This window comes from Odontesthes bonariensis, chromosome 14 (assembly GCF_027942865.1).
Source record: "Odontesthes bonariensis isolate fOdoBon6 chromosome 14, fOdoBon6.hap1, whole genome shotgun sequence".
NCBI lineage: Eukaryota > Metazoa > Chordata > Actinopteri > Atheriniformes > Atherinopsidae > Odontesthes > Odontesthes bonariensis.
In genome coordinates, this window is record NC_134519.1 from 7686110 (window position 1) to 7758198 (window position 72089).

General features: G+C 40.5%; 4 protein-coding genes across 6 annotated transcripts in view; 3 read left to right on the top strand and 1 right to left on the bottom strand.

Annotated features, from left to right (window-relative positions):
- Positions 1-564, top strand: part of crema (cAMP responsive element modulator a) — a 17762-nt gene extending 17198 nt beyond the window's left edge. For all 3 annotated transcript variants that reach the window (XM_075482730.1, XM_075482732.1, XM_075482731.1), the window contains one exon: positions 1-564. This exon is cut by the window's left edge and continues 1149 nt beyond it. The gene's annotated coding sequence lies outside the window, so the exon portion shown is untranslated.
- An 18766-nt stretch (positions 565-19330) lies between these two features.
- On the top strand, positions 19331-48356 carry LOC142398648 (cyclin-Y-like). The gene is made up of 11 exons (XM_075482734.1): positions 19331-19885; positions 37984-38058; positions 40580-40597; positions 41834-41868; positions 42015-42109; positions 42204-42239; positions 42509-42566; positions 42985-43104; positions 44771-44937; positions 45708-45870; positions 47301-48356. Exons 1-11 carry the CDS (start codon positions 19732-19734, stop codon positions 47415-47417), a joined length of 1038 nt encoding a protein of 345 aa, XP_075338849.1. The 5' UTR covers positions 19331-19731; the 3' UTR covers positions 47418-48356.
- A 3809-nt stretch (positions 48357-52165) lies between these two features.
- LOC142398214 (gap junction delta-4 protein-like) lies at positions 52166-55431 on the top strand. Its single transcript, XM_075482175.1, has 2 exons — positions 52166-52220; positions 52692-55431. Exons 1-2 carry the CDS (start codon positions 52166-52168, stop codon positions 53780-53782), a joined length of 1146 nt encoding a protein of 381 aa, XP_075338290.1. The 3' UTR covers positions 53783-55431.
- Positions 55432-68760: 13329 nt separating this feature from the next.
- Positions 68761-71547, bottom strand: LOC142398215 (frizzled-8-like). Its single transcript, XM_075482176.1, has one exon. It carries the CDS (start codon positions 71312-71314, stop codon positions 69572-69574), a length of 1743 nt encoding a protein of 580 aa, XP_075338291.1. The 5' UTR covers positions 71315-71547; the 3' UTR covers positions 68761-69571.
- Positions 71548-72089: the final 542 nt, after the last annotated feature.

Below are 72089 nucleotides of genomic sequence, written 5' to 3' on the forward strand. Positions count from 1 at the left end.
TGGCCCCGCCTCGAACCGCTTTGCTTCACCGTCGAGCACGCGTCCACTTTTTGAAATGATGTTTATCTATTTTGTACAAATCAAACTGTATTTCAGTGCGGCTTGGTATAGAAATGCTCTGTTTAAAGGGTGATGCCAGTTTCTTTACTGTGTTTTTGTAAAAACATTTTATTTTAAAGACATGTAGTACACCACCTTGTGTTGATATTTCTGGTTTTCGAGTTTGCTCCAGTGATTGTTTTTTTCTTTTTTTTATTGACATATTTCAATCTCTGTTAAGCATGTAGAAAATTGGCTGCCAGAGCTCGTTTAGCAACATTAAGGTATTTATCGACTGTGTGAGTCACCCTGTGGCAGTCTGAATATTTATCAGCCAAATACCCGTCATGGTTTGTATTTTCAGAGCAGTCGCTGTTCACCAAACTCAAGGTTTTTTGTTTAGTCTCAGCCGTTGCTGCTTCAAAGAGCTCCATCTTTCTCTCTGTGTTCTTCTCTCAGTGTACTTTCTTGTTTGGATTGTCCAATGATGTTTGTTTATCTAATAAAATTTTCAAACGTGACAAAGATTTGTGGTTTATTTCTCACTTAACACTGATGCTGCAGCTTCTTTCTCTGTCACGGAGCCATGAATCTGCTCGTGTTACGGCAGTTTAAAGCAGCCAAAGATGGAGACGCATGATGCAAAAGAGCACTTGTGATGTCAACAAATGAAAAGAGCAGGGCTGGGCAACGATTAAAATGTTTAATCTAATTAATCACATGATTTCTCTGATTAATCACGATTAATCGCATTTGTACGCAAAATCCCAAAATGAATTCAAAAGTAGTGTCTAGCCTTTAGCATTTAGTTTTATTTTAAATGTGCTGCCATATGAATGAAAGTGCCATAACATTTGTTGTGCAAACACACTTTTAACATCAGCATCTTTCTGTAGTTTTTATGTAGAAGCCTCGCTCCACTGTCTGTTTCCTTGAATGACTTGCTGCTATCAGTTGTGTGTTTTGCCTTTAAGTGATATTTTAGACCGGAACTACTACGCTGAGAGGACAATTCAACTTGGCAGTGTTTACAGATGACTTTGGTTCTGTCGACTCCGCCGTCTGGAAGAACTTTAAAATGAAAACGGCCGAGTAAAAGTTCCGTACCCTTCTCCATGTTTGGTGGATCCGCCGATTACTTTCTTTTCCGGTTCCACAGCAGACAGCAGCAGACTTTTACAAAATAAAAGCCTGTGGGCAACAGACTTCTACAAAATAAAAGCCTGTGAGCAACAGACTTTTACAATAATAAAATACATAATAAAACATGCGCTAATGCGCGATAAAATGGTGATCGGCGTTAAATAATTAATGAGTTAACGCGATAATAACGAGTTAACTCGCCCAGCCCTAGAAAAGAGCTATCATGTCGTTGCATTGTTAATCGTGTGTAAGCAGGATTTTCCTGCATATTTGTTTTGAATCAGCAAAGCACCGCCTACAGTCTCAGAAAGGTGGAGTCAGACAGCCGGGATGTTCCACATAGAACATTGGTAGAAACCAGTCTTGACTTTTTTTGGGGGGCTAACTGAGAAGTTAGCACAAGCTAGGTGAAGAATCTACCGGGTGTGTTTTGCTCTTGTTGCTAAGATGGCCGACCTGACGTGTTTTACTGGTCCCATAACAGAGATGAACTTGTTTATTTTGTAAGTTCTCTCTGTCCCGCATGTTAGCAGTTCCTTCACTCAGGCTGCCAGGTAAACAAGCCCCCAGGTTAGGACATATTGCTCAAGAGGCCCGCTCTGACTTTCACTTAGCGTCTGTAAAAGGGCTGAAAGTCAGCCGGCCTCTCTGAAAACATGCAATACATCATGCAATCATGCATGATGTATTGCATCATGCAACATAAGGACATGTGTTTTTTTCTCCCCTGAAATACAAATGAGTTTTTAGGGATTGATAACTGCTGCAGTGGGTCTTCAATAAATAAAGGGACTTAAACCCTCTAAGCCTCAAGCTAAGTTTAATAGTTCCCCCCTGAAAAAATTCATTCAATAAAAGCGAACTGAGATATATACTGAGGATATATTGAATTTAGACCCATTGAACTGTAAATTAGAAACTGAATGACATCACAGCCTCGTAGCTAAGTGTCAATAATATGGATGTTACTGAACCTGTAGGTCAGAGATTAAGCACAACAAAAGCTGAACTGATTTCATTTCTCAACATCTATTTCATTGCAAGGCCGTGATTGTTGCAACACACAGCCAGGCCCAGTACAGTGGCCTCCAGAGAGCCAGAAGGAAATGAACAATGAACTTTATAACTCGTGGACTTAACAAAAGACACGTTCCTTTCCTGTCAAAACTCTGCGTCAGCCTTTCTTGAGAAAAACAAATACATTCACTGGCCACTTTATGAGGTACAGTACATCTGTTCAAGCGCTTGTTAACACAAACAGCTAATCAGCCCAGAGGTAAAATAAACAAGTCATTTTTTGCACGTCCAAGTCTCTCGCCAACACTAAAGCAAATTCAAATTCTGACCTTAAGAGCTGCACAATCCTCCTTATGGGACAGTACAAAAGTGGATCAACTGTAGGTTAAGTAAATACAATCTACTGCAATGTGCTTTTATTTCAATTCCATAACTGTATTTTCTTCAAATAAAATAACTGCATCATCATCATTAATATCATCAGCTTGTCAATCAACTTGCTCTCTGAACCACACTGCTGTATGAAAGGTGCTTTATAAATAAAGTTTGATTGATTATGACGTAGCTATGCTTTTACTAGCCTAAACAAGCTAACTTTTTACAGATTGGGCGACACTACGGAGACTGTAACTTAACTGTAATCTTCTGACACATGCTAGTTAGACATGGTGAAATGTTGTCACATCATTAGGCCAACAGCAAATGGACTTTGCTATCTGCCTGTTCACAGCATTAGCACGCAGTTTGTTGTGGCTAGTTTATTGGCTAATCGGCTCATTTTGACGTCTTTCACGTTGGCAAGTGACTAACCGGTCTGGGTGCGTTTTTTCAGATGCCGGATGAAGTTTGATGCAGTTGAACCACAGTCCTGCTGCTCGCTTGTTGGCTGACTGCGTGAGGGCGTTGTATGCAAATGTGATAAATCCGAGTTAACTCCCGGCGGCTTATTGTCATTTCTGCCGTTGGAGATGCGCGCTTAACGCATTGCGCATGCGCATGGCGTTGGAGTTTCTGTCTCAGAGCCCCAGATCATACACAAACACAAATGGAAAATAGGAATGACAGCTAAATAACGAGAATAAAAATAAAAACGGTTGTTCACGAGTCTTGGGCCTCGAGTCGCGGTAAAGTCTGAAGTCTTTTGGGGTCGAGTCCAAGTCCCCAGCTGTGAATCAGCCAATCACATGGCCGCAACTCAGCGCATTTAGGCATGTAGAGGCGGACAAGACGACCTGGTGAAGTTCAAACCGAGCATCAGAATGGGGAATAAAGGGGATTTAACGGACTTTGGACGTGGCATGGTTGTTGGTGCCAGACGGGCTGGTCTGAGTGTGTCAGAAACTGCTGATCTGTTGGGATTTTCACCCAAAACCATCTCTGGGGTTTACAGAGAATGGTCTGAAAAAGAGGAAAATATCCAGTGGAAATGCCTTGTTGGTGTGAGAGGTCAGATGAGAATGGGCAGACTGGTTCCAGGTGACAGGAAGGCAACAGTAACTCCAATAAGCGCTCGTTCCATCCAAGGAACGCAGAAAACCATCTCTGAACGCACAACAGGTGGAAGCTTGAAGAAGATGGGCTGCAGCAGCAGGAGACCACACCGGGTGCTGCTCCTGTCAGCTAAAGGGATAGTTCGCCTCTTTTGACATGAAGCTGTGTGACATCCCATACTAGCAACATCATTTATGAACATGTTCTTACCCCCTGCTGCGTCCTGTGAGCAGAGTTCCAGCCTCGTTTTGGTGTTGATGAAGGTAGTCCGGCTAGTTGGCTGGGATTTAAAAAATAAAGCATTTTGCTTCTCAAAACAATATGCGTTCAAAAGAGTAATACATTTGCATCACAAAATCCAGGAAAAAGTCAGACCTCACAATCGCTTGGTGCTATTTTCTCTCCCTTGGCATCACTAGGTGCTGTGTAGGCCGCAGTGTTACGAAGGGAGAGAAAATAGCACCAAGCGATTGTGAGGTCTGACTTTTTCCTGGACAATGATAACCCTTAGCAACACGAAACTGAGACTACAATTCACACAGTCTCACCAAAACTGGACAATAGAAGATTAGAAAAAACGTTTCCTGGTCTGACGAGTCTCGATTTCAGTCCCAGTCGAATTAATGATTATTTCCGCTAGTTCCGCTACCGGGTTCATTTTATAGCAAGGTAACTGTAATTTAACTTTTTAACGCAAAATTAGCTTTTTTATGCAAGATTAATGTGCGTATGTTCTATAAATATGTCAAATATAGAGAATTGGAGGATCTTTAGAGATCAGAGAATCTGGAGAAATCTCTATGTGCAAGGGGCACTGTTGGTAATCCAAAATAAGGCAGCAGGACATTAAAAACAGACATGATCCTATCGTGGAACGATCGTTGCATTGGCTCAGGAGCACCACCATAAACCACGTCCTGTGGACACAGTTCACAACATGGCATCCACAAATGCAGGTTAAAGGTCTATCATACAACGAAGAAGCCATTTATCATCATCGGACAACGTCTTGTTCAGGAGCTACCTTGCATATTTCAGCAAGACAATGCATAAGCACGCGCTGTATTTGTTTCAACAGCATTACTTTGTAAAAGAAGAGTCAGGGTGCTGCACTGGCCTTCCTGCAGTCCAGACCTTTAACCAAATTAAAACATTTTGATCATCATGTAACACAAAATACGACAAAGAAGATCCAGGACTGTTGAGCAGACAGAACTCTATATGCCAGACAACATTTCTCTCCCAAAAGCCCAGGTCCCAGATTTTTTATAGAGTCTTGTTAAAAGAAGAGGGGAAGCTACACGGTGGTAAACATGGACCTGACCATTTTTTTAATAGAATATTGCTTTATGGGATGTGTAAATCACTGCATTCTGGGTTTATTTACATTTAACACAGCAACAAAACATGTTTGGGATCGGGGTGAGTTCTTGACACATGAAGGAAGAACTAATCATTCAGTTTATCAAACATATTGATTGTATAACCAGTAAACCTAACTACAGTTTGGAAAATGTTCATCTGAAAAGGGAACTCTAGTGGCCAAAGAGATATATTAGAGAAAATGGAATATTCCTTCATCCAGAGGTCTAATGTGTCTGTTACTTTAAACACTTTCAAAGGGAACTAAAATATCAATAGTCAAGAAAAGACAACTGAAAATAAGTGGTTTCTATAGCAACATCTTTAATAACACAGCTGTGGAGTATAGTTTCTCGCTCTTTTATAGAAACACACACACATGCACACCCACTCTGGTAAAGCGATTGAAAGGGAGATTTTTTTTCTGAAGGTAACCTTGAAACGTCTGTTTACGAACAGCTTCCACTGAAGCATCAATGTTACATTCAAGGCTTTTTTTTTTTAGAAATGTTACATTAATTCCTCCTGCTGGAATGTGAAATAATTAAACTTTTTCTTTTTTTTTTTTTGCACTTCACAACTTCAACTCCCCTAAAATCATTTAACTTCAGATCAATTTTATTTGAACAAGCACGAAAGTTCAAAAGACCGTCAAGTTGATCATATAAAACTGTGTTTTCAGAGCTATAAAACCAGCTTTAAACCTCCTGCTGTTACTGCATCCACCTTGATTTATACCAAAAAAGCAAACCAGAGGTTGACAGTTTATGTGTGGGAGTCATTTAAACCTTTCATGACTATGCTTTTCAAACATCCTCATGGCCTTTGCTCCACTGTGGCTGGAGTGGAAATTTCCACCTTGTTCCCGGCCGCCTCCGTGAGAGCTGAAGGCCATTACCATTACCTTGACAACGTGAGCGGTGCCTCGTTGTGGCGGTGGAGGACGACCCCTGCTGTTTATCACACACTACTGCAACCAAACTCTCCAACTCTGTGATGAAGCCAAACAACTTAGTCACAGTTCAGTCAAACGTTTCGTTTTTAACTTGAAGAACACAAGATTCCCTCACACGCCACACTGTCTGTGTATCCGAGTAATGTTCTTCACACAGAGATTGATTTCAAAGCAGACATTTATATGTGTTTATCCTGTCAGTGAAGCACAATAAAACTTTCACACGCTTCAAGGAAATCCCCTCTCTGGTCATAAAATATGGAGGCTTCATTGCAAGCCATTTTAACAGTAAATAGTTAGACGGGAGATGGATGGATGATATCTGTGATTCAATGATTGCCTTTAAAAATGTACTCAAATCTCAGATATCTGCAATGAAATACCTTTTAATGTAATTCCAGATCTCTAAGATGAATGATTTTTCAAGTGTAATGGAATCTCTATGTATCTTGAAACGTATTTTAACCTTTAAAGATGCCATTTTGTGAATGTGTGAATGCAATAACTTTTGTAAAATGAGTAAGAATTGTATATAAATGGTCATTTACAGCAATGCTGCTGCAACTATCTACAAATATTAAAAAGTGTCAAATTAAGACAGGGGTTCAGTTCTTTTCCCTCCAAAATGATGTTTTTCTGCCTTTATAGAACTATTTCTCTTCTTTTCCTTTGTAATTCAAACACCCTCAGTCAAACAGTGGGCATGCACTATATGCGGCGCAAGGGATGCTCCAAACAAAGAGGCAGCCGGGATAAACGCGTGTATCCATAATCAAAAGCAAGTATATTTCTGGCCTAAGAATGAATGAATAGAATCCTTGGACAACAAGCAACACTTTGTAGCCATTTTTTCTAGGTTTACACGAAGCTCGTGACAGTGAATCCTACAATGTTAAAAGTTAAAAGTTAAAAAAAAAGCTCTTTTTTGTAACATTTCTCTTGGCTGCGCTGCCTCCCGTACATGTCTGTGGATTATCATAAAGAGAGGAGGATGGATTTTGTCTATAAATAAATAAGCAGGAACTCTTGTGAGTATTATATATTTTTTACATATAATTTGCATACAAATAGGGCTGGGCGCCAATTCAAATTTTTAATCTAATTAATCACATGATTTCCCTGATTAATCGCATTTGTACGCAAAATCCCAAAATGAATCCAAAAGTAGCGTATAGCTTTTAGCATTTAGTTTTATTTTAAATGTGCTGCCATATGAATGAAAGTGCCATAACATTTGTTGTGCAAACACACTTTTAACATCAGCATCTTTCTGTAGTTTTTATGTAGAAGCCTCGCTCCACTGTCTGTTTCCTTGAATGACTTGCTGCTATCAGTTGTGTGTTTTGCCTTTAAGTGATATTTTAGACTGGAACTACTACGCTGAGAAGACAATTCAACTTGGCAGAGTTTACAGATGACTTTGGTTCTGTCGACTCCGCCGTCTGGAAGAACTTTAAAATGAAAATGGCCGAGTAAAAGTTCCGTACCCTTCTCCATGTTTGGTGGATCCGCCGATTACTTTTACAAAATAAAAGCCTGTGAGCAACAGACTTTTACAAAATAAAATAAATAATAAAACCTGCGCTAATGCGCGATAAAATATTTATCGGCGTTAAATAATTAACAAGTTAACGCGATAATAACGAGTTAACTCGCCCAGCCCTAGTTATAAATATAAATGATGAGTCGCTCTTAATACGCAAAATGCCTTTCATAATTCATTATTAGTAGGCTAATTGATGAACATCCTGCCGCTGATAAAAATGAATCAGAAGGAAACCTGCAGAAGAAAGTCTTCTAACGGCTGTCTCTCTGTGGTTATTTGCATTTAGTGGAAACATTGATACATTAAGTACCAACTGTTGTTCAGATGTTACATTTTGCATTTAATGACTTGCTTCAAAATAGAAACAAGACTTAGTCTCGAAAACATGGAAAGTGTAATTTTTACAGTAAACTATTAAGTCTTTATAGGCCATACTTGATAAATAAGATTCATGGCCAGTCATGCGTCTGCATACCCCTCAGAAAGTACGTAGTTGCGCCCCTGGTCAAAGAAATGGTTTACTGGAGGTGGTGCACCTGAACGCAGCACACCAGAGAGGTTACGGTCCAAACTTTGATTCCAAAGACAGACTGCAGAGCAGATGTGCACTCGAAGTGGAAGAGCAAAATGAAAGGCAAAAGAAAGGATCGACTGAGTGGGCCAAATGATGAAAACAAATTAAAAACACAATAATCTAGAAACAGGGAACGCTGGGAAAGAGAGAGAAGAGCACTTTGACTATCAGCACAAAGTCATTACAGCAGTAGAAAAAAAAAAGCTTTAAAAATGAGAGAACAATTAAGATAAATATGATAAATCAGAGAAATAAAACCATGACAAGACACCATCCACACCTTGGTCCCTCTTTGCTGGATTTACTGCACCTGGAGTACAGAGTAAACTGATTCCAGGAAAGCACTGAGTTAGGTTAAATGTTGGGCTTTTCCCCTCCAGCGTTTCCTTTTGTGACTGATATTCATTTGGTTTTTCACAAACACTTGTTGGTTGTATAAACCCTTTCACGTTTGGATGTTGGTCTACCGTAGCCATGGGAACCATGACGCTGCTCTATGTACTGCTATGAAACAACTTAAATCATTAATAAGACATTTTTAAATCCAGGTTAAAAACATTTCTTGTGTTTATGCATGAAATCTGCACGATATCTTTTAATTTATCTGGACTGTTGCTTGTTTTTAAATTCGTTTAAATTATTTTGTTTGTTTCTCTTTATATTCTTTTATGTATTTTTAATGCTTCTTCCACTCCCTGCTGCAATGCTTTTATTTTATGTGAAGCACTTTGAATTGTTTTGTACATGAAATGTGCTATACAAATAAACTTGATTTGATTTGATATGATATGATTATCGATGCACATTACGATCAGATCTGGTGGTCGTATCTCAGAAGAATGAGGTCAACTGCAGACCTGCTCTGATCTGACCATTATCACATCCTCAGCTATCGTTTTTAATGACATTTATGGATGAGCTGGACCTAATTTGCCTCTTGGTGAAAATACTTTTTAAAGCACCACAATTGTAACAGATGTACACACTGAAAGAGCAAATTTAGCATGAGGCTCTTAGTATGTCACGAATTACTGGGGAAGCTGTAGAATCAGAGGTGTTACTTTTGTAATAAGGGCTAATCTCCAGTTATAGGGAGAATGCCAGTTTGAATAGGTGAGTTTTAAGTTGGGATTTGAATGATGTGATGGAGTCTGACTGTATTATGAGTGGGGGGAGGGAGTTCCAGAGCCTGGGTGCTGAGCAGCTGAAGGCTCGGTCACCCATGGTGCTGAGGCGTGACGTGGGGATGGTTAGCAGTCCAGCAGAGGTTGAGCGGAGGGTGGGGGAGGGAGTGTGTTGGTGAAGGAGGTCGCTGAGGTAGGTGGGGGCTGGGTTGTGGAGAGCTTTATAGGTGAGGAGAAGATTTTTGTAGTGAAAGCGGTGTTGTACTGGGAGCCAGTGAAGTTGAATGAGAACAGGGGTGATGTGGTCTGAAGATTTAGTACCGGTGATGATCCGGGCGGCTGAATTCTGGATGATTTGCAGTCTGTTAATGAGTTTGGTATCAAATCACTAACTGTATTACCAGAGGTTGGCCAGCAGATGGCTCTATTCCAACTGTGGGCTGTAAAACAAAGTGTTTTGTTGATGTTTTGTTGACTTAAAGTAAAGTAACCTCACAGTGATCAGAAAGTTCAATCAGAAAAAGCAACATTTTGCAGGATTTTAACCCTGAAACATTCTTTTTAGATAAATATAACCCCAGGCGTATTTACGTTTTTACCTGTCTGGATGAGGTAGTAACGCCACAAAACCCCTCTTTTTTTGTTTTTGTTTTTATTTTTTGGCTTGCTTTCCCAGCTCAAAGTCTTCTTTCACCCCATCCACTATCAGCTGACCTTTCTGTGTCTACAAACACAGCATTTCTTCATGTAGTCCTAAAAACAAACACTTATTAAATTGGCCTAACTTTAGCCGACTCTCACATGAACTTTAACTCAACCCTAATTTCACGATGAAAGAGGACTTGCATGCTTGTCTGATATTTCCTATTTTCAGTCTTTTCTGATGCCATTTGACTGCGAAAACACAAATTTGTAGTTTCCATAAAATCATCCACACTTTTAGTATGTCATATGTTTGAGTTCCCTGACTGACATCAGAAAATAAGTACGAGCTGTTGATCAGCAGCGATGAATAATTCACTCTCTTTGTTTTTTCATATCAAATATACACGAATGTCCACGCTTTCATTGCAAACACTGACACACTTTTTAATGCTAGTCCTGATAAAACTCCACCTCTGTAAACAGTCTGGAATGATTTGTATCTTTTCTCTATGATCTGATGTCTCAGCAGGACCTGGAAAAACTAGTCCATGCATTCATCTTCAGTCGGCTTGATTACTGTAACAGCATCTTTACAGGTCTACCTAAAAGGTCAGTTAGAAACCTGCAGCTCATTCAGAACTAAGACCAAAGAAGTGGACCACATCAGTCCAGCTCTGAGGTCTTTACACTGGCTGCCTGTCCATCAGAGGACAGACTTTAAAGTTCTGATGCTGCTCTATACAGCTCTGAATGGTCCAGGACCAGAATGCATCAGTGACCTCCTGACCCAGTATGAACCTTCCAGACCCCTCAGCTCATCTGGATCCGGTCTTCTATCAGTTCCCAGAGTCAGAACCAGACATGGAGAAGCTGCATTCAGCTTCTATGCTCCACATGTCTGGAACAAACTCCCAGAAAGCCTCAGATCAGCTGAAACACTCAGTGTGTTTAAGTCCAGGTTGAACACTGGAAAAAAAATGAAAGTCTTACCAAGTATATTTGTCTCATTTCTAGTTAAAATATCTCATTAAACTTAATATAAGACACAACTGCCTAACAAGTACATATTCAGCCAGATATAGGGACTTGTTGGAAGACAATACATCTGGAATATCTTGTTAAATGAAAAAGTCTTGAAAAAAAATTGTTTTGAGTCACATATCATATGAAACAAGCTTTTGTTTTTATATTTGAAGGGGTTTTTAAACTAATTCTAAAATCACTTTTATCTCAAAAGTCCTAAATATCACATCTTATTTCAAGAAATCTTGACAAGCCGACTTTCAGTAGTTCCATTGGCAGATTTTTTTTGCTTATTTCAAGCAAAAATGTCTTGTATTTGTTGTTTTTTTACTTATTTTTGGAGGGGCATTTTTTCCAGTGAAGACACACCTATTTTCAGCTGCATTTGAATAAAGCTCCAAATCTGAAGCTTGAGTTTCAAAACTTGATCACATTTTAACTCCTGATTTTCTCTATTGTTCTTATTTCTTTCTTTTTTTGTTTAAAACTTAAATCATGCTTTTTATTTCTGCTGTTTTAATGTCTCTGTAAAGCACTTTGAATCACCTTGTTGTTGAATTGTGCTACACAAATAAACTTGCCTTGCCTGTGATGCACAACGTGTGTGTTTTTGTCTTTTTTAACCCTGTTTAGCATCACGGCGAGCAGGACGATGGTCTGATTCCGGCGTTGAGGCCGAACACATTTGCTTTCCTCAGGGACGCTATGTGGATGTAAAGCTACCCTTGATGCTTAAGCACTAAATATTCATTTATTCTCGTTGAAATTATATATTCATGCCGACCCTGACAGTGGGAACAAAGAGAAGATAAAAGAGAAGAAAAAGGAGACGCAGATACAAAAGAAGAAGAAGAAGAAGAACAAAAACGAGACAGAGCCAGACAACCACCTGCTACATCTGCGGAGACTTGATGGAAAACTCGGCCACGGCCTCACCAGGTGGAGAACCATCAGGAGCACCTGCAGGTGGACAAAAGGAGAAAAACACAAACAGCAGCAACAACATGAAAACATTACTATGGTTTCTGATGATTAAACCCACAGCAGCCCCCAGGAAGCCCACCGAAGGGACCCAGAAGAGAGCAAAGGAAGACAGAGCCCCCAGAGGAGCAGAGGCCTCAGGGGACCTGGGGCAACAGCCTACCGGTCCCGCCAAGCATGAGTCGAGTGTGGGACCCAGGGCCCCCAGCCCCCCAGCACAGGCCCCACCCAACACCAGAGACACCACGGCGTGATTTCAAACAGTTCATCAAAGTAAGTTTGATCTTTATGTTGAAACCTTTAGGCACTTTAATTCCTGTTGATAAGAAGGTGAATACAGATCAACATTATGCTCCTCTGAGGCAGCTTCTTACAACATGAACACATCTGGTTAAAAATCTCTGCTCAGTTTGATTCTGTAGTATTAACCAGTAACCAGAAATCTGGTCGTTTTTATAGACTCTGAACTGATTCCAGACCTTTTGGTAATATATTTGATCTCTGACTTAATATCTTTGTCTGTTATCATCAGCGTTTATTTGTTTCTAAAATTCTATCTCATTTTTTTTAGGGTTAGCTTTAATGTCTTCTTTGTTTTTTTTTATAAACTTTTACTCAATATCTTAAAAACAGACATAAAAGACACCCACACGACACCAAGCGATTCCAAGCAGCTTGTACGCAGACTGTGTCGGTCAAACCTAACAGCGGCCGGGTTTCTATTATCAAGCAAAGCAAATCTGAAGAAATCTTTTTTAGAAGCAGCCAAATAGAAATGTGAATCACACAAGTTTCCACTGACTGGTTTAAATGGAATAAACTGGGCTGCCAAAGGATGGCAGTATATGCCAAGTTGGTCATGGCTGAAATACAGTAGAAGAGGGATCAATGCAAACTATTGGGAAAAAACAATTGCATCACATGTCTTGGTTTCATAGTATATGTCATGTCCCAGTTACAGGTTTGTTCTTAAGCAACCAGGTTGCTATTAATCTCACGAGTGCTTACAAGCTGGAAGGAATGTGACAATTGATGTTATCAAGAGCAGATGGGTACAACCTAAAGCAGTTGTGAGATAAGAAGGAATTCCTGCAGCTTCGACTCCCTCAGGTGAAACATGGCTGCTGAAACCTGTGATCGTATATAAGCTATAAGAACTATGCATAATATTTTCATAATCTTCATTCAGAGAATGTAGACGATCTTTCGTTTATTTGTTTCGCCGAAGATTTTAGTATCTCCTTGAAAAAAATGTAAGAATAAAACGTTTTGTACCGTTGTAAAGGTGGTTGCTATGGACGCTGCTATCTCCACGTCATCGACCTGCGCCGACATTCCCCGTACTTTCTGTTTAAAAAAAAAAAAAAGTCTACATTCCTTGAACAACGATTCTGAAATATTATGCATAGTTTTCGCTGGAAATGCCATCGAAATGCATACAAATGCAGATGGTTTCTTATAACGTTATAATGTTTTTCACAGAAAATAGGTCGACAGTCGGCCATTTTCTTTTTTGTCGCTGAGGGAAACTTGATAGTCACGTGACCTGGTTGCAAGGCAATGTAAATGAATAGGTCAAATAAAACGTGGTATTGTCAGAATTTTTTGCCAAATTGTGACAATACCACGTTTTCCCAAATGGACCGTAGCTATTACACGTTTTGCTGTGAGACTGGGTTGGTATAAGTTATAAGAAGCTGCCTCAGAGGACTGCCCTCTGAGCATAATTTGGATCTGAATGTTAACAAGAATAAAAGCGCTAATTATAAGGCAGACGTATCAGATGTTTTTTTTAATACCTTAATATGAAAGATTTGGTTTAGAAGCACAGGAAGACGAGTAGAATATTTCCACTGTAGTGTCCATAAACACACAGGAGGACAGAGCCGTGATCCTATCCAAACAGGCCACAGCACAGCCTTGAGGTTTGGGTATTACAGACAAACTCAGCCTCCTTTCCCAGTCAGGCTGTTTGTGCTGCAGCTCCCAGTGTCACCAGTCTGATGATCCACCTGCTGGGAAAGAGGCACCATCCTATTTCATGGTAACCCCCACCGATTATTGAATCTCTAGTGTGAAAGCTGAAGGAAATGAAATGGGATTTACTGATGAAATACTACAGATATTACTGATGACCAGCCTCCTCAGGAAACTCTTTAAAAAAAAAAAAAAAAAAAGGAGGTTTTTGGTATAATCGAGTCGTTAAATCTCTGATAACAGCAAACATGCTCTTCCTACAGTGCAGTTTCCTCCAGATGTTTCCCATTTTTCTCTCTGACTGCACATGTGGAATCTTATCCGAGAGGAGGAGAGAGTAAAACCTGAGTAACATAAAGCAAATATCCAGGAAAGTGTGATCACATTATTTTCACACTAAGCTTCTTTATTTCCACATTATTTCCACAGAGGACAAAGTTCACTAAACTTCTCCAGAAACTGGAGAAAGCAGCCAGAAACAAACCGGTCTGCACGTTGTTTGCCTTTTCCAGTTTAGCCTCAGATAAGTGAACTCGAATGACTTTGGTTTAAATCTTAGTTTTCGTAGATAAAGTTTTAAAACTTGTCAGACAAAGGTTGAAAAAGTATTTTCCTCCTCTGTGGAGCATACATATTCTGGGAAGGCTTTTACCTTCCTTTGATGGTTCTCCTTCTCACTGGGAGTGTGGAGAAAAAGGAGCCCAAGAGACGCCTGCATTTATACCTCAGTTGATGTTTTACTGTGTGTATTACCTGTAACCTCACAGCCACCGAAGTATTAATTTAGGTAATTAAAAAGATGTGACGGGGAGTGTCACACTTTCCAGATGGCTTTTAACTAGAGCTGGGCGAGTTAACTCGTTATTATCGCGTTAAATTGCTAATTATTTATCGCCAATAAATATTTTATCGCGCATTAGCGCAGGTTTTATTATTTATTTTATTTTGTAGTTTTTTTGTAGTTTTTTTTTTTTTCCTTTAAAATTTTTTTGGGGCTTTTGTGAATAGGAAAGTTCAGAGAAACAAGAAGCAGGGGGCAGAGAGAGGGGGAACGACACGCAGCACAGGGCCGTCCGATGCGGGATTTGCCAGCTGCAGCGAGGACTATAGCCTCTTGTACATGGGGCGCCTGCTCAACCCACTACGCCACGGACCACCTGTTTTATTATTTATTTTATTATTGTAAAAGTCTGTTGCTCACAGGCTTTTATTTTGTAAAAGTCTGTTGCTGTCTGCTGCGAAAGTAATTGGTGGATCCACCAAACATGGAGAAGGGTACGGAACTTTTACTCGGCCAATTTCATTTTAAAGTTCTTCCAGACGGCGGAGTCGACAGAACCAAAGTCATCTGTAAACACTGCCAAGTTGAACTGTCTTCTCAGCGTAGTAGTTCCAGTCTAAAATATCACTTAAAGGCAAAACACACAACTGATAGCAGCAAGTCATTCAAGGAAACAGACAGTGGAGCGAGGCTTCTACATAAAAACTACAGAAAGATGCTGATGTTAAAAGTGTGTTTGCTCAACAAATGTTATGGCACTTTCATTCATATGGCAGCACATTTAAAATCAAACTAAATGCTAAAAGCTATACACTACTTTTGAATTCATTTTTGGATTTTGCGTACAAATGTGATTAATTGTGATTAATCAGGGAAATCATGTGATTAATTAGATTAAACATTTGAATCGTTGCCCAGCCCTACTTTTAACAAATGAACCGCCAAATGTTCATGAATTGAGGAAAGTTGACACAAGTTGGCTGTGATTATGAAGACAGGGCAGTGGGTGGACAAACCTGGAAGGATGGGCTCATGGTTTAAAAAAAATGCAGGAAGGATGGAAGAATACACAGATAGTTTCTGATATGACATCATGATGGTGTATTGGACAAAGAGTCAAGAATTGAAAGGGCGGCGATCAGGAGATAAAATGTTCTGGAACTGTCTCACTGCATGTTTGTCCTGTATTTCCATGTTGGCTGAATAAATGTTCCCTGCTTGAACTTTGCTATTTTCAGAAGATTATTCTGGATTCCTCTTGTCACTTGACTATTTTCTACCACAAACATAATAAGAAACTACTTTTGAGGCCCGTTCAGAGCAGGGTTTGAACCTGCATGCCGGTTTGACTGAGGTGACCAAGAGAGAGGGGATGCCCTCATAAATGTTTGGAAGTTGAAGTTAAGCACTGGACAAAGGGAGGGCCACTGGCCTGTGCATTTTGAATCTTTCCAGAGGATTGAACTGCATCTATTTTCTGGTTCGGTGTATTTGTACAAAATGTGCTGACCTAAAGGTCTGCGTACAGTTTAAGTTACAGTTTAAGTTAGTTTAGGATTGTTCTATGACAATGTTTAACACAAAGTTTAAGCCTTAAGACCAGACCGCCCCAGCGCCATACGACACGTGTCAAAATAGACGAATGAATGAATTCTATTCATTTCCATTCTCACCCCCCACAGTGTCAGTGGCTGGCTGCTCAACAGCTCTCTGTGACGCCCTGCTTAACTTCCTAACACTGTGCTCCTTTCAAGCCTCACAACTCCTGAAAAAACACATTTCTCCATTATGCCCACTCCATGCAAGCCCATCGCACAGCAGCTCTTCTTCTATGGTTTTTCTTTCCTGCTTTTTTAGCTGGCTGTCATGTGTCAGAGGTGTTGGTAAATTGAATGAGGAAAAGATGAATTATTAAAACAGAGAAATAACCAGAGCAATTCAACAAAAAAGTAAGTTAGAAGTGTCCACACAGAAGTTAAATGCAGAGAGGCTCTGTGTTCAACATTTTATTGTAATAGATTTAGTATGGACTTCCCAAAAAGAGCATTAAACATCTGCAGCTCATCCAGAACGCTGCTGCTGGAGTTTTAACCCGGACTAAGAGATCTGAACACATCACAGCAGCTTTAAAATCTTTACTCTGGCTTCCAGTCAGTCACAGAATAGATTTTAAAAGCCTGCTGATGGTTTACAATCTGTGATCTGTTCAGAGAATATAAAGCCAGCAGAGCTCTTAGATCCAAGGACTCAGGTCAGCTGGTCCAGTCCAGAGTCCAGACTAAACATGGAGAAGCAGCATTTAGCTGTTATGCTGCAAACAAGTGGAACAAACTGCCAGTGGAGATTAAACTTTCACCAAATGGAGACATTTTTAAATCCAGGTTAAAGACATTTCTGTTCTCATGTGTCTATGCATGAAATCTGCACGATATCTTTGAATTTATCTGGACTGTTGCTTGTTTTTAATCCTTTAAATTATTTTATTTGTTTCTCTTTATATTCTTTTATGTATTTTTAATGCTTCTTCCACTCCCTGCTGCAATGCTTTTATTTTATGTGAAGCACTTTGAATTGTTCTGTACATGAAATGTGCTACAAATAAATTTGATTTGATTTAATTGTGTGTTTTATAGATCAAATTCATGTTAAATTCAAGTACAATTATGCCCCCTGCTGACATAAACCGGGGCGCTGCCTGAGTTATCCCTTCACGAGTGACGTATGAAATGTAGGAATATCACAGAGAGTCTGGGCTGTTTGTTGTCAGAAAACAAATAATCTAAGGTCGTCTACCAGCTACGTAGTTTGTTCTACTTTCGCTGTGTCACAGTTGGGACAAAGACCGCTCAGGAGATTGAGAAACTGCTTTAAATAGCAAAGGTGCTGGGTTCAATTCTCTGTGGGCCCCAAAGACATGTTAATAAATCATGAATGTGCAATGATGTGTTTATGTATTTAAGAGGTCAAATCTCAAAGTACAGAGATTCCTGGTGTTCCACAGAGACAAAGACATGGACCAGCTATGAACCAGAAAACCACAACTGGCTGAAATTCTACCGCTCAGGCCAAGTTTGTGAGATTTTCTGTGTTAACTGAGCCCCGAACCCGCTCTAACTTCAATAAAAAAAAGGGAAGATGAAAGTTATTATTAGAAATTATTCAGCATGATCAAAAGTATCTATGGAATAAACCAGCAGATGGTGGGACATAATGTCAGTTTTATAGACAGCAGGCCCGGAGTGGCTCATCGGGAGGACCGGGTCAATTCCCGGTGGGCCGGTCTGATGTTGGAGCCGCAAGGGCCGCTGTTCTCTTCTTTTTTTTTTTTCGGGGGGGGGTTCAGTCACGGCAGTGGGTTGATTACGTGCTGCTACCGCTGTCCCTGGACCGCTCAGCGCTACATTAATGAAACTGACCTGAATTGATCAGAAGGCTTTGTAAAAAAGCGGAGATTTGTGCTGAGAATTATCACCATTTTTAAAATGTGACTCAGTGTCAGAAGCAGGAGCCAGTAGTGATGAGGGGACTGCGTGTGTGAAGAAGCATTAGTTCCAATATAACCACTTTCTGTGGCCAAACGATAGTAGTGACCCGTTATATTTTTATCATTAAAAGTAAGATAGCAAATACACAAAGCCCACAATTGAAAGGGAATAGGGTAAAAGTAATATGAAATAAACCTGCATATTTTGCCATTGAAAATATCTCAATTGGTTAAGTCAAAATGTGTTTTTATAACCTTATCAAATGTAAGGTTATAATGACATGATTTTAATAATAGGCTGAAAATGAGTCCCACTCCGGCCCTGACAGACAGCCAGGGTACAGAAGAGTGATGAAGCATGACCTTAGATACCTGAAAAATAAAACACTGCAGGTTTGAACACACACTGTCTTATAGAAAGGGCGAAGTTTTGTTTCTGACAGAGGAAAAATACAGCCAGAAACGTCTACCACAGTAACCTGACGCTGGGTATCATAGAGAAGAGATACAAATGATACAGAAATGATTTAAGGCCGTTTAAGGTGGAGTTCTGTATCAGGACCAGCATGAGAAAAGGTTTGTTTTGTGCGGTGGACACTCCAAAACCGCAGGACTCCTTTTTCCAACCCAGCTGGGTAGTGATTTATTGAACCCACACGTAAACAGTAGTACATTGCTTCATGGCCATGCTTGTACACTACGGGTGCGTCACATTCAAAAGGTCCGTGTTGCAACAAGAACAAACGGGAACAGCTTTACGCTGGAGCCAAACAATATTTCACGTTGTTGATATTCTGTTGACAGGTCAGCAGCGGGTTTCTGGACTCCTTACAGTTGATTTTGGACCCTGCTTCTTATCAGCATCCGACTGTAATCGACCTCACCACAGTTCAACATTTTTAATCCTGTTAAAATGATCATGAGAACCAGGACGGACAGTTTACACAGCGATTTTCTAAGTATTTTCGGGAGAATATCCACAATTAACTGAAATTAATACAGTTCAACGACGCGTTCAGAAAATAAAAGCATGCATAGATTATAAAACCTCCCATATAGAACAACAAACCTTAAATAATCAGTTAAAAGGTCGCCTGTTTTGGGGGGGAAACGAAGCGTAATGCTGTGGATCCACCTCCACTGACTGGGTGCGCGGTCCCGCGTATCAGGGGATGCAATTTCTGGCGGGTATAAGTACTTTGGAAGGAAAAAACCGGAACCCTTTTCTCGGGATTTGCAACCCTCCCCTTTTGTCTCTCGCGCTGACAGCCAGACCCGACGCCGCTCCACACACCGCCGTGCGCCCGCCGCGATCTTCCGCCTCTCAAGATGCGTCCTGTTTCACGACACCCAGGATGTCGGCCCGTTATTTAGCCCACATAGGCGACTACCGGTGGAAGTGACACATTTTTCTCATCTGTGACAGCCTCTCCGTGGACCCGGACGACTGACAGGACGTGGGCTGCGATGGGTGCCCCCGGTGCGCTCTGCTGATCCATGTTGAGCGGCTCGGTGCGCAGAAAGGGATCATTCACAATCCCCTGCCCGCTCTTTGGGTTGTAAAAAAAAAAAAAGGGGGGGGGGAAAGGATGGGGAGCACGACCTCTTGCTGCGTGTCTGCCAGCCCCAAGCTCCGCAGAAATGCCCACTCGAGGCTGGAGTCGTACCACCAGGATTCGGATCTGAGCAGGGAGGAGACGGGATGCAACTTGCAGCACATCAGCGACAGGGAGAACGTCGACGGTAAAAAAAAAAATAAAACTCATCAGCGTTCAGTTCTGCCAACAACGAAAAATACACACTCCTGTACTGGTTTTTGGAATGATGTGCAGTGATATTCTCTTTTTTTTAGATGCTATTTGGATAGAATAAGAATCAACCAAACATTAAATAACACACAAACTGCAGCTGGCTGTTGGCAATGCAAGCAAAATATGATGGAAATAGATCTGTTGACCATAAGAATGGATGGACCGAAATGTTGTTATTGCCCATCACAACAGGAAATACAAATAGAAGCAATATAAATCTGATATAAATAATGAAAACAGCAGTGCAAAGCAATGCAGTCAGCATATTACGGCTTGTCAGTCCCATCGGCTCTAAAGGCAGAAATAAGTTCTGTACAACATCAAAACTAAAACAGGGTTAGTTCTTTTTAAATCTTTGAGGATTCCCCTAACCTCTCCTGCGAGCTTTAAGAAAATCTGCCCCCCCACCCCACCCCCACCCCCCAGTAAATCAGCCATGTTTGGAGCTGCACACCGTGGATGTAAAGATGTGAGGATAGATTTTCTATCCATCCAGATAGACATGGAGCTGCAGACAACATCCTGTTCCCCATGGCAGTCCTCCTTTGTGTTGGTCTTTGTTTTCGGCCGGTGCAGGAAAGAAGCTGGAACTGTGGAACGCTGGCCCCCCTCCACTGATACATGCTAATATGCATTACAATTGACCCATTCACACTGGAAAGTGTCTGCTAAATGGGTTGCCTATTTTCAGCCAGGGATTTAATATAAATGGATTTTCCTCACAAACTGTACGAGACCTTTTTTTTACGGTCTCTTTCACTGGCCGGCTGGAATTCCCACCGTCTTCTTTCCATAGTTTGTCATTATGTTTCAGGGCAGTACTTTCATGGTTTTTATCCAACATGCGCTCTTTTTCTCTTAAGCCTCGGATGCAAAAGGCTTCTGATTTAGTGTGTTCTACACTGAACTGGTGTGTAGCCCAAATCAGGCTGCGTTGTGCGTAGGTTTAGTCAAGTCTTTTATTGTCAGATACACAGAACAACAGAGTCGGACTGGGCACTGAAATTCTTAGGACAGGACACCGTACAGCAGCTACCATAATAAGACATAACATGCCGTAACATGTCATGACATAAGTAATCTACCAAAAACAGTAACAATAAATAGGCAATGTGGATACTACTATATACATTTTACGCTAATTACAAGAGCTATACTGAACATATAATACACATAATAGCCTATGCTAATCTCAGACCTATACTAACCTAGAACGCATTAGTTTGTCAGAAAATATCGTTTTACACACTTTGAATTGAATTCATATCGGAGAAAGTTAGAGATGCAAAGTATTTTGAACACGTTTAAACTTTTGTTGACCTCACCCATACAATCCTTTTTAATTCTACACACTGGGCACATATTTGTGGACTGGAGAATCCGGGATGGAACCTCTGGTTTTACGTCCTGAGCCACAGTCACCAGACATAATAACAGTCGTGCATTAGGGGTACAGCTCCGTCCTGTGTCAGTTGGTGTGTTTTTCTACAGAAGATTATCCGTCTGCATTATCCAGCTTGTGCTGTGAAAGACCTGCCTTTTATTGATCTGTGCTGTCCTTCCCTATTGTTAACTGGCATAGTGCATACCACTTACATTACGCATGCCATTTGTGGAGTGCTTTGTGTTCTACTGGGTTAACATTGTTGTTACTGCTTCATTATCTCCCTCCAGCAGGGCTGTTCAAAGATGTTTTCAGGGATAGCAAAGTGGAAATACTTTTTGGAAAGGTTTTTTTTCTTCTCGTGGAGGAGAAAAATGGGAAATCAAGGAGGCTTGGAAGAGTCAGCTGACACCTCTTGATAAGGATGAAGATGGCTCGTACTGAGAGGCCGTCTGTGGCCGTGGCGATCGAAACCCGAGCGTGTCTAATGTGTTTCGGTCTGTCTCTTTATGGCAGATTTCCAGGCTTCATTTCAATATGCAATAACAAGGGAAAAAAATAAGTCTTCTCTTCTGGAAACGCCTGCAGTGGCAGCTGTGAGCCTGTGTGAGAGCAGATAGAAGAGGCCTCCAGGGAGAGATGAGTGCCGAGAATTAACACCTCAATTTAGAGCATGATGGGCTACTCTCACAACATCATCTGTTCTTTACTGAACGGGCTGGCTTTTGGAAATGACAGAGTTCATGATATGTGAGTCGGTGTGCACCTTGCTGCTATACAGTTTCATTATGCACCATTTGTTTATTGCACAAAACCCAAATTTGTCCACAACATTCTCCCGATTTTAAGCCGTTTTTGTCTACAACTCGGCCATCTCGTACTGTTGCAGCGTAGAGTTTACCCCTATGCGACAAGGCCCAGGGGAAATTCCAGCTGGTAACTCACCGTTTACGTAATAATCCAGGATTTTTTAGCCACGGATGCATTTTTTCCTGTAGATGACAGCTGCGTTGTAACTAAGCAAAGTATACCTGACCTGATATCTATGAGATGAGCCTCTGGCCGAGTATTAGCAGAATTACAACCGTTTCTCCTATTCGACTGACCCAGTATGTGAAAACATCATAAAGTGGGGCTCAACATCTCATTGCCAAGACATAAACTCCTGTTTTTTCAAAGTCAGAGCATTTACAGTTCTTTCAAATAAAACGACAGTAATGCATCCGATTTGATATAAAAATGCCGGCTGTTGTCGGAGAAATTGGGCTTTTTTAAAATTTCTTTTCTCATTTTACCTCCAAAGAACTTTCAAATGTCCCGCTTTCATTCTTATCAATGCTTGCTTTAATGCTTCTTGACATTTTCCCGTAGCATCCGTAAAAAAAAAAATGTGAGCGCATTCTTTAAAAGCTTTAGCTGCCAGCTGTTCCGCCAACTGTTTTAGTCCTTTAATTGGGAAAGATTTGCAGGATTTACTCAAAAGTGTGCAAGTGTTCTAAGGTTGTCTGAGAGTGCGTCTTGTGTTTGAATCTGACAGCGTTCAAGGAGTTTGTAGATTGTTTAATTAGTACGTTTTTGTTTAATTTACTTCATAGCTTTATTGCACTAGTTATAATCCAAAGGTTTGATTTAAAGTAACTAATGACGGGCATCGAGCACGCCTCCTGGCAGAAGTTAATTAACTTAAAGCTAAACCTTCAAAAATTCAAGAAAATGATTCGGTACTTTACTCCAAGGAATGGAGGCGGGGGGGGTTAATGAATGTATTATGAATGTTATAGATCCGGTTTGATTAAAACATCAATTGACACTCAGCAGCAGACAGTTGTATCTGTGTCAGTGTCGGCTATTATGTCACTTTTGGGATTTTAGTCTCAGAGCCCCTGAATGACCTCGCACCATGTTCAGACTTTTAAGGACAGATGGTTGCTTTATTACATAACACCAACATTTCACTGACCTTTATTTTTTTTAAGCCCATTAAAACTACTCAACTCATGGCTACTCAAAGCATTTCCAGACTTAAACTCTCTTCTCTAACTAAATCCTGATTTTATAACCGTCATCGGACAAAAAAATCACCATTAAAGTAACTTTAGGACAACATCTGTGCTGTTAAGTAGACCATACTTACATGTATGATGATCTTTGGCTGTGAGTTATAGTCCTGGATGTTTCCTCACACAGTCTAAAGCGTTGGAAATACTTTGGTCAGTAACTTGATTTCTCTCCTGTGAATTTAGACTGGTGCCCATGTAAACAGGCCAAACAGTAGCTCTACTCAAGTCCAAATAGAGTGATGCAGAGTGTAAATAAAAAGAGATAATGCAAATCCAGGGATACAACCATCGTGTATGTGCAAATTTCATTGTTGATGCTGACAACTAGGTTTGTATCATTAGTCTTAGCAATAATACAAGCACTCATAGAAACAATACCAGTGCTAATACAAGTACTAGTATGTTCCAACCAGAGGTGGGTAGAGTAGCCAAAAATTGTACTCAAGTAAAAGTACTGTTACTTCAGAATAATACGACTCAAGTAAAAGTAAAAAGTAGTCATCCAAATAATTACTTGAGTAAGAGTAAAAAAGTGCTTGGTGAAAAAACTACTCAAGTACTGAGTAACTGTTGAGTAACGTCTGATTTATTTGTTAACACAAGCATTCAATCAGACAGACAAAAATACTAAATAATCATCTTTAGGCCAATTAGAGTTCATCCAATTGATAAAATAAATTAAAATTAATTAATTAATTACAAAATAGCTTAAATTAAAATAATCCAGGTAAATTCAAGTACTTCAATAAAAAATAAAAGAGACTTGGGAAATGTTTAAAACATATGTAACACATATGTAACCTAAAAAACAAACATTCAGCTATCCATGGGGGAAAAAAACGAGTTTAGGAAACTTAGCGCTACATGTTTCCTCAAGTTAGATGTTGAGTTTCTGCTGAAATGTGCGTTTGTTTTGGTTGACACAGAAGACACGTAATGTAGCTGCTGTTTCTCACTCTTTGTAAGGTAAACATGCTTTCAGTATGAGGCCTCGTCTGCGTCTTCATTTCCCACCGTTGGTTCTGACATTTTTCATCTGTTTCTTTCTTTGTTTGCTACGACTGCTAATGCTAAAGCTAACCCGTCCCGCCGCTGAGATTGAGTATGGTCACGTGACCAGACTGCACGGCTGCACCTGATTGGTGGAACACAGTCAGGTGGTAGAGCCTTTGGTGGAAGTCTCTCTCTCTGTCAGAATAAAACATTAAAATGAGGCGTACGCGGGGGGGTAAAAATAATGAGGCGTAGAATACCAAAGAGGTAAGAAGAAAAGTAACCAGCTCATTGTAGCCTAATGTAGCGGAGTAAGAGGACAGTTTCTGCTGCACAAATCTACTCAAGTAAAAGTAAAAAGTATAGAGATTTAAAACTACTCCTAGAAGTGTAATTTTTCAAAAACGTACTCAAGTAAATGTAACTCGTTACTGCCCACCTCTGGTTCCAACCCAAATCCAGAGGGGAGCAAAAGGGCAGCACCGTCTCTAGCATTCAAAACACAAGATTGAAAAATTCTATTTGGTTTTCAGTGGTTTTAATACAGAGTAAAAAAAAAAAAGTTCTGAACTGGAGTTTATTAACTGTAAGGTCAAGACTTTACATTATTTTACCAAATCTAAGAGGCTGCTTAGATAATACATTGTTTTATGCACAGTGTGCATTTGCAGACACCAGCCCTGGAGGTGGAAGATGGATGGCGAGAGTGAGACAAAGCGGTCATATGATCTGCCTTTTCCCCCCACAAAGCCTGCTGTGTTGGTCTAATAATGACTGTTTTTCTGTGAATCCTCAGCTGACTCTTATATTTAGGTACGCAGTGTGGAGGGTTTAAAGGAGGCTCCGCTGGGTTAGTAGCTGCTGCAAAGGCTGTATTAAAAACTGTGAATGATATACTGTAATGATATCTATATTTTAGAAATGACACTGAGGTTTGTTGCTCTCATCATTGGGTTGATTGGAGGAGCTGCGTAGATAAATGTTTAAATGTAAAACTTGTAGCTTGTAATCACCTCTTTGTTTCCTCTCAGCTTCAGTTGCTCAATTGTATACTTTGAAATAAGACCCGTTTTCTGCTGTTACCTTTTGCTTATCTCCTATGTTCCTCCATTTCATACAGTTCAATGAGTTCATGTTGAGGGGATGTTTTCTACGGACGTTGCTCGGGGCTCTGGTTTCCTAAAAAACACACTTTCAACCTAATTCTAGTAGCGCCGGTTAGCTCCGTGAGCTTCACACAGAGACCGAGGAGCACCTGTAACGGTGATGTTACCTGCTAGTTTATCTTTATTTTATTACTCCATGCTTCGTGGTGTTTGCTGTAACTGTGTGAATGTGATGCAGAGGAGAAGTGGAAGTTAAAGAATCCTAGTTTTGACCGTGAAGATTGCCTCTGGGGAATGACTCTGCCGTTGGTTGAGAAGCTAAGAATGATATTTCTTTAATGATTACAACAACAAATGTTTTGTTTTACTTTGTTTACTTGAACATTTAGTTTTACGGTGTTGATATGGCGTTAATAAACATCTGTGAAAAGAACCGGAGTCTCACATCCAATCAATGGGCGGCATATTGGCAGAGTTTACAGATGACTTTGGTTCTGTCGTCTGGAAGAACTTTAAAATGAAAATGGCCGAGTAAAAGTTCCGTACCCTTCTCCATGTTTGGTGGATCCGCCGATTACTTTCTTTTCCGGTTCCTCAGCAGACAGCAACAGACTTTTACAAAATAAAAGCCTGCGAGCAACAGACTTTTACAATAATAAAATAAATAATAAAACCTGCGCTAATGCGCGATAAAATAGTTATTGGCGTTAAATAATTAACAAGTCAACGCGATAATAACGAGTTAACTTGCCCAGCCCTAATATCTATAAGTGGAAACATAGGTACATTCACTACTGTCTAACTAAAAGCTTGCTTAAGTAAAGAAGTTTTCAGCTAATGCTTAAAAGAGTCCACAGATTCAGAGCACCTCAGTGAAAGCAGCAAGGCGTTCCAGAGTTTGGGTCTCCTCGAGTTATGGAAGTGTGTGTGAAGAAAGACCAACAACCTCTGACCTGCTGATCTCAGAGTACGGGCAGATGGTAATAAATCAGATCAGAGATAGATGCAGGGCTCTAAAAGTAAGGACCAGTATTTTAAAATTGATTGACTGGAAGCTGGGAAGGTGACACCTGAGATGTTTTTTTTCCAGTTCAACATAGATGGCTTCCTCCACTCCTCTCTCAAACTCTTCTCTTTCCAGAATGTGGACATTACGGTCCTCAAAAGGTGAGATGTAGGTGCACTGCTGTGCCATGCGCTTGCTGAGCTGTTTGTTTGGTCTCCCATATAGAGCTCGGCACACTACTCGCTGCACTTTTTTTGTCCTTTGGGTGAACCAGCCTCTGTCTGAGGGTGTTTTTATGGGTTGTCATGCTTGGAGAAGATCCTTCTAAGTTTCTCCGAGTTCTACTTAGCCTCTCTAATGGTGTAGTCTGGTCCTGTTTGTCTTTGCTGATTTGACAAAGGCCCAGTTGGGATATCCACAGGTTTTAGGAGAGGCCTGCTGTTCCCTTCATACTTAGCCGTTGTGCTTCTGACTCAGAGATTTTGTTAATCCTTTTTGGAGATTGGAGCTGTAATAAGGACTAAACATATTTTAAAACAAACATATTGATCAAATTCTTGAAAAGCTGCTTGAACACCGACTACTGCCACACTGAAGTATTTGTATTCGTCTTTTTGATGGATTTAGACAGAAAATGGGCCTTAATCTCAAGTCCATTCAGTAGCAGGTAAAGATAAAAACATGGTTTGAAACGACAACAACCAAGAAAACATTCAAATCATATAGAGGGAAGGGACAGAGGAGGACAAAGAGGCTGTTGTGATGTCTGATGGAACTGATCAGCCATAACATTAAAACCACTGGAAGGTGGAGTAACTGCTCTTCTTGTTGGAAAATAGAGTTCCTGCTGGGATAAACCTGCATGTTGGCATTAGCATGATCACAACTTTGACAGATGTCATCTATCTGAGCATTTTTTTGCAGAGGAGTCAGATGGCGCTCAATATTAGGCAGGTGGTCATAATTTAATGGATTATCGGTGAGCATGGGGATATTCGTGACTCATTCATGCCACACACACACACCAGCCAGCCCCACGTCTTGTTTTTTCAAAATCAGCTGGTCCTCACGTGCTCGGAGCAGGAACAACGAGCAGATTACTGTATGTGCACAGTCATCCTCTCTCAGCAGGATTACTTTCATGTTGGATGCGTTAAGGAAAAAAACACGAGCTCCTAAAGCCTGTACAGTCACGCCCAGATAACGTGGTTGGGATCGCATCATCACATTATCACCATTGCTCCAAAGTGACATCTTTTTGTAATTAAATATTAATGTAAATAAAAAAGGGTAAGCGTGACTTATTATAGCAGAATTTCCAAGAGAGCTGCTCTCTTTCACATGCTCTTTCTGTTACTTTTGTCAGATGGCTAAACGCATCAGTCCATTAAAACCATGTGTCAACTTTCGCTCTGCCCTGATAAAATCCTAATTTCATAGCCACAGTTTTATCTGACAAAATCACCAGTGAAGTAACTTAAAAGACAATAAATGTGCAGTGAGTTTGGCTATACTTGCACTGAGATTTAGAAGCCACATACTTCAGTACGTATACTGGGACAAGGACGGGGGGGGCAAATAAATGGCACAGTTGAGCTGTAACTGTAGCTATAAACTGTACACACACTCTCCGGAGCAAAAAAGTGTGGATGTGTTTTCAAGGTGTAAACGGTTCACTTAAAAGGCCAGTTTAGAAAATATTGTAGAGAGCCCTCAAATCCAGTTGAAAACCGTCACATCCCAACCAGCTCCCCTCTCCTCTGGTGTTCCCCAAGGCTCTGTACTCGGCCCTATCCTGTTCATCATCTATCTCCTTCCCCGTGGTCAGATTTTTCGCAGATTCCACGTCCACTTCCATTGTTACGCAGACGACACCCAGCTCTACCTTTCTACCAAACCCACCTCCACTTTCCTGCCCCACTCCCTCTGTGACGGCTGACAAGAAATCAAAACCTGGTTCTCTTCTAATTTTCTGAAACTGAACATTGATAAAACAGAGGTTCTCCTCACTGGTTCCAAATCCACTCTTACTAACACTCCAAGTTTAACCGTCCCCATCAATAACTCCTCCTCCCTACAGGTTAAGAGTCCTTGATAGTACTCTCTCATTTCATACCCACATTACCCGGTCAGCCTATTAACATCTATGCAACATCAACCGTCTCCGTCCATCCCTAACTCTCAACTCCACTGCCATTCCTGTTGTTGTCGCCGTCAGAAAGAAACAAACAACGCGATGGAGAATGCTCCGTTGTGCATCGAGTTTGTGCAACAAGCAGCTCATCACAGACCAAATGTAGAGGGACGTAGCTTCATCTTGCTCTGCGTTCTCCATCTTTCTCCAATGCCTGAGTTTGTTGTTGTTGTTGGTGGTGAAGAGGTCAACAGGAAGTGGCTCTATTAGCAACAGTTGGAATGGGTACAGCGCCACCTATCATACCGGGGTATGACACGCTTTGTGCCAATGATTCGATTCATTCACCGCCATATATCCAAGGAGAATTACCCTCGCTCAACTCATTCTTATTGTAATTTAGCCAATAATCCGATCCTTTCAGTGCTATGTAACCCACTGACTGACTCCCATCTGAAAACCCACGTTTATAACAGGCCTCTTAACTCTCTTTGCTCTGAGTGATTTTGTATTTTCTTTTTATTATTTTTGTTGTTGTTTCGTAAAGTGACCTTGAGTGCCATGAAAAGCTCCTCTAAATAAAATGTATTATCATTATTATTATTATTATGAAATCAGTGATCATAGAAAATAGAAACTAATTTCTTTGTTCTCCCTTTGATGGAGACAAGTTATTCCATTCATGGTTTATTAACAGGGGAGAGTCTTGTTTGCATTTGTAATTTACTTCTCTCTACACAACAAGACCCCCTCATCTCACTACTGATCACTTCTGAAAGGAAGTTGGCTTTGATTTGCTGTTTGATGCAGAAAGCACATTAAAAACAATCTGATTTACATGAATAAGGACTTTCAGAACACTGACTGATTAGAAAGATAAAGTGCTCTCAGGCAGCATCATCTGAACTAACCTTGTGACTCAGCCCATCCAACTGGGGTGAAATACTTATTTAATATCTGCCAATATGGCTCCCGAGGATATTTTACTTGGAGTATGATAGTTTTCAGATTTCCTTTAGCCTTAAATGATCATGAAATAGAAGTAGATTTGCTCCAAACATAACATTCACCTCCCTGCACTGAAGACAGAATAATCGACACACTGATTAGGATTATTTTTGCTTTAGGAAACACACAATTCAACATTTTCTGACATCTTATAATAGGTGGGTTTCTTGTGTGCGAATATTACTGGATGTGCGCACATTCCTTTATTAAATTACGAAGGAGTCCATAATGACAGATTTATTTATATTAATGTCCAACAGTGCAGCAGTTCCAGCCGCTGTCCCACAATAGGTTACATTTCTGAGTATTTACATAGCTGGAGACACATTCTCGAATGTTTTTCTTTTTTTTTATGTGCAGGCAAATCCTTATTATTAATGTAGTTTTAAGTCTTATGGCACAAGTTCAGAGTTTTGTATTGTGAGACTCAAAGTGAGCCGGGCTGACTCTTTCCTTCCTTTGGGACTCGCAGGTTATCAGCACTGTTTAGCAGAAGTTTACCGGCTTGTGGGCACTGGGTTGAGTGCTGCTTTCTGCCCCCAAGTTGATGACGCTGCACAGAGACCCGTTCATACAACTTACTGACTGATTATCAATAAATTAGTCAACATTTTAACCCTATTCAAGAACAGGCACGAGATATTTTTATCCTGCCTTTAGATGAATAAGGAAAAGATGAATCGTTGAATTCTATCCCCGAACTGAGAGTAATGATAGATTATTACACTGAATTCTGTTCAAAAACAGCTGAAAATTGAACTAATGTTCGCTTTTTTAAAGGATTTACTGCCTTTTTTTTTGCCAATCGTTGAATTCTTTCTGAATTCTTTTTTTGAATCGTTGAATTCTATCACCTAACTGAGAGTAATGATAGATTATTACACTGAATTCTGTTCAAAAACAGCTGAAAATTGAAGTAATCTTTACTTTTTTTAAAAGGATCAGCCCAGAAAACATGTAATGGGTGTATTTATAATGTGAAAGTGCCACAATAAAGGCCTAGAAATGAGGGTGATGTCAAGCAAAAACTCTGATCATGCGTTTATTCATACTCAAACCTGCTGTTTTTGTTTTTAACCCCTAACCAACAAGGAAAATAAAATTAGCCAGACAGTGTTGGGCCTTGAACTTGGTTCTCTTTTGTAACTCTGGCCCTTCTACCACCCTATAATTCCACATTTGACAGCGTCACCTGCTGAAAATTGGAAGCACGCTTCTATTTGCAAAGGAAAAACATGGAAGTTGAACCTTTTTGGAGCCTTGAAAATGTAGCAATCATTTCTGTACATTGTCTAAGGATGCGTGACAGCTTCATATCGTTCAAATTATAGGCATGTTGTAGCCAAGAAAGTGTAGTAATTAAAAAGACAAGGGTTTTTTTAACGCTACCATTTCACATTACGGTGTAAGACTGTGTGTGTTCAAACTTCTGCCGTCGGTGCTCTCTGAGGCAACTCGCCCATTCTCTCCTGGGAACATGGGGCCACTTTCAGTGTGTGTGTGCACACACCTGCTTGTTTAACACAGTCTAATCGAGCCTTAAGCTAATAGTCAGCGTGTGTGCTGAAACAATAGCCTGTAAAGGGGTTTAGAATAACGTCCTCCAGCTGTCTGGTGTATGACCTGATAGTGAAGAGGGATTAGAAGCTGTAAGGCTGAACTTTCAACCTGATTTGATGAGTTTCAGCTTATTCATCCCTTACTAACCTGTATGTTTTGGGGGAGGTTTTTTGTGTAGAATTTAGCACATCGAGTGTCTAAAAGTCCGATATGAGTCCAGAAATGTTATTGGTCATAGTTCAGGTAGTAAGAATGACAACAGAAAGTTACTGATCTTAAGTGAATAAATATCGTGAGCTTAATATATGCTGTTTTATCTTGAATGCTGCACAAATTTGCCAATGTTGTGTAATACAGAGTTTAAACCCGGCTCTGTTCCATATGAAAAAGTCTTACTTTCAGAGGCCCTGCTGAAAAACCCAGTTTGTCCTGATTGGTCAGCTTCACTGGCCTGATCAGGGACCAAATTCAAAACTGAAAGAGCATTTTATTGGACGCAAAACCTACTTATGTCCCGAAGGGCTAAATGAGCCATAAACTCGAACATTGAACGTACCTAAAAAAGTGAAATGGCTTAACAAAAGAAAAGCCAGGACCTGTAAACAAAACACACATTTGAAGACACTTTATCTGCTATTAAAATGAAGTTGTATCAGCACTAGCTTGACTGTAAGCTTTTGGTAATTGTTGGTAGAAGGTAAACTGAGCAACATCAAACATGGCCGCTCTTCTGCCCACAAACATCAGAAGATTCCATAGAGTACAAGTTACTGGGTGTAAATTCACTTGAAAAAAATAAGATTTGGCAATTATTTACATCTGTTTAATGTTACTTTCAGACACTGTTTTAGACCCCATCTTCTGTTTTTGGGTTAGTTTGCAAGGTAGAAAGCTGTTGCCAGCACGGAAATAGAAGCAATTCCTGTCAGATTTTCTATAACCAAGCCATTAAATTCCTTGATCTGAAGTGAGAAAACCCCCCTCTGTCTCTGGCTTACACACACATATGCATCTTATAAAAAGAAGTTGTGAACGGATCCATGAATGGATTTTTAGATCACCAGTAGTGGCATCTTTGCTGCTTTATAAATCATTGGGCTCTCTGAGTTTAGCAGGGTCCATCAGACGTCAGCACTGCTGGGATGTTTAGGATTTTACAACCAGATCCATAATGTTCTCTGAGCTGCAGTCAACATTACGCTGTTTGGTCAAGCGGATATTAGAAGTGCATCAAAATAAGCAGCTGGTGGTGCCAACTCATCACAGAATAAGGGCCGCAGTGAGATTACATTATGAGAAGTGCAGGATTCAAACTTAAAACTGGGAAAGTACGAGCTTCATTCACCTGTTTCTTAACTATAATTAGGATTATTTAAGTTTACGGTTAACGTAAATAACTTTGATGAATTCTAAAGAGCCAATAAGAGGCGTTGAGGTCTAGTTTCCGCTCAGACTGTTTGGAATACAACATGCTGAAAGGTTAGTAAAAAGGTCATTTCGCCCTAAGCTTTGATGATGACTACATTTAGCATCGCACACGTTCAGAAAGGGCCAGTTCCTCCTCTAATGTGAAACCACCAAAGATTGAAATGCATGACTGAACAGGGAACATGTTCAGTGTTCACGCTACCGCGGACGCCAACAAAAACACTGGGATTACATTCCTAACAATGCATGCAGTGGATGCTACTCACACTCAACCAGAGGCATGGTTGTGGGATTGTAAATAACTGCACTAAGTGAAGCTTAAAAACCGCCAATATGAAGTAAGAAAAAATGATGTAATTTTCATTAAAGATGGCAGGAGAATGCTTGGCTACCATAATTTGGGTCAGTCTGAGAATATAAAAGCTATCTAACCCTGAATGTTTAACTGGCATGAAGGCAGCTGCAGTAATGTAGACGTACAACACAAGATACCGTTGAAGAAACCAATAAAAATGACAAAAATTTAGCATTTTAAAAGCTTGCTAATGTGTTAACCCGCGTAACAACTGGCTCCCATCAAATCAAAATCAAATCTAATTTATTTGTATAGAACATTTCATGTAAAAAACAATTCAAAGTGCTTTACATAAAATTAGGATGTAAAGTTCAGCACTTTATCTGCTGTGTTTTTAACACTGAGAATAAACAAGCTAACATGTTCTGTTTATTTACTCTATGTGACGGTAGCCTCGGTTTGTCTAAATTCACAGGAAATAGATCTAGTATAAAAGTAATAAACCTGGGTTAACCTGGTAATAAACATAATGGGTTTCTGAAAGATAGTTTGAATTAAAAGCACTGCATAATGAAGGTTTAAGATGGAATCTTTTAATCTCGTCTTGGAGAAATGAGAATTTTCCTCGGGTCTGCAGGCTTTTGTTCTGCCTTTTCCCCAAGAAAAAAAAAAAAAAAAAGAGGATTTCTATTTTTTCTTTGCAGTCGATCTCAACTTCCCAATCAGAAAATCTATTAAAAGCCCTAATGGTGTTTGTCAGAGCCGAATGAAAGAATGCGTGCTTAAAACAAAGCAGCTTGAGGTAACCGATAGCAGCATTGTGCTGCCGCATTTTGAGGAAACGCTGCCTTCTCTGAGCCCCTGACACAGCAACACGCTCAGCAGAAGGTGATGCACTATTTAAATGGTGCATTAACTCTTTAGAGTCAGCTGCTCCCGTCTCCGGCTGCTACGAACGAGCGTGTAGTTGTTTATTTCAAAGGTTAAAAAGAAGCCAAAACTACAGTATTGGAGACGCTGCCGTGCTGTAAGGGACGAGGCTTCTTAGAGCAGGGTGGGCTGGTGGTTAATACTTTATGAAAGAGCAGGAAAGCAGACAGGTAGGCTTGCCAGATGATAGGTTAGTCAAGCTCCTTCTGTTTCAGTGCCACGATCCCGCCCGCAGTTCTTCGTCAAAGTTTTACTTGAGCTGATGAATATCGTGTATCGGCACTCGACACCAGCTGCAGAGCACTGGGAATTTCAGCAGGTCGACCTACAAGGACGGGCCCTGTGAGATTTATTTAGAAACACGGGAAGGTTAATCAAAAACAGTTTGTAAGAGGAAAGAGGTCTGTTAAGGCTGGCTGTTTTCACACAGGGCCTCCAACAAACATTAAACCGTTACACTGTATACGCCCATTCTGCCTTTAGGTCATCATGACTAGGGCTGGGCAACGATTAAAATGTTTAATCTAATTAATCACATGATTTCCCTGATTAATCGCGATTAATCGCATTTGTACGCAAAATCCAAAAATGAATCCAAAAGTAGCGTATAGCTTTTAGCATTTAGCTTTATTTTAAATGTGCTGCCATATGAATGAAAGTGCCATAACATTTGTTGTGCAAACACACTTTTAACATCAGCATCTTTCTGTCGTTTTTATGTAGAAGCCTCGCTCCACTGTCTGTTTCCTTGAATGACTTGCTGCTATCAGTTGTGTGTTTTGCCTTGAAGTGATATTTTAGACTGGAACTACTACGCTGAGAAGACAATTCAACTTGGCAGTGTTTACAGATGACTTTGGTTCTGTCGACTCCGCCGTCTGGAAGGACTTTAAAATGAAAATGGCCGAGTAAAAGTTCCGTACCCTTCTCCATGTTTGGTGGATCCGCCGATTACTTTCTTTTCCGGTTCCACAGCAGACAGCAACAGACTTTTACTAAATAAAAGCCTGTGAGCAACAGACTTTTACAATAATAAAATAAATAATAAAACTTGGGTGGTCCGTGGCGTAGTGGGTTGAGCAGGCGCCCCATGTACAGAGGCTATAGTCCTCGCTGCAGCTGGCCCCGGTTCGAGTCTCGCATCGGATGGCCCTGTGCTGCGTGTCGTTCCCCCTCTCTCTGTCCCCTGCTTCCTGTCTCTCTGAACTTTCCTATCCATTAAAGGCACAAAAGCCCCCCCCCAAAAAAAGCTACGTTAATGTGCGATAAAATATTTATCAACGTTAAATAATTAACGAGTTAACGCGATAATAACGATTTAACTCGCCCAGCTCTATTCATGACAGTTCCATCAAACTATGCTCTCTCTCTATCAGACATCGCAGCAAAGCTGAGTGAGCTGTGCGTGACTCTCAGCATCACCAGTGACCCTTTTTTGACATATGCGTCACATATTTCACACATTCATGGAACCTTATCCCACAGTAATGGGAAAGTGTGTATTGCACAGCCTGTGGTTAAACCCTTTCTAAATAAACACTCTGAGAAACTGAACTGAAAAAGCTTGATTTTGTCACACCCTTTTATTCCCAATGATCTCAGTTACACTGAAAGCAGCTCAGCTGCACTGATTTGTGATCTTGTTGGAATCTGCTGGACACGTGGACACGCCTGATTATTGCTGCATAAAGAGCTAATGTGACACGGGTCAACGCCTCCTTCGGTCAGGTAGGCTGCTGAGGCTTCTGGGCTGAGCTGATCACATGGAAAGCTTTTGCATATGAAAACAGCTGAGAGCGAAATCCTGTGGATTCTGGAATTTAGAGTTTAACACAAAATACTCAGGAGCACATGGGTGATAAAATTAGCTGTTGATTTGTCAATGCTTTACTGTCTTTGGATGAATATTTTACAGGGGAAAACCGTTTTTATGAGTGTAAAGTGCACAGTTTATGGTGCAAAAGGCTGAAACTAATACAGATATAAGTGCTTTTATTGTGAGTTTCTGTTAGAAACAACAATGAAAAGCCAGAGAGTCCCTTACTTTGTGCTCACGGTGAAGGTGTCCCGTACGCTCGTTAACGGCTTATTTTGTCATTTCAAATAAAAATAATTTGCACAAATCAAAAAGGTTATTTCTTTCCACTCCATTTCCTGAAAATGTGGTGTTTTAAGCGTTTGCTTAAGCTTGCTCAGGGAGACACAAGCAGCTTTAATCACATCCCTGAGGGGATGATGAAGGGTATTTTTATTCATGCAAATAGTTTTCATCTTACTATGCTTTGTCTTTATAAAGAAGAAAATCTAAAGTCTTATCATGACCAAAAGGAAATAGAATATTTGGAAAGTTCAGTGCAGAAGTGAGTCTGCAGACTGGTCTTCAGTGAATTTCTCTGGGATGGATTGTTGGTGCACTTTTTGCCAACAGCAGTGTTATTCTCTTTAAAATCCCTTTACAACCAGCCATCTTACAGCAGTAACTGTGTCTAAGACAGATGATCTGCCAACTGTTTGGAATCTAATCAAAGTCTGGACCTTCATCTAGATCCTTTACGGCGGGAGACAGAACGTTTGGCAGCGCAGACTGCATGCCGAGCATTTTTCTGATTTCATGTGAAACGGCCGCGCTGACAGAATCTCGCTTTGGGGGAGCTTTTACTGGATTTCACTTTGTGAGAGAGAAATGCAAAAAGATACTCTTTGGTCATTTATAATGTTCTGCTTCGGTAAGCTGATTGTTTGAACACATGGTTTAGAAAACCGAGTTTTGTTTTCAGCAGTGCTCGCTGAAAGAAAGAGAAACGGGGCCTTCTCTTTAACACAGACCACTGTCTTCTGTGTTATCAACACAGCTGCTGTTATCTGCAGGGAAACAACGGAGGGATTACTGAGGAATTTGTGGCATGTTTCTTTCTCCCCCTTTTTTTTTTCTTCTGTGTTTTGAGAGGGCTTCCCTTGCATGTCATAAGATGCACACAAGTAAACATGTCTGAGGCTGCTGCCCTCGGGTCACAATTCAGTTCAGATTAGCTCTGGATGGGAATGAAAACAAGAAACAAAAAGCAAAGCATGCAGCCTCACGAAGGGAGAATTAGAGCCTTAAAAGGGCTTTTGTTTTAAGAGCTTCAAATATGTCATCGTTTATAAATCCTCCTCGTTATAAGCTTTATGTTATTGTGTTTTTAGCAGTAGGCAAAACTGTAGCATGTATGCTAACAGCTGAGGGAGCTGAGCTTGCAGCTAAATAATGCTAACATGCTAAATATGTGTGCTAAAAATGAGATAAAATGCCAACATCTCACGCTAGCTTCTGCCAATCAGCAAAAACTAGCACATGGTGCTGGGAATGAGTTTTCCACATGTGTTAGCATTGCTAGCAGACGTCAGGTTGCACTTTATCAAATCAAAATCAAATCAAATTTATTTGTATAGCACATTTCATGTACAAACAATTCAAAGTGCTTCACATAAAATAAAAGTGTTGCAGCAGGGAGTGGAAGAAGCATTAAAAATACATAAAAGAATATCAAGAGAAACAAATAAAATCATTTAAATGAATTTAAAAACAAGCAACAGTCCAGATAAGTTCTAAGATATCGTGCAGATAGACACATGAGAAAAGAAATGTTTTTAACCTGGATTTAAAAATGTCTCCATTTGGTGAAAGTTTAATCTCCACTGGCAGTTTGTTCCACTTGTTTGCAGCATAACAGCTAAATGCTGCTTCTCCATGTTTAGTCTGGACTCTGGACTGGACCAGCTGACCTGAGTCCTTGGATCTAAGAGCTCTGCTGGCTTTATATTCTCTGAACAGATCACAGATATTAGCACATGCAGGCTTGGAGCTAAGTAGTACCAACATCCTGAACAGATAAATCTATTTGCTAAATGGATAAAATGCCACCTTAGTTTGGCATATTAGCATAGCTTATTATTAGCTTATTTCTGCTAACTAGCACCAACTGCTACGTACAGATGAGGATGCTGAGAATATGATTAGTTTAGCAGAGATCTTTTGAGTTTGTCATGACAAAAGGAAATGATTTATGTTGTGGTTAGTTCATTTTGTGGATTAATTATCTTTCACAAAGAGATACACATCCTTTCTTTCTTTTTTTTTTTACAGAGTTGAACATGGAGTACAATCCATCAGATCATCCACGGGCCAGCACTATATTCCTCAGCAAGTCTCAGAATGACGGTGAGTCGTTTTTATTTCAATCAGTGGGAGCTGATATCTGACAGATGAACAAACTGTCAACTTAATTTAACACTTCGCAGTTCATCATGTTATTTGGATCATAATGTCAAATCACTTGTGAAGAGACATCAAGGCAGCCATCCAATAGACATCAAAGTAACTTCATTAGCCTGAGTTTAACTCGCACCTCCATCATCGCCACTAAACACTGACCAAGAGCCACAGATACGATAAAGATTTAAAAATGTATTTCACAGAAACTGTTGTCTTTCCTATCGGTGACTCAAGTGTTAGAGAGAGTGTTATTCATTTATTTTATATGTTGCTTCTATCTATTCTCATCTTATTTTTGACTACTACTTTGAATATTGATTTTATACTGCCTTTTAAACTGTTTTTATCCTCCAGCTCCAGTGTTTTCCTCTCTTTAAAGAGCCTACGTTTGCCACTGTATGTTCATTTCTGAGTGAGCAAGCGAGTGGGTGGGTGGGTGTGTGGCTACGTGGGGGGGTAAGAGTTTTTTTTTTTTGGGGGGGGGGGGGGGGGTAGTTTTAACCTTTTAACCTGTACAGCACTTTGTGTTACATTTTATGTATGAAAGGTGCTATATAAATAAATAAATAAAGTAAGTAGAGAGGGACCCACAATTTCCCAATAAGATTAACATTAGATGAGGAAGCGGGGCAGGTTCGAGGCCTTTGCTGGTCAACACAGCAGTGGAGTACTTTGATGCATATGTTGAAGTATTGGCCTGGTCCAAATAGGTCCAAATAGGTCCAAAAAGGTCCAAAAAGGTCCAAAAAGGTCATGCCTGATAACAGCATCTCATACAAGTATCCCTTCTGCCATCTTGCTGGGGCTTGAATGCAGTCTTTAGCTGTTAATTTGCACCTTTGTGACCCATTTTCAACAAAACATTTGATTGTGTAGCAATAATCTGTAACAGTGTTCCATCTGTTCAGTGTTGTTAAACTAATTGAAACTTTTTATTAAACTTTTGACCTGGGCCTCTTCAAATCTAGGCTAAAAACCTACTTATTTAGGATTGCTTTTAATACCCAGTAGTATGATGACACTTTTATCTTATTTTATCTTAATTGGTTTTGTTGTACTTTATTGCTTTCACTGTTCTTTTACTGTTTTTATTTGTTTTTACTTATTCTTCTCTTTATTTAGTACCTGCTGTAAAGCACTTTGGTACATCGTAAGGATTGTCTGTGAAGGGCTGTATAAATAAAGTACATTGACATTTATTTAATGGCGTTTTACCTGAAGTAATCGCGCTTCCCAATAATCATGCACACATGTGGGATGTTTGTTGGTTTGGGCCACACCCTCCCTCATTACATAAACACATGAAACCTGAGAATGACTGAAATTTGTGTGGTTTGGACATGGAAGATGCGTGCAGAAATATCACAGATCTCTCACGGAGCACACAATGTAGACGCAGCCCACTGTGTGAGCCGTTTGTGGCCAGCTGATATGTGCTAATTTATGCCATTGGCCTGAGGCATCCGACTGAAAGCTTTAGCATCACGTTGGAGGGAATTAAAATCCAATGTGACACAAGAGATATAAACATGCTTCCTGGAGCCATAAACCACCAAGCATGAGATCATTTATGTTTAGAGTATAAGTGCAGAAAGAAGACAAGACGGCAATGAAATAGATGGAAACTACACTTGATAAATCCTTTTTTTCCTGTTAAATTCAGCTTTTTTTTTTACCATCATTCAAATGCAGATGATGGAGTTTATACTGAATCATAAAGTTTATACTGTACTTTATATAAAGCTTGAGTCAGATAACAACAACAACAACAAAAAAGTTGATGCTTTTTGCCATTCTCATTGATTTTTACAAAATTTTATCTTTACTTTTTGCCAAAGAAAGCTGCATATAGATGGTCCTTGTCTCAAAAAAGTGTCTTTGTACGGTCTGTATGCCGTTGTGCCTTCGAGCACACATTAAAGCAGTGTTTACAAGCTGACTTCATTGGGTTTCGGCTTTAATGTATGTGCAGTATTTGGTATGGTGTTAAACCTACAAGCCAACCTGCTTAGCTTTTTGACCCTTTCAGCAACAACATTTCTCACATACTCTTGCAGCTTCCTCATCAAAGACAGGCCGTTAAAGAGCAAAGATTATTTCAATAATTAGAACGCTGTTATTTACGAGAAAGAAACAAAACCGTGATCAGAGAAAAAAATCTGAAAAGCGAGCAGAAGCATTCGAAGGTTTCATCCGTGACCCCCTCTGATTTATCAGTTGATTCTTTGGGCTGCTCCGACCAGGTGGGCAGCCATTACTATGATTTAAAAGACTTCCGTTTAAAAGTGGAAGAAAACTAAAAATGCTCACTGTGTGATAAACTCAACTGGAGTTTTTGCTTCACCCAAAAGAATCAACAAGACTTTATCACAACTGCTTCTGAAATGAAAAGTATTCTGCTGTTGTGCCTTTAAAAGAATCAGTGACTGATGCAAAATAAATAAGATTGTTGGTTCCTCTTTTTCAGACATGCCTTACAGGAATGGTGAGTAATGTGACTTTAACTCCCCCTAGTGGCCACTTTCTTCTCTCTTTTTCTGTCATCTCCATCTTGTAACACTTTCTTTCGCTGTGACTCTCAGAACCAGAGGTGGGTAGAGTAGCCAAAAAATTGTACTCAAGTAAAAGTAAAACGTAGTCATCCAAATAATTACCTGAGTAAGAGTAAAAAAAGTGCTTGGTGAAAAAACTACTCAAGTACTGAGTAAATGTTGAGTAACGTCTGATTTATTTGTTAACACAAGCATTCAATCAGACAGACAAAAATACTAAATAATCATCTTTAGGCAAATTAGAGTTCATCCAATTGATAAAATAAATTAAAATTAATTAATTAATTAATTACAAAATAGCTTAAATTAAAATAATCCAGGTAAATTCAAGTACTTCAATAAAAAATAAGAGACTTAGGAAATGTTTAAAACATATGTAACCCATATGTAACCTAAAAAACAAACATTCATCTATCCATGGGGGAAAAAACGAGTTTAGGAAACTTACCGCTACATGTTTCCTCAAGTTCGATGTTGAGTTTCTGCTGAAATGTGCGTTTGTTTTGGTTGACACAGAAGACACATAATGTAGCTGCTGTTTCTCACTCTTTGTAAGGTAAACATGCTTTCAGTATGAGGCCTCGTCTGTGTCTTCATTTCCCACCGTTGATTCTGACATTTTTCATCTGTTTCTTTGTTTGTTTGCTACGACTGCTAATGCTAAAGCTAACCCGTCCCGCCGCTGAGATTGAGTATGGTCACGTGACCAGACTGCACGGCTGCGTCTGATTGGTGGAACACAGTCAGGTGGTAGAGCCTTTGGTGGAAGTCTCTCTCTCTGTCAGAATAAAACATTAAAATGAGGCGTACGCGGGGGGATAAAAATAATGAGGCGTAGAATACCAAAGAGGTAAGAAGAAAAGTAACCAGCTCATTGTAGCCTAATGTAGCGGAGTAAGAGGACAGTTTCTGCTGCACACATCTACTCAAGTAAAAGTAAAAAGTATAGTGATTTAAAAAACATACTCAAGTAAATGTAACTCGTTACTACCCACCTCTGCTCAGAACTTACATCAAATCTCTTTGCTGTGAAGTGTATTTTGCTTCTTGTGATAAAAGGCATGTCGGACAGGTTGATAACTGATATGTTTTTCCTTTGTCACCGTGCTGCCGGTTATGATTTATTGAAAAACTCATCTATATATATATATATATTTTTTTTTTTACAGTGCGAGAAAAAAGAAAGAGCCTCTTCATCAATAATGTGAGTGAGCAGTTTCCCCTGAAACATTTTAGACCGCAGGTCACCGATTCTCATTCCTCTATGCATGATGACACCTTAAAATCCTTTATGTGGGTCAGGGGAAGGCATGTACACTCTAATAACAGTCATCGTGTGCGTGTTTGTAGCATGACACAGGGAGGAGGAAATACAGCTCCTGCTCAACCATCTTCCTGGACGACAACACAGTCAGCCAGCCCAACCTCAAATACACCATCAAATGGTTGGAACATGAAAGCGGCACAAAAATAGATAGAAACACAGATTTTTTTTCTTCTCTGATGATAATCTAAACATAGATTTTGTTCTCTTCGCAGTGTTTCTCTGGCAATTTACTACCACATTAAAAACAGGTGAGGATTTTTAAATGGATGCTGTAATTCTGCACACTGTTTTTGTGTTTGAATGGTTTTTAGCTGCAGCCTGAAATGATTTACAGGTGGGAAGTTATACTAAAGCATTTTAAGAAAAAACAGGATGGGAAACGTCAGTAATCTTTATCCATTATTTAGCCGTTAACGTGCCTCATCCAATGAAAATACTGTGTCACATTACTGAGGTGAAGCCTTCAGGTTTCAGCTACCAATTTACTTTATCGTCTGTTTATCTGCGTTTCTTTCAGGGACACAAATGGAGGAATGCTCTTAGATATCTTTGATGAGAAGCTTCACCCGCTTTCAGTGAGACACCTTCATTTCGTTCACTTCCGCCGTCACATTTTGCAGCAAATCTGTGGCATGTGCTTTGGTTTGTTTGTAGAGTCACTCTAAAAGTTATGGGGGTAAATTTATCAGAAGCTGGGCATTTTTAGTGCTGAGCCAAGATTTATTAAAGGTATTTTTTTTTACTGTAGTGAGACAGTAAAATTTAGCATTTTCCACATGTAATAACAAATGCATACCAAGTCAAAATAATTAAAAAAAATGGGGGTCTTGATCAACTTTTGGTGGTTTGAATTTATATAATTTCTTAGGATTCAAGTATTTGGAGAGATTTATGACAGAACATAGTACTTGCACTTTCCAACCTTGGTTGAAGCATCCAGTCTCTGTCTGTGTTTTAGTCACTTTCACTGCCTCCTTCCCTCTCTTTACCCAGAAATCCGAGGTTCCCCTGGACTACAACCAAAGCGACCCTGAACAGAAGCAGATCTACCGGTTCGTCAGAACGCTGTTCAGCGCTGCTCAGCTCACTGCTGAATGTGCCATCGTCACACTGGTGAGATCTCTTACTGCGCCTCATTAGATGTAAAACTACGGTGCGTCTGGCCTGATGCTGCCCCCGCACCCACAAACAGTTACCATGTTAGGTTCCGGGCAAATTTGCACCCAGATGCGTTCAGACAAGCCAGGGATGTGTGTGAAAAATGCGTCCAACATGCAGCAACGTCTGTGTGTTGTTGGTGCTCAAAGATATGATGACCTTCTGATGATCTTCAGACATTTTTCAGGTCAGATCACTCACTTTTTGAGATCTTGTCAGCTGTAAAGGTTTCAAACTACAGCTGGGCAACGATTAAAATTTTAATCTAATTAATCACATGATTTCCCTGATTAATCGCGATCAATCGCATTTGTACGCAAAATCCCAAAATGAATTCAAAAGTAGTGTATAGCTTTTAGCATTTAGTTTTATTTTAAATGTGCTGCCATATGAATGAAAGTGCCATAACAGTTGTTGTGCAAACACACTTTTAACATCAGCATCTTTCTGTAGTTTTTATGTAGAAGCCTCGCTCCACTGTCTGTTTCCTTGAATGACTTGCTGCTATCAGTTGTGTGTTTTGCCTTTAAGTGATATTTTAGACGCTGGGATAGGCTCCAGCCCGCCCGCGACCCGATCGACGGATTCAGCGGTATAGATAATGGATGGATGGATGGATGATATTTTAGACTGGAACTACTACGCTGAGAAGACGATTCAACTTGGCAGTAAATGCAGGAGTTTTTTTAATTTATTTTGAAATACGTGCTTTTATGTTGAAACAAGTAAAACAGGAAGTAGCGCCGGTTAGCTCCGTGAGCTTCACACCTGTAGCGGTGATGTTACCTGCTAGTTTATCTTTATTTTATTCCTCCATGCTTCGTGGTGTTTGCTGTAACTGTGTGAATGTGACGCAGAGGAGAAGTGGAAGTTAAAGAATCCTAGTTTTGACCGTGAAGATTGCCTCTGGGGAATGACTGGCTAAAGTGGCCAGTATTACTTTGATTATTTATTGGTCCCAGCGACAATGCTAAGAATGCTATTTCTTTAATGATTACAACAACAAATGTTGTGTTTTACTTTGTTTACTTGAACATTTAGTTCTACAGTGCAGACAGCAACATACTTTTACAATAATAAAACCTGTGTTAATGCTCTATAAAATATTTATTGGCGTTAAATAATTAACAAGTCAACGCGATAATAACGAGTTAACGCGCCCAGCCCTATTTCAAATTCGTTTTTCAAACAACACTTTGAAAATGCTTGTGGTGTTTAATGTCCATTTGTGCAGGTGGGACCAGGTCTGGGTTCCTGGTCTGAACCCTGGCCGGGGCCTTTCTGTGTGGAGTTTGCATTTTCTCCCCGTGTATGCGTGGGTTCACCATCCTAAAACATGCATCTTAGGTTAATTGGTTGCTCTAAATTGACCCTAGGAGTGAGTGTGAGTGTCTTGTCTGTGTCTGTGTGGCCCTGTGATGGACTGGCGACCCGTCCGGGGTGACCCCGCCTCTCACCCAATGACAGCTGGGATAGACTCCAGCGCCCCCCCCCCCCCCCCCCCCCCGACCTGAATAAGATGATGCGGGTTTAGAAAATGGATGGATGGATTTGAGTAATTGTCTGCTGCCTCGCTCTCATGTCCAGCCGTTAATGATGTCTTCTCAATGCAATCATGCAGGTGTACCTGGAGAGACTTTTGACTTATGCAGAGATTGACATCTGTCCAGGAAACTGGAAAAGGATCATTCTGGGCGCCATCCTGCTGGCCTCAAAAGTCTGGGATGACCAGGCTGTCTGGAACGTTGACTACTGTCAGATCCTCAAGGATATCACAGTGGAAGACATGTGAGGGATCTCCGTCTGTAAGGCTTTGGGTCGTTGGTTCAGAATTCAGATTTATGACTTATGTCATGGATTTTTCTAAAAATGTGGAAATTTATGGGGCTTCAAAGAACGTTTGGAGAAGAATTGTAGGGTTTCCAGTGTTTAGTTACAGAAGTCCCGCCCTCTGAACTAAGTCTTTCCAGTTGTAAAATTGTACCTTTTTGAAGATGAAAATGAAAATTTTAAATGTAGATGCTTCTTTAAGGTAGATTCTCTACAGCAGAGCTGGGTTGAATTAGTTTTCACGGGTGTATCTACTACAGTGAAGGTGAATGCAGGTATTACACAGTGATAGAAAACACCATGAAGTCATAGTAGAAATACTTACCCAGGAATAGAATCACTGCATCTATTTCTACAGCCAAAAGCTTGAAGAATTTGCTGTTTTGAAAACATTTTCCAAGTGATGGAGTAATATTATAGTCTTTTATTCACATTAAACCGTTTGAATTGATTAACACACATATATTTTCCATTGTAACGTACATACATCCATTTAAACTAATGTTATTCATTTGATTTCTGTAAAACAAAATAAAAGATATTACACCCAAGTTACAACATGATGAAAAGAAGTGATTTAGAGCTTTGAGATTTTCACAGACAGGGCTCAACAACAGGGTGTTTCAGACGGCTGAGCCTATAAATCACCAACCCGCTGAACTTTAAATCCAAAAGCAATTTGTTCCATCTCCTAATGCAGGATTTTTTTTTTTTAATTCTCTTGCTAGGAACGAGTTAGAGAGGCAGTTTTTGGAGCTGCTGCAGTTCAACATCAATGTGCCATCCAGTGTCTACGCCAAGTACTACTTCGACCTGCGATCGCTTTCAGAGACCAACAACCTCAACTTCCCCCTGGAGCCGCTCAGCAGGGAAAAGGCCCAAAAACTGGAGGCGAGAAACTTTCCATTCAGTGTTTTCTGTTGCTGTGACTCCATGTTCCCAACAATCAATTACTCTGGTCATCCTGTTATTTAAAGCATGACAACATTTGTGACATTATCAAAAAAAGCCAGAAAACTATTTATAGATTATTGCTACTATATTCTTCTATTCAACAGCCAATTTAAAGGGGAAGTTCATCTTTTTTTTTTTTTTTAAACCTGGACCTTATTTCTGGCATAAAGTACGTTCATCTACTCACCGATAACAGTTTGGTGAAAGTCTGCGTCCTTCGGAAGATATTTAGATCGGGAGAGAACAGGGCAGAGACAATACAGCCTCTAGATAAGGTATTATCTGTCTTTATTTCACCAATACTTTAAGACCAATGAATGAACGAACGCGTACTATTGTACTGTTAGCTCAGAGCTGCCGTGTTGTTGTTATCGGGGGCTTTCTACACACTGTCTACTGGGATGACGTCATCGATGCGCGCCACTGCAGCACAGCTCATTCAATCCGGTAAGGACGTCCATCGTACTCAAAGTCGTCGTCCACGTCGTTAAAATCTGATAAATATCCTGCCATGGTGCACAAAAACAGTAGCAAACTCTGTGTGAAGTTAGCCGACCGTCACAGAGCACGGAGTAAATAAGCTGTGCTGCAGCGGCGCGAGTCGATGACGTCATCCCAGTAGAGTCTATTTCCTAGGTTCCTGCGTCTCGTGACTAGAAGCGTGTGTAGAAAGCTCCCGATAAGCCCCCCCGATAGCCCCCAATAACAACAACACAGCAGCTATGAGCCAACAGTGCTGTATCTTCAGAAGGACGCCGACTTTCACCAAACTATTATTGGTGAGTAGATGAACGTATTTTATACAAGAAATAAGGTCAAGGTTTAAAAAAAAAACAAAAAAAACTTTCCCTTTAAGATCCGACTAGTATGCAAAAAGCTAAACTAAATTTGTTATTAACCTGTGATTCATGATTTATGGATTTATTTTAGCCGTTATCTTCTTGGTTTATGCTGCTACTGAACATTAAGGGGCTACGAATTGCCCCTTTAATGAAGTCACATTTAAGCACCGCACACAGTGGCTGTGTTCGAAACCGCCTACTACATACTACATACTACATACAGTATACAGTACAGACAGTATGCAGAGCGTTTACCCACAATGCATTTTTTCTACTGCCCGAGCCGAAATCTCATGATGCATACCCAACATTTCGGCGAATCTAGTATGCATCCGGGAACTTAAAAAAAGTTAAAGTTAGTAGGAGTAGTAGGAGAAGTAGGCGGTTTCGAACACAGCCAGTGGCTTTGGTAGCGCATCACAAAATTAATCAAATTAAGAGCCTGACTACATTTTCATCATTTCAATGACAGCTCCTTGTAGAAAACTCTTGAAGTAACTCGGTGTAAACCTTTATTCCATACAGGCTATTTCCAGGCTATGCGATGACAAGTACAAAGATGTACGGAAAGCCGGCAGGAAGCGCTCAGCCAGCGTGGACAACCTGTGTGGGAGCAGATGGGTTCCTGCGATCCTTTCCTAACCGCTCATCAACCGCCACATCCTGAAACGGTGGCATCAGGTTAACGACTCAATGGCTGAAACAGAAAACTCTGAAAACACTGATCAGTGGAGAAATTGGTTTGTGCAAACTTTTGCATTTGGATGGACCCAGGATGCAGCACTCGGTGGAACAGCTACTGTCACCCAAAACCAACCGTTGGAGCTCACATGAAGCTTAATTCAAGCTACATGTGTAGTTTTAGAAGATCAGGGTGAACTCCAGGGAGGTTTCTACCCAAACACGATGTCCTCACAGTGCCTCAGCGTGTCTGTTCATAGGGAGAGATGAGAGTTTCTGTTTTTTTTTTTATTTCACCTGTGGAGAAAAATCTACGTTTGGACCAATAAAGACGTCCCGTAGGACATGGCACTGGAAACCGGGCTGTTGTAAAGACCCTTTGTCTGAGTTTCTGGGTTTGCCTGGACTTATGGAGGTCTGACCTGGTTTCAAAGGTAGTACATAATCTGTTCTTCAGATATTATTTATTTTACTCTATTATTCCAACATTGGAGTAGCACTGGACTTTCCGCTGGTTGTTTGTTTCCTTTTACAGAATAATATTTGCTAGTTTTCTCCTTTGGAAATCCTCGTGGTTTACAGTAGTGCACCTCTTAATGCTCAGGTAGTATGTTTAATATTTTGACTTACTGTGATGCTCCTCGTTTTGCTTCTCGGTTATATCAAGGATGGAAGCTCAGATTGTGAAGTAACAAATGCCACAAATAGAAAAAGGCTTGAACATTTAAAAATATTATTATGTTCCCACAAATAGAAGTGTTATATCTTGTTTTTGGGAACAAGTTCAATCATGCAATCACAATAACCTTTTTTATGAACTGTATAGGATTAAATATACCCCAGAGCATGTTTTCCAGACCAGTATTAGCTTGATTTTGTCAAGTGTTCTTCTTTTTTTTTTTTTCACCAGCCAAGGAGCTTTAAGTAGAAGAATACACATCTCTCTTTATCCGAGTATAAAAATCACCCAATTTGAAAAGAGCACCTGCAACAGAGACATCCTGCATAACTATCTTATCGGACCTTGTTTTTATTCATTCAGTATTATAGAGATTAGGGCTGGGCCATAAAACGATAACGATAGCTGTCGAGGAATAACTTTTCCTCCATAGAGGCATGAAACATGGGCGATAGATTACATTCGTCCATCTTTTGACAGAGAATACGAACAGCCAATGACAACCAGAGTTGCACCGTGCTGAACCAATCACGTGGCTGGAATAGAGCCATGCCAGCAGCTAGCCGTGGCGCGTTTGTTTGTGCTGCCGCAGCCGTATAGAGACAGAAAATGAGTGCTCCCTCTGAAGAAACGACGGAAGATACAACCCAAGGGCGTAAAGGATGACATTGTTGATAAGAAGGGCCCGAAAAGTTCGGTGCCGTGGAGGTATTTCGCTTTTTTGAAGTTCGACACGAAACAGAGTAGCGTGCACTGCGAATTATGCCGAGCACGTGTTCCGACTAAGACGGCGAACACCGCTGATCTGTTTCATCACCTGAAGCAGCGCCCCGAACACAGCCCGGAACAAGTGCTAATCTTCCCCCGATAACAGCGCCTGTGCAGCAGCAACAGAAGACCACAGAGTCCGATTTATCCGGCGCCGTATGACACAAGATCTACGAAACACCGTGATGTTACAAATGCAGCTTATTGTGTTGCAAAAGACCTGCTGCCAATAAGCACAGTGGAAAATAAAGGCATCAGTATGCTTCTCCGTCGCCATCCGTCAAGCCGTCTCCGTAGTCGGATACACAAGGCGATTCACCTCCCGATCAGTAGGCGTCGCTACGCTAGACGACCCAATCTCGCGCCGTCTATGGTGAAAGTCGTTGATTGATTGTTCACCTTCCGGCTCCGTTCCACTCCTCACAGTGAACGATGGCGACCGACAGAGAAAGACTGTTGTTGGAGTTGGAGCTTGTTGATGTTGAAATGCAAATAATTTTGACCAAATGTTGACCGGCACACAGTAAACTCTTTCAGAAATGGCGGTGTTGTTGTTCTGAGAGGAAGGAGCTAAACCGGAAAAGTGATTCCGGAAATAATGTTGTTAGCAGACCAATCACAACCCTTGGGGTCTCCGCGAGTGTCCGTCTCCTCGATGGATAGTTAGGAATTTAGGCCGACGCACGCAAGCGACGGAGAGCGTCTCCGGGAGGGTCTCCGTAGCTCTCCGTAGGCGACCAGAAATCAGCCTTAAGGGGTTCAAGTGGATGCTCCAAGTTATGGACCCAATATATATCGATATCGACCGATATAAAAAAAAAAAATGATCGTGATTCGACTTTTCCCATATTGCCCAGCCCTAATAGAGATAATGTAGATGACATGTAGAACATCTACAGTTCAGTTGGAAAGTCTCCAATCTCACAGGTCTCAAGCTTACCGGCTACCACCCACGTGTCTTTATATTCCACCCTTCTCTATGTGTTTACAATAAAAGTGTTAGTTTGAATGATCCCTTTCACTGCGTGTTGTCCTCTCTGGTCCACGGTTGCAACTCTTTAGACCTTTCAAAAAACCCTGCGAACTAAACCATCGGAGGCCAACAAAGCCGGTTCTCTTATTAACAGGGTTTTACGAGGCAATAACACTTCACTTAGAGAACACAAAATAAACATTTCAATGATTATGTGAACCAAAGAACATTGGGGGCAACTTAAAATCTGAAACCTCAAACCTCGGGTAGAATCTTACTCTGATTTCAGAACAGTGGTTACCACAGCTAAGCTCTACTAGTTAACCTATATTATTGATCTGTGATCGCCTCGATCAAAGGCGTCTTAGTTCCGTGTGTTTATTCAGCACAAAGACGATATTTTTATTTCTTTACGATTTTAGTGTGTTCGTTATTACAAGTGAATAATTGATCCGTTTTTCACGTTTCTTTTCTCATTTGTCTAAGTACTAAACCAGTAATATATATTTATTTTCAAATTAACTTTGTACAGTTTATAAAGAGTTCAAACTCTCAGAAAGTTTAATTGTAAATTATTTATGGATGTGTTGATTTGTGTTTTTAATAAAAATAAGATACTCTTGTTTAAAAATGTGTGTCTTTTCCGACTGATTCACTCATTTTAACATGATGGAGAACTTACCGATTTGAATAAAATTGCTGGATTTTGCCACCGACTTCCACAGAGCTCCTTAATGGAAAAGTGTGTCCATTTATTTGTCCAGTGCCTGGGGTGGAGGAGATATTTAGTGTGGCCATCTGACCCACCGGACCAGCACCCTATCTAATGTATACATTAATCACTGAGTAATACTTGGCTTTATTAAACACAGAAATGAACAGCAAAAGCATCACACCTTCTATGTTTTAGACCCTCCAAACATCCACAAACAAGTGTTTTCAGGGAGCCTGATGCTGTGTTCAGTTTGCGTCGGAAGTCTGAACTCAGAGCTGGGAAATGTGTCACATGTTGGAAAACCAGAAGGATTTGCTCACTGACTTGGTTAACCACTGATTAACTGTGTCAATAACAGCCCACAGAAGCACCAATGAGCACTTTCTTACTGCAGGGATTTTGAGCTGGTGAGATTCCTCTGATTTAGAATCTAAGTTACTTTGACGGGTGTTACGGTTGATTCTCCAAGTTCCAGCTTCAAAGTTCAAATTGGACCGTGGTATCTCCTTAAGAATTTCCCTTAACTGCACACTATGGGTGGCATTGTGCATTCCATTTATTTGCAATTTTACTCGGATTTCAGAGCTGAGACTGATGTCACATCCAACTTGACTGTGTTCCTGGTGCAAACTGAAATAGTAAATCAGTAGGATTTGCTCATTAAAGGGATAGTTCGCCTCTTTTGACATGAAGCTGTATGACATCCCATATTAGCAATATCATTTCTGAACATTTTCTTACCCCCTGCTGCGTCCCGTGAGCCGAGTTCCAGCCTCGTTTTGGTGTTGATGAAGGTAGTCCGGCTAGTTTGCTAAGGTCCCGAAAATAAAGCGTTTTGCTTCTCAAAACAATATGCGTTCAAAAGAGTAATACATTTGCATCACAAAATCGTCCATCCAGAAAAAGTCAGACCTCACAATCGCTTGGCCCTATTTCTCTTTATCTATCTATATCTATATTGTTTTGATAACAACAACACGGCAGCTCTGAGCTAACAGTGCAATAGTACGCATTCGTTCATTCATTGGTCTTAAAGTATTGGTGAAATAAAGACAGATAATGCCTTATTTAGAGGCTATTGTCTCTATTCTCTCCCGTTATATGGATCTCCAGTGATCTAAATATCTTCCGAAGGACGCCGACTTTCACCAAACTGGATTTTATGCCAGAAATAAAGTCCAGGTTTAAAAAAAAAAAACTTCCCCTTTAAGTAATAATATTATTTCTTTCTTGATTGTCACCTTGAGATGCAATACAGACAAACTCAATGTCCTCCTATTGTTTCACAAAAGTTTACGATTGTGCATGACAAGTTCACTCAAGTATGATCGCAAGCTTCCAGTAAGGTTGTACCTCGACATCCCAGCAATGCTTTGAAGGCAGCCTGGTAAGAATAGCTCCCTGCACAGCAGGTCCTGGCCTCCACAGAGGACAGTAAGAGGCAGGAACATGACATTAGATGCAAGTGTGCTCAGGGACAAGCTGTGAGGTTCAGCACCGTAGTTCTGGAACAGTGCGGTGGGAGATAACTTTAGTTTTTGATGGATTAGAACCACCGGTGAGCGATGAAGATGATGGGACCGATCGATCTATTCTTCATCACTATATGTCATAATGTGTCTTTCGTTGGTGAGTCCGTTTTGAGTTTTTCTTTTGATTCATTAGATCATTTCAGTCTGATGAGCAAACACTTTTAACCCTTTGCTTCTCTAAGAGTTAAATAGTTTAAAAACATTTTTTTGTCTTTGAACATCTACACAAACTGTCTTGTCCTTCAAAGTTAACTTGATTGTATGTAGAATAGAAATATACTTTATTCATCCCCCAATGGGGGAAATTCAAATTAGTCAAGTAGCTCAAAAAAATTATTAATATTTACAATGATTGTATATTAACAACAACAATAATAAACAATTCTAATAAAAATACTACTACTAACTAATACTACTAATAATGATAAATGACTAAATAAAAAAAAAAAAAAAAAAAAAAATCAATCAATCAATTTGAGAAGAACTCCGTGTCAATTTCCCCCATTGGGGGATGAATAATGTATATTTCTATTCTGTATAATTGCCAGCATTGTTTTGCTTTGATCAGGTAAAATCTGGTGGATTCTGATGCTGCTTTCGCGCCTGCTCGTTCTCCTGCTGGCTGGCTTCACGCTCTTCGGTGACGAGCAGGAGAGATTCATCTGCAACACCATCCAGCCGGGCTGCTCTAACGTGTGCTTTGACGCGTTCGCTCCCATATCCGTCCTCCGCCTCTGGCTCATCCATCTCATTCTTCTCAGTCTCGCCCATTTGATGTTTGCAACCTATGTCATGCATAAAGTTTGGTCATTTTCTTATTTTCAAGGCTTCTGTTGCGACGGGAGTCGAAGAGGCTCGCCTTTCACCCTCGAGAACTCCTCCAGAGAAGCGTTGGTGCATAAAGCCCCGCTCCATGAGCTCCCGCGTGAATGGGGAGTGCCGCGGTTTTACTGCGCTCACCTCCTGGTTGTAATTCTGCAGATGCTTCTTGAGGCCATTTGTTGTGCAGGCCAGTTCTATCTCTTTGGCATGACAGTTCCTAAGAGTTTCCTGTGTTACGAGGCTCCCTGCACATCTGGAGTTGAATGCTACATCTCCAGACCGACTGAGAAGACCTTAATGCTCAACTTCATGCTCGTTGTTGCGTCCTTGTCCGTTCTTCTGAGTTTGGCTGACTTCGTGAGCTCAGTCAAGGGGATCGTGAGTTGGAGAAGGAAGGGTGACAAGCTGATGGAGGAAATAAGTAAAGGAGAGCAGAGCAGCATGTTAACAACCACGACGGTAACAGAGGACACTGATACTCTTTTAGTCCAGAGAATCAGCCCAGCCGTAAGCTCAAAGGTGAATGGTCTCAAAGATAAAAGATGTGCCATTGAGCTGAATGATGAGCTTCTTAATACAAAGATGAATGGTGGTCAAGCACTTAAAACTTGGAAATCTGCTAATGAGGGGAGCAAAGAAAGCAAAGATGGCAGAATGGATGGGTCTCCGCCTCCTTCTTCAATAAGTTCTTCAGTACCAAGTCAATTAAACCCTCCAGTACCTCAGAGGAAGACAACAGCCATGGGTTTCAAAAAGTTGGGCCAGTATACTCCATTTGGGAAAAACTCAGGACAACCATCTGGCAGTCTGCCACAGGACAAGAGAGCGTGGGTGTAATCGGCTGAGGGTGGTCATATCGTACCATCATTGGACTAAAACTCTGTTACATCTCCCTTACCAAGCCTGGATGGGATGCATACTGTTGGGCAGGCTTCTCCAGACAGAATATGCTCAGTTAGTAACCACCTTTAGTCGTTTAAAGAGCAAAGAGTGTATCTAAATAGATGGTTAAGACCAAACCGGAGCTAAAAGGAGAAAGAAAGCGTTATTTTCCAGGAATGACAGTTCATCTGCTCAGTATTCTTGCACCATGTCTGTTGCTTTTAAGGATTTTTCTAACGTCTTCGCCGACTAACATTTAAAGGCTGTTTTCAGCCCCTTACACTGTCCCTGGGTGGCTTAAAATCAATTCGTCACATCTCTTCCCTGAGAGAGGTGTATCGATTTGTGAGGAGGAGCTGCTTGTGTAACATAAAATTGTAAGTACACAGATTTTTTTGAGGTGGAGGACTTTACCCTTCAGAATCCTCTGAAACGGACTACAAGAGTGAATATCAAGGCTTGTTTTCTTGAGATAATGAGCTAATATATTCCATTACTCCAGCCTGGTAATGCTAATTTTCCTGACAGGTGTGACAGTTTTGTTCCTGCATAGGTAGAAGTTCTTATCTTTAACCACAAACCCTCCACACGCCACCGTCTGTGATCAAAAGACATTTGCTTACACCTGCTTGCCTTGAGTTAATGTCGTAAATCCTCCCCAAATGTTATGACAGCAATAATGAAGTATAACATTTGGTACTGACACAGGAACCACTCATTTTTAAGCCCACCATCAAAACAAAAGCTCATTTTCTCACAACAACAACTTGCTTTACATTGTGATCTTTGGGACACAAAAAGAAGATAAATTAACTTGTTATTAATTCGAAACGACCTCTGTTATCTCCAGATAACAGAATAATCAAATTAAGATCTTGGGATGTTTTTTTTTCAGTTACGCTCAGTCAATAACAATGCAACACTTTATTTGAACACTTCCTCGTTGAGTTTAGGCAGTAGCACCACGTAGTTAGGGTTAGATTTTAAAGGTACTTAGCTGAGGTTAGAAAACACTCACAGTTAGGACGGTTAAATACATTCTTTTTACGTGGCTGTCACCCTCAGAAATCGGCTGATTACACTTCCTTTGCAGTTGCTCTCACAACCACTTGAGGGTCTGAAGGTAATTGGAGAGCGTATCTGTCTGCATGAACATCCAATCCATGAGCATGTTTTGGGTCTCCAATGTAAAACTTTAGAGTACATCCCTTTACGGAAGAAATGAGTTGCAGACTTTGAGAAAAAGGCAAGCTTCATCCATACTCAGGGCTACATTTGTCAGAATATTAGTTAAGTTTATACACTGCATAGATGTTGAGACTAAGCCTAATAAATGTTCACTATTCAACTTTATATAGCTTTAATCTGGACTTTAAGACAAATGGATGTCTTTTAGACATCGAGTTGCTCAGTGGGTCCAGCCTCAGTGAAGCTGAAAGTCTGGGAGCAGAAGGGAAGTTAGAGTTAGAGTCTGCTGGTGTTTCCCTCGTTAAAAGCACAAGGATGAACTATTATGCCGAAACTGATCGAGTTAGTAGATGGTTAACTAAAATTTAGGATGACCTCCTGTGAGCTGAGTGTTGGCAACCCAAAGCAGCCTCGGTTTTCCAAGGTTTGGGATGATTTTCAACAAATTCAGTGAAAATGTAGATTATAAGTAGCCTGGGAATTCCCATGCTGCTTTGCGCTCGATTTCATTCTCACTGCAAAGTCAGCCTGGAAACCACCGCCCTTATTTTTGCTAGAGTTTGGGAACCAATCACAGAACGGGGGGGCGGGGGGGGGCAGCAAGACGATGACGACGTCCATGCGTTACACCGAAGCTTGTAGAGCGTTAATCCAACATGACAGCGGACACAACGTTACCGTTCAATGCAGCCTTAGAAAGTGTTTCGGAGTAGATTCACCCTAGGGTCATTTGAACCGTGACATCCAGCCAAGTAGCCCACCCGCAGTTTTTCTGATATTGGCTGAACATCAGCTGAGTTACCGAGTTATCCCGAATAGCTTAGTACAAGCGCTAACGGACCCTGGCAGTATCTCCAAAATTACCACACTAAAATCTAAAATCACATGCCATGACACCAAACTTCTACAGTTGTACAAATATGGTCTGTACTCACAAAACGATGCATTTGGAAGTTTGTACATAGTCCAGGAGTTTATTATTATCATCAACGCAAGCCTGATAGCTTTTCTGCTGCTAAAGCTTCGTTGACGTCACTTCTGGGAGCCGGGAGCTTCAAAGTAAGATGAGGGTTGATCTACTACTGTAGACAACAAAGCAAGGCTGCTCAATTTCTCCATTATTAAAATAAATTCACAACTCTACAACATAAAAATTAATGTAGAATATAGCATATAGGCCTACTTTGTTGTCAATTTAAGTAGCTTAGAGCGCAAGTTTACTTTTATTTTCCATTTTTTTCTTCTTCCTCGTCGAATTTCTGTCGTCATCTGGTATAAGTGATACAATTGGCTATGAATCGCGTGCAAAGCAGCATGGGAAGAACCTGACGTCATTTGATAGACATTCGTAGCGCCCAATAAACGGCTCTAGGCATTCGTAAACCACGCCTCAAATACGAGAAAATGCACACCTAGTTCCCAGACCACCATCTCATCGAGATTGTGGACGCGTCAGCCAGGTTAGATTATAAGACCAACACAATTACAAATAGAGTAAATTCTGATTGGTCTTTTGTGTCTCTGATGAGATCTCATTACATAAAAGTTGCTCTGAATTCTTGCAACAATAACAAATAAGTTCGAATGAATCCATTTTATGAATGTTTGACCTTCTCTGAGAAAGAAGTCAAACAGCAACCCGAATGTGTATTTATTTGTGAAGCTTGCTGACTGAATGAGGTAGACAGAGTTCTCAAAGTTTATTACACCAAAAAGATTTATATTGTTTTACCTCTGCGCAGTCGCAGGCATGTTTGTTTAACACCCTGAGCTGTTTAGTTATGAGAAAATGAATCACTCACACAGGCCGACCTTGACGAAGCAGCAGCTACACTGCTCAGCTGTTGTCTGGATAACTGAATGCTTGCAGCCACAACAGACACACTGAACTGATCTCCGACCTCTTGCACGGCCGCTCCGAGACCCAGCCGTGACCCAACTTAAGCCAGCCCTGCTCGGATGACATTAAGCCTTCCAACTGCTTTCCGCTATCATTCATCATCACCTCAGCCTGGGGGCAAAGTTCCACCTTCTGACCTACGCGAAGCAGCGAGTGGGAACAGTATTAAAACCATAAAAACTTTGGACATGCAAGTTTTACTGGAAGTGATAATTCTCTTTTTCATTACATGGATCATTTTGGTTGTAGTTCATGGAAACATAAACATAATTTAGTTTCATTGTCCGTTGTCCGCTTCCCCCCCCCCCCCCCCCCTTTTGGAGTCCTTGTTATTACAATTTGTAATATCCAGTTTTTCAATAAATACTCAAACCAGCCATCATTTGTCATAAAGTTTCTTTTAAAAAGTAAGTAAAAAAGGGGTCCGAGTATGCAGTAGTAGGAAAGTAATGTAAAAAAAAAACACAATGAGCAATGTCTCAAGAATAACGATGCATTCCTATGACTTAACTTACCATTCACAGATAAAATCTATCAGAATCAAGTAAGAATTTACTCTGTAAATCTGTATTATTCTATTCTATTTCTTCTTTAACTTCTAAAAGAGTGGACAAAGTGCCTTTTACACGTCTTAACTAGCTATTTTTGTTATTAATTGTTAAGTAAATTACTTAAGCTTCAGCTAAAAATGAAAAAAAAAATGTCACAATGACCAATGAGATCAAAAAACAACCCTCCTCCCTAAGCTCTAAACACAATTCTTCTGTTTTAACAGCTGATTCAGATTAGTTGAACTTCAGAAGTCTATACACAAACCCCCTTCATGTTTCATTGCCTTCACCAGGAGCTCATTAAGAAAGCATTAGCAGCCGATATTGATTACTCAAAGTCAACAAAGCTTGAAACATGTTAGCACACAGGTGGAAACAATATCGAGTCAATATGAGTCAAATTGATCTCACACCATTTTGAACCTTCATCAAACAGATAAAAACGTTCTTATTTCCACCCCGGAACGATGGACAGAGAAATACAGAAAGGAAGAGGAGGGGCGCAAAGGAAAGAGAAGTAGAGAAAACTCTGTCCTGTACGGTGGAGGACATTAAGGAATAAAAGATGTGCTAAATAAACATTTGTTACATCTTTCATCGCGTAAAAAGGTGTTTTATTGGGCAGAACTAGGAGCAACACATCTCAGATTTTTAGAGAAAGGCTTTAAATTGATCTCACCACTATGTAAACTTATGTAATATTATAAGCCAGTAAAGTCAGCAGCCAACAAAGTTTTACTCAGTAAGAAATGTTGGGATCTTACAGGAGAACATTCACTTCCATTCAATTTCAAAAATTGAATAAATCACCAGTTAACAACACAAACCCAGCAACTCATTCAATGAATGTGGAAGCACAAAATAAAATGTAATTAAAAAAAGAAACAAATCAACATGATTGATATGTGGGTACTTTATCAGGTTCTGGGAAAAGGAGATTTACACTTTTGTGTGTGTTATAACTAGGGATGGGAACTGTTAAGAATTTAGCAATTCCGGGTTCCATTATCGATATCGCTCATCGATTCGGTTCCTTATCGATTCTCATCCAGTTATTTATAGTACAAATATATAGTACAAATGGTTTATCCTTTTATCCTACCGAAATCCAGGGGCTTTCACCGTGGCGAAACGGTGCAAACCTTTCACCACAAATCTAGTAACTGCTCGGTGACGTTTATCTACTTTCCCCTGCCTGATCAAAGGGGGAGCTACAGGTGTGCGGAAGCCGGCCTCTGCAGTCCACATCAACTAAATGTTAACTTCAGATGGAAATTATTCATACAGCATGTGGCTAACATTATTACAATCAACAGGACCTGGAAGTTGTACGTTACCTGGGACTTTTGAGACGGAAGACGCTGTGCCATAAGCTCCCTGCGAGAGTTGCCGCCGTCGCTTAGCAGCGTGTCAAAGACTTTACATTCGTGCAAAGCAACTGCATGCTGTGTGGTCAAATATTTCAGCATGTTGGAGGTATTTCCGCCTTTGAAGTGATCAAACCTCTGCACGTGTTGCAACTGGCCCTAATATTGTCATTTTTTGTGAATACATGACGCCAAAACACCGCCGCCAGTACAAAGAGGAAACCATCGAGAGGGAAAGACACAGCAGCGTTTAGAACTCGCACACAAGACCCGTCAACAGCTTGTCAACTTCAAATGAATATAAAACCTTCTCCATACATCATATTATAACATCTCCTGAACAACTGCACTGCCTGACAGTATCAGTGCATTGTTCTCTCAGCTGTTAACAGCATTAATGTGTCATTCAGATAAGAATGTGAAGATATGTTCCCTCACAAATTATCATTGCATTAATTTATGTGTTTAAATAGAATAAATTATAAAACAAAAAAACTAAATTAAACACTTGTTTGGGTTGTTATCAAAATAAGAAACGGTTTTATGTGTCAATTAAAAGGTAATTCTCTTCAAAAGTTATTCTTCCAAACACAAATCAGGTATTTTTGATATTGTTGAGGGTTTAATATCACCTCTTACTGAACATATTTATGCTTATTTATCTCTCTGCAGCCGTGGCTCAGTGGGTCGTCCTGAAGGGTGGCGGTTCGATTCCCACTCTCACTGCTCAAAGATTGGTGAACTGACAGCTGGAGGGATGTCAGACGACAATCAGGTTTTAGATTAATTGGCCCAGGTGCGACCTGACGGCAAACAAGGATTTGCATTGGACATTTTTTTTTAAATCTGACAGTTTGAATATTAATTCAAATTGTGGGCGTACTCAGTAGCGACTTTTGATTTTAAAAGCAGCGAAGTAGATTACATGGTGTAAATTGTACTCAAGTATGAGTAAAATTACACACTTGAAAAAAAATACTCATAAAAGCACAAGCACCCAAAAATCTACTTAATTACAGTAACGTGAGTATTTGTAATTCGTTACTTCCACCCCTGGTGTTAACAGATAAGTTCAGGCTGGCTCAGTATGTTCACCACCACAGAGAAAGTAGTCCCTGTTCATGTACACCACCACAGCAAGATTTAGGCTTGGCAGCCAGGATAAGTCTAAATAAACCAATGCACATATTGTTATCTGAACCATTTTCCTTAGAATCACTACGTCCCGACTGACCGGAGCTGACTCCGTTTAGAGTCTAATCAAATGAACTCTGCTTAAATTATTTAATCAGTGAAAGTTCATTTAAGTTGTATCCATTGAGTCATCAGTAAGATCTCTCTGGGTACAAATGGATTGGCTCACAAACATCCAGAGCAATGACTAGTGACTGAGCTGGGATGGTGTGGCATTAGAGTGTCTGAATTATCACGTTTTTGCCACTTAAATCTGAAAAGACCATTTCAGCAGCAGCAGCAGCCAGCTTGGTTGTTTACCAAAGTGCCTCAGAAGCCTCATCCCCACAATCATCATCAGATGTGAGATAAATAGTTGTGTTTGGACTGGCATGGGCAAGTCTGAGTGGAAATCTGTTCCAATGTGAGAGGTGCCAGACACATTCTGATAAATAAACATTAAGATTTGTCCGTGTTTGTCTTGATTTAGTCATATTTGAGATCAACAAATGATGTTGGATCTTGTTACGGATGTTACTTTTCTTTTTTTATTAAAATAAAAAGAACAGAGGGATGTAACAGAAATGTACATGGTATGTTGGGACATCAACATCTGGCTTTCTTAAATGAAGTAAACAGGAGACAGTAGAGCTGTGTATCCGATTATGAGAAAAACTGAAACAAACAAATAAATCCCAAGAATATAAATAAATAAAACAAACAAAAAGACAAAACACCACCACAAAAAACAAATCTATCAATTAGTTAACTCCGTGAAATCTGGCCGTGACTGTTGTACAAATGAGACCCATTCTGACCACAACTTAATAAATCTGTTCATTTGTAGGCGAAGAGAAAAAGTCATTTTTTCCATTATCTCCTTATGTGTCCTCTGAAAACACATCAAACAGCCTCTCCAGTCACCTCAAAATGACTACCATGAAGGCTACAGTAACCATCCGAACCGGTTTACCTCAAGAATAGCCGTGACCCTAACACATGCCCCATGCCGCTCTCATTTTTTTCTTCTGCTGTGGTATTTGGGTCAGCTGAGACATGCAGGACATGTCCAGGGAGGCCAGACATCAGATGGGTGCTCAGAGAAAGGGCTGCACCGTCACTGGTGGAGGTCAGAGCGTCAGACAGGTGAACCCGGTGACCCTACACAAGCATCAACCCAGCCTGTTGAGGCTGACCTTCCCTCTTATTGTCAGTACACCTCTTTCACATACAGAACACAAGCAGACGTTGCTTTGTCAGCAATGCGTCCTTGAAAAGAATCTCAGCTCAAAAGGGGGCCCTTTGAAAAGAGCTTTAAATACAAAGCTATTCTCTGATTGAAAAGGAGAACCTAAACACTGCATACGTACGAGTACATCCAAACCTGAACATTAAATGCAATCAGTAAATCTTGAAGCCAGAGCCGCTGGCTGCAGCCATTTGATCTCAGTCAGCCAACACAGTTTAACCACTGAAAAAGGCTGATTCAGTCAGCTTTTAGGTCCACCCTACAGGTGTTGAATAGAGTTGTGATCAGGGCTCTGTGTCGGCCAGTTAAATTCTACTCTAAATCATTGGTAAGGTCAAGGACACAAATTGTTTTCCCTGATTTAGAGTCCTTTTTGCCGTGGGAAAGTAAAACCAAACTGCATTTACACCCAGACTCAGAATCAACTCGAGGGCTAACTGTATACTGTGTGTCTTTGTAAAGTGTTTAACATGCAAGATACATAATTCAAGGTCACATGTAACAGATTAATGCTGAATGGTTTGATAAATAATGAAACGAATCCATAGTTTTATCAAGGAAGTGCTCAAATTAATGTCCCAACCTGGGAATGTTGGTGCTTTTTTCTGTCCTGTAGTGATCAGTTTGTGAGGAAAGCTTCCTGAAAAGAGTTTGAGGCTGGTCAGTCTGGCTTTTTCTGTTGGGAAGCTTCCTTTAATGGAAATTCACACATATTTCAGAACTCCTTGTGAGCCGTTTTTCAAATCTTGTAGCTTTTCCTTTAATAGTAAAGTACGATTAAGGTGATTAAGGTTATCAATTTAAGAAATATATTGTGTGTTATACATTTATACTTAGTCTAACATGGACATCTTCTTTTTATTAGTCCCACTAACATCCTTTTTACCTGAAATAAACTCTGAAATTGTGGTGAACCTAAAAGATAAAGACAGTATAAAGTCATTTAGACCCGATGATCTCCTTTGGACTACAGGAAACCTGTATTTCTGATGACGTGATACCAGTTATTTTAACATGACAGTGGGGCAGCGAACAGCGGGGAAAGTATATTTCATTCTTAAAGAGCCGGTATGTGTGAATTAACTTCTTCGTAACTTCTTCCAACTATTTGGGGTGTTTTTATTGAAAAAGAAATAATGCAGCATTCAGGTTTCCTTCAACTAAAACCAGGAGATTCACACCAAACCATGAAAAACAGCCTGAGGCCAAAAGTAAACAAAGCTTTGCTCGTATGCTTTTGGTCAAATTGTGTAAAAGCAGAGACACACAGTCACAGTCAGTAATAGATGATTGGATGTAATAATCTAAGGACTATATATATCTATATATTTTATTTTATCAAGATGGTTTTCAAATAATTATCCCTGCATAACCTCAGCAAATTGGTGCTTATACCGCCATCTAGTGGTCCGTTTGTGAACAATGCATCCACATTAATTGGACATTGATTCTGTACATCTTATGATCAATACATTTATCTATATGCACATATATGTGAAGACTAAAGCCTATTTCATAACCTACATACCCTTTGTTTTCCTTTGTTTTTAATCATTTAACAAATAAATCTCCCCTTATATGATTAAATGGTTTAAAATCATCAACACTATCACTTTCAACACAAGCTCTTGTAAAAAAGAAGTCCTATGTCTCTAAGAGTTTTGCATTTTCCATATCAAAAAGCTTCCGTAACATTTAAAGTTCTGCTTTCTTTTAAAAGAAATCTCTTTGTGTTTCTGACGTCTGAGGCAATTTGCTTCACGTGTGGATTCTGTGCTGTACATCGATGAATTGATCTCTTCCTCTGCTTCATGTGCTGACCTGCGGCCGCCTCAGGTGCACAAACACGCTCAGATCTCACGGGTGAACGAAGGAGGAAATTGAAAAGTAATAAGGAAAAAACTACATTGACTAAACAGCACATCAGAGAGGATGTCAGAGGCATCAGAAATATTGATCACCCAGTAGCTGTTTCACCTACAAGGTTGTAGGTGAGATGACTAGAAGGATGGGAGGGCCGACTTGTCCCTGATGGCTGCAGCACAGAAGACAAAATCCATTGTGTTTTCCTTTGATGTGAATGATAAAAGAGTTGTGGGGGGGGGGGGGGGGGGGGGGGGGACGGAGTGATGTGTTGTGCTGCGTGAATGAAGGTTGAATAGCTTCTTGCCTTTACTCTAAGTCTGTGGATTACTTTATTAAAGAGTATTCATAGCAATAGCTAAGCCAAATATGAATATATTTCATCTGAAAGTCTATAAAAACCAGACCGTGCACACCATAAGAGAATTAATCTTCAGAGCATATTTAACCTCAAAGGCTTTATGTGTCCGTTTGTAATTCAAAGCCCGATCAGATACAATCTGAATTTTAAAGATCCCACTTTAAAAACCACACAGGTTAAATGACTATTTTCACACCTTGAATAGAGTAGACTGATTAAATGAAAAGTAGCTGAGATATGTTTAACACTACTGTGGTGTGTTTTAAGTCTGCAAACATGGGCTGGAGACTTAATTAAGCCCTGTGATACATGTCCAAAGCAGTCCAGTTACCCCCGAACGAGGAGCTCTTTTCCTCCCTGCAGATAACGCCACACAAATATAACCTTTGACCTCTCGGCTATACAGCCGTCCAGCTTGCACAACTTTAATCTTTCACACTAAAGGCAGAAAAAGCCTTATCAATCCTATTCAAATACCAGTGAATTGAACCTTTGCGCCCCCAACAGGCCAAATATCTTTGTTCTCCAACACTTTTTCTTTAAATCTTTATGGAAACAGAAGCTACACTGTTCACAACTTTAGATTTCCTCTGGGTTGATGCTGGAACTGTTAAAACAAAGGATGCTCCACGTTGCTATTTTCACTATCAGGCAATTTATTATCATTACCCATCATTAAACGGGCAGTTGTGGACTTGCTGATTAGATTTTTTTTTTAAAGAAACAGAGGACAATTGTAGTTGCATTTTTCTCAAATTGCCTTTAAGCTTGAGATTATTAAAGCATTATCGACCTAACTAAGCTTGTTTTCTCATTATTATGGATAATTAGACTGAATAATTAGACTTTTTTAACCTGAGGTGTGACCATAACTAATAAACACAATACAATAATGATAGGGAATTCAAAAAGGATTATTTTGGTTAATTCGATCACACTTGATTTTAGAGTTCAAGACTGGTATCATGACACCGGATTGTGCAGCACAATCTCTTTGGTTTAATATCCCGACATGCACAGATCTCCCTTTGTTTTTGTGGCAGAGCTGAACCAATCCGAGATAGAGCTGGAGCTAACTTTGCTATCAGGACTTCTCACATGTTTACACATAAAGGGAACGTTTATCTCTTGCAATATAGAAGTATGGAGGTATAATAATGCCTTTTCAATTAAGACCATATTTACCTTTAATACTGGGATGAGCAGAAGCTGGCGTGCATGTCCTCGACTTTCTTCATGTTGTATTTGTAGTTTGTTGTTGTAATCATAGTGAGACATTGCAGATGCACTGGAAAGAATCAAAGTCTTACCAAGTATATTTGTCTCATTTCTAGTCAAAATATCTCATTACACTTAATATCAGACACAACTGCCTAACAAGTACCATTTCAGCCAGATATAGGGACTTGTTTGAAGACAATACATCTGGAATATCTTGTTAAATGAAAAAGTCTTGAAAACAAATTGTTTTGAGTCGGATTTCATATGAAACAAGTTTTTTTTTTTACATTTGAAGAGGTTTTTAAGCTAATTTCAAGATCACTTTTATCTCAAAAGTCCTAAATATCACATTTTATTTCAAGAAATCTTGACAAGCCGATTTTCACTAGTTCCATTGGCAGATTTTTTTTGTTTATTTCAAGCAAAAACATCTCGTATTTGTTGTTTTTCTTACTTATTTTTGGAGGGGCATTTTTTCCAGTGTGAGCATTTTTGTGCTGCTTTTTGCCCTTTTAAAAAAAAAAAAAAAAAAAAAAAAAAAAAAAAAAAAAAAAAAAAAAAAAATCGATCCATCTGCTCTAAATCATCCAAATCATTGAGGGGTAAAAAGCAGCAAGTTTGCTGATTTTAAAAGAGGAAACCATGAAATTTTGTGTTGAATCTCTGCTTCAAAATAAAGTTTAACTCAAGACAAATCTTTACACCATCTCTGAGCTCTTCGTGGACTTAAAGAAACAAAAGCAGCATATAAAGGGTAAAAAAGAGCATAAAGAAACCAGTACGCTCCCCTTCCAGTCTGTCACATGTGCCACTGGCACCAGTTTCAGGGCCTCTTATACTCCTGATGAGCAGAGTGGAGACACCTGTGCTCAGTTACTTCCTGCAGATTGGTGTTTATATGGGCGGGACCGAAGACTGCAGGGCAGAAAAAACACACACAGCCAAAAGTAAAAAATGGGACCTGACAGCACATAACACATGAGCTTTGGACATGAGACAATCAGTGCATAAATGGGATACTTATCCATGCATAACATAAAGTAAACAACGTTTCTCAGCATTACGAGTTTGTGTAGAAAAACTGTTTAAGACGTATAAACATCAAAATTAGCAGACGAGTTTGTTCAGGTTCAGTGGTAGTTCAAAGAGTGCTCGCGACTCATTAACTGATCACGTTATTTCTCTTTTAGGGAATCATTTCCCAGCCTTCCTAGCTGAAAACGGGCTGAAAATGTTCCCTACTTCCCTGCTTTAGCCAAATAACTTTTTGGATTTAGGATTCCTCGTTGCATCGAGTGATTTCCTTTCACAAAACAAAACTCCGTCAGTACTGAGTCTGTATCTTCTGTGGATAGGAAAACTGCTCAGATTCATGATCCAAACCAAACAGCCGCAACTGATTTGCATTACAGGCTAATCTAACATTTCAAATCGTTTTTCTTTTAAAAAAAAACATACTTTTTTTCTGTTTTCTCTGAGTCCCAAAAGCCTTGTTTTCTTTTGTTTAATAAAACTGCATGAAACCGATGTGGCTGCCACGTGTGTAATGTACGTGGACATTTATGTTTTTTTTCTTTAATCAATTACCAAGATTAAACTAAACCATGTGGGACCAAATATTTTTTTGAACTTCTCTCTCAGTACTGTGTCCCAGTGGATCCAAAGCAGATCCTGAACTGCATGTATGTATATCTCACCCACCACTGTGTGGCACTATCATCACACTTATCTTTTGGTTGATGACGCGATTGTTAGCCAAAGCTCTATTTAAACACTACTGACATACGAATATTTTTCTAAATTAATTTTGATGGCATAAAATAACACGTAATGCCTATATATTTCAGAAACAGTTAATCAAAGGAGTGTTTTTTAATCTACAAATATCTGTGTGTTCGAAGCCTTTTTCCACACATATGTTATGCTTAAAAGGTGTTTATTGAGCTCTATAAATGCTGGCTACCTCAGATGCTTGCAGGCTTTATTTCACTGCTGTCATCATCTGTACTTGACTTAAGAATATGATTTATTCTTTATTAATTAAAAGTGTTTTTTGGAAAATAGTTGATAATGCCACAATTGTTCCTTTTTTTCCCTAATATGCTGCTTGATCCCAGCATGCTTCAGGACAAAAAGCAGTGAGATCATCTGTCCATCACAAGACCTGTCACTTAGGCCTGTTTGTATTCGACTGCATTGTAAATCAGCCATGACACGACAATAGCTGTTGCTGAAAGCCAAATGCTTCCCACCCAGCTTTGTATACACTATGAAATTGTAGGCTTCAGTTGCTATGTGACCTTTAATAGCCCATGTAAGCCATTCAGATACGTTAACATGATTTATTCCAAGCTAATCGCAGTCAGACATCTAATTAGATCATTGGACAGAGACTTCATTCATAAACAGCCTAATTGGAGCTGATGAAGAAGGAATTGGGTTCTCTGGATTTTACCAGTAGGATCTGCCCGAGACGTGCGTTTCCTGAACTGACAAGTTCAGCACCTTGTTTGTGTTAGAAGGAGATGGATCAGGCACGACCTCTCAACCCATTTCCTCTGTTGATTTTTTTTGCTTTAGGAAACATGCTGAAACCCCTGCTGCAACACAAACGCACCAGTGGAGGAGGAGACTAACATGCCTCCAGTCTTAAAAGCAGAGGCAGAATAATGAATTCTCCCCGGAGTGAGCAAAGCTGCTCTCTCTTCATCTGGTTAATGGAATAATTGGTCAACATGGGCAAATATTATTAGCATTTGGCTTCTGCGGGAATTTACTGACGAGATATCATGGCTGCTGTCATGTATGTCGCTTTATTACTGACGGGTGTAGGGTGAAAAAAAAACAGAGAATAAAGAATTTATTCATTAAAAAGAAGTTCTGAGACCTTTTGAACTTTAACTTCCCAGCCAGGTTGTTCACAGCAGTACTCTCTTCTTTAATTTTAACGAGTTTTTCCCCTCCAAAAAAACAAATATTTTCCAATTTTTTTAACATTGTTTTTCAATAAATTTAAAGTACCTTTCGAATAAGGTAGATATAAAAAATAATTAAAAGAAAAAAAGGTTTTAAACCTAATTGTATTGCACCATAAGAAAAGGAGTTTCCCCTGCTGCTGGGTATTTAAAGACATTTACATTTAAATGTAGAGTGTGATGTGTGGGTTTCTCAACAGTCATTTCCTTATTACACCAAAAGATGGCGACATTATACAACTTCAAACGTCTTTACGGGTTGTGAGTTTGGACCTCACCAATTTTTTTGTTATGCATGTCATTTGAGCGGAACTACTACAACTGCTATAACATTTCAGAAGTGATATTTATTCAAGTCAGAGGGGGAAAAAAATGCTCACTTGAGAACTTGTAACATGTCCAAAAATCTGACCCACTGTAGGTTGGCAGTCATCCCGTCACAAGATAAACGGACCACACACTGAATGGCCGTAATTACCTTTCCACACGCCAGAGAAGGAGTCAGCCTGCAGTTACAAGTCTGCCCCTCCTATCTGACTTCTTAATTAGAAGCCTCAGACATAACAACAGGCTATATTGTACGTAATATCTTATTAGGAGGAACTTGAACTGTCCACTTAAAACGTCCTGAATAAGCAAAGAAAATATATTTATATTACTTTTGGCAGCCTTATTTGACCAAGGCAAGCAAACACTGGAGAGAAAGATGTTCCTCCTCTGTTGATACACCTGTTCGATGCAGAATTAAACCATTTAAAAAAGTTAATACACTTTTAAAGATGTAACTGAGTCTTTGCCAAAGGACAGAAGTGAAGAGACGGTAAATAATTAAATTAAACTCATTAAACCACCTGTTAAATGCAGTGCTTAAGTTGAATTATTCACCTCACAGTAAAGGCTTCTGCAACACTGGAGAGTTTAAGCAGAGTCCACCTCACAACTATGAGTTAATTATGAACTTTTCCGTTGTAAATGAACCGTTACGCACAGCAGCTTTGAGCGTTCACGCGGCTCGGTGTTAAAAAACGCGCTGCAACCATTTAAAAACAAGAGTTCAGTTTCACAGCAGGAAGCACCAGTAAACATTCAGTAAAAGTTGTTTTATTTTCAAAATATAATCTTCTATCAAAGTGAATCTTGTACATATTTACAGCCTCGTAAAATTCCATATACAAATGTACAATATATGTACACCAATAATTATATAAATACACTTTACGCGCTAATGCAACCCGTATGAGACAGTATTAAGGCATGATTAATGTACGTATAAATCCATCTTGAAGACAAAACAGCCCGGCTATAGCCTGGTTTCCACAGAGCAGTCTCATTGTGAATCTGTGAATGTAAGACACAGCGGTTCTTCACAGCAAGAAGAGCCTCAGCTATACCATGTAACCTATCGACAAGGGGGATCTTGTCAGCTGTAGGCATTCAATTAAGCCCTGATAAGACTCTGCATTCTTCGTGCCAGGTACATTGTTCTGCTGCTGACAGTCTCATTATTTAAAAGAGAAGCCATTAGGCGCTCATTAATGTGCTAATTACAACACGCTGATGGACAATCCCAACACAATTAGTCACCCCCCCCCCCTCCCCTGCTCACTCCCCTCCATTCAAACCCATGGACGTCATTTGGATAAGGCAAAGAAGCATGAGATCAAACTCACATTACAACTTTTGTAAGCAGAATAGAACATAAATCCGACAAATAATTCACATTAGTTTCATTTATACTGGCATTTTGGTGACTTATACTTTTAATAATTTACCAAATAAAAACATTCAATTCAGTCTTTAAAGTCCCCCCAAAAGAGCCGATGCGCCTCTTTTTTTTTTTAGTCTTTAGTGTCAAATGACAGAAGATGCATTAAGTGTCCAACCCCCACCCCCTGTTCAAACCCGGGACAATGGCATCTGTTTGGGGCAGGAGACGGAACTAGCCGTCCCGGACCTCCAGGTCAGTCCCGTGCTAACGTCACTGTACATGGAGCCCGGGGAGGCTTTACTCCCCCAGCAGCAGCGCGTGCAAAAAGTCCTCCACGAGTCCAGTGTCTTACCGGACCAGATCCAGGCCCCCGAGGTGATTCCCACCAGGAGGCACATGAAGTATTTCAGCATGAACACAGCATAGTCCGGCCTCTGCCTGCTCGGGTCCGTCATGCACGTACAGTTGTGCGTAATCTCCCACGTCTGTCTGTTGTGCTGCTCGTAAAAGTAGCACGCGACTATGACAGTGGCTGGAACAGTGTATAAAACGGTGAAAACTCCTATCCGGATCATCAGCCTCTCCAGTTTGTCGGTCTTGGTGCCCCCTTGCTTTATAACGCTCCTGATCCTGAACAGCGAGACGAACCCGGCCAGCAGAAACATGGTGCCGATGAAAAGGTAGATGACCAGCGGCGCCAACACAAACCCCCGCAGGTTATCCAGATTCTGGTTGCCCACGTAACAAATACCAGCCACGGAGTCCCCGTCCACGGAGCTCAGAGCCAAAACAGCTATGGACTTCATGCTGGGGATGAGCCAGGCGGCCAAATGAAAGTACTGAGAGTAACTGGCTATTGCTTCGTTGCCCCACTTCATGCCTGCTGCGAGGAACCAAGTGAGGGACAGGATCACCCACCAGATCGAGCTGGCCATGCCGAAGAAATAGATGAGCAGGAACACGATGGTGCAAAGCGCAGGACCTGTTGTTTCGTAATGAATGTGCTCGGCGCCGTTGTCCCTGTTGCAGGCCACTTCCTCGTGTCCAGCGATCAGTCTGACAATATATCCAACCGACACAAACATGTAGCAAGCGGACAGGAAGATGATGGGGCGCTCCGGGTACTTAAACCTCTCCATGTCGATCAGGAACGTCGCCACGGTTGCAAAAGTTGAGATGAAGCACAGGACGGACCACAGACCGATCCAGAAAGCGGTGAAAGTGCGCTCCTCCTGGGTGAAATAGGGGTTGTGGCAAGGCATGGCACAGTTCAAGATCTGTCCGGTTTTGACGCGGTTGTGCAGCTGGTGGCCGTCGCTGGTTACGGCCACCATGGGCGCGCGGCAGAAGCATCCCGTTTCACACGGAGACGCTGCGGGCTTGTGTTTACCGGGGAAGCCTCGACCATAGCCGGTCTTCTTCTTGCTGTACGGCTTCAGTGGGCGGTTGGTCGGCTTGGCCAGCACGGGAGAGGCGGTGGTTGTCTGGCTCCGGTTGTAGTCCATGCACAGGGTATCTTGGTTACCTTGCTCGGGGAGCAGGTCGCACCTCATCCGGTCCGGCCACGGGAAGCCGTACTGCCTCATGAGCGGAGCGCAGCCAGCTTTGGCCCGCTCACACACACTCCTGCACGGCGGCAGCGGCTTCTTGTAGTCCTCCAGGCAGATCGGTGTGTACATGCTGCAGAGGAAGAAGCGCAAGTCCGGGGAACACTTTATCTCCACCAACGGCCAAAACTGGTGCACCTCCAGCCCGGCTTCGTCCTGCGTGTCGTGGTTGAACTGGTTGGGCATGTAGGTGTAGTTGTAGCCGATACCTTTGCATAGAGGGACGGAGATCTCCTGGCACTGAAGCTCCTTGGCAGTCATGCAGCGCGTTGCGTGCAGCATGAGGGTTAGCAGCACGCACCATCCCGCGACGCTTCTCTCCATCGTTAGTTTCTGTGCGCGATTAGTCCTCGGTAAAGTGACAGCGAACTTGCGCTTTGCAAGCAGGCCGCGAGTCCTATTAACTCAGGACTGTTGCTAAACTCATACTAATGAGCAAACAGTCTGTCACGCTTCTCGGGGATATATAAAAACAAGCGTTTTACTATCAGTTATTCAGGAGATACGACCCCTCTCCTCTCTCTGTGCGCCTGTGTTGCACCTTGCTCGGCTTCGCATACTCTGAGGCTGACTGTCGCGTTGCGCTTTATGTGCGCGTTACTAGGACACTCCCCCAAGAGGAGCGGGGATAGAGAATAAGTCAAGTCAATCAGAAGTTCCCTCTATAGGTGTTTGTTGAAAATGTTCGCCCTGGAGGAAGGGTTATATTCACTTTGTCCTTGTTTACGTTCGCACGCGGCGCTTTGCAAGGAGTGCATGCGTGTGTGTGCGTGCGTTGGAGTGGAAAGGGGCCAGAGGAATACAACAGAAACATTATGAGGGAATGCAGTTAGGCATGCAAATAGAAAGTGAACCAACAGGTTAGTAAATGCAATGCTTTATAGCTCAAAGGGTACCAGAATGTGAATGCATCAGCATTTCATTTCATTGAAATAAAATATCATAAATAAAGAGGAAAACATTAAAACTCTTGTCTGAAAGATATCATATCACATCTACAGACACGTTTTTTTGGTTATTTTGCTCACAGATGTTATAAATATATATAGATATATGAAATATTACATCCAGTGGATGCAAAAGTAAAATGTTCTGCAAT

Bases quoted from the DNA above. Each gene is read 5' to 3' on its own strand.
- LOC142398648 (XM_075482734.1), top strand. From the start codon at position 19,732: ATGGGGAGCACGACCTCTTGCTGCGTGTCTGCCAGCCCCAAGCTCCGC. The intron at 43,105-44,770 runs GTGAGATCTCTT...GCAATCATGCAG, and splicing joins AATGTGCCATCGTCACACTG to GTGTACCTGGAGAGACTTTT. The intron at 44,938-45,707 runs GTGAGGGATCTC...TTCTCTTGCTAG, and splicing joins GATATCACAGTGGAAGACAT to GAACGAGTTAGAGAGGCAGT.
- LOC142398214 (XM_075482175.1), top strand. From the start codon at position 52,166: ATGGGACCGATCGATCTATTCTTCATCACTATATGTCATAATGTGTCT. The intron at 52,221-52,691 runs GTGAGTCCGTTT...TGCTTTGATCAG, and splicing joins TCATAATGTGTCTTTCGTTG to GTAAAATCTGGTGGATTCTG.
- LOC142398215 (XM_075482176.1), bottom strand. From the start codon at position 71,314: ATGGAGAGAAGCGTCGCGGGATGGTGCGTGCTGCTAACCCTCATGCTG.